We start from the raw sequence: 72,089 nt of genomic DNA on the forward strand, positions 1-72,089 counted from the left end.
TATTTGAATCTCAATCCTCTCAGGCCCCTGATAACAACTTGTTTGGACGAACAAATCCTTGAGAAGAAAGGCCTCGCTCACTAATATTCAGAGTTCCTCTAAACGGTCTTCTGAAGACAATGACTACATTACAAAACATCTTTTCATGGGTACTTTGTTTTCTTCTAACCAGACATGAACTCTGTAGTCTCCTAACAGTTTGGACTTTATCAGAATCAGTTCTATTCAAACCTGAGAGTAAAGGGTGTAGACTGCTGACTGGGCTCAAGAACAGCAGTCCAGAAGCCTGGGTCATCACCCAGAGCCCCGAGCCTATGTCATGCACAGAAACCATCTTGCTTCTAGTTGGAACCAGAGTCGGTTAGATCTGTGAGGCCAGCCAACCCCCAGAGCTCTCTCCCTATCATTTTTTTGGATGGAATATAAGTTCCTTCCAGGCTCTCATCTCAACACTACTCAACATCTCTAGCCATCCCCTGCTCCCCTTGCTCCCGCTACTCTTGCCTCTTGGCCAGCTCCATTTCCCATGCCTTCTGGAACGTCCTTTTTGTGGTGAAATCCACATGCCCTCCTACTGTCTTAACAAACATGACTTTCTTGGGATGCCTCCCCGAGGTCCTTTCATTCTAAAAGTTTGAGATGCCATTCTTTTCTGCCTGAGTTCAGATGAGGACATGTAGTCTTCCTGGAGGGAAAGAGGAATTGTGAACAAAAGCACCACATACAAAGTGTGTGCCACCTGGAAAGAGCATTCGTCGTCATCTCCCTCAACTGCTTCTTCCAGTTAGTTCCATTTTTGTCCCATGGGACTACATGGGGCAGGTTCTGAATTCAATCCTACCTCCCCGCTGCAGCCTCAGCTCTTACTACCGTTCTCCCACACTTACAGGATAAATAAAGGCAAGGAAATTTACTTCCAGTTCTTTAAAGGCAACTTAAGAATCATCTACAAGAAGGAAGAGCCTCCTTCTCTCCCATTTGGATTTCAACGCCTGTGCTCTGTAAGAACCCTGACTACTTTTCTCTGAGAGCACTCAAGGTCTCAGCAGTTGGTGGTTCACTTCTTTCCACCACTGACTGAAAGCTCCAAGAGGATTCAGATCATGTGTTTTTGAAACCCACCTCCCTGATCCCAGAATGTGGGCTCTTCTCCACAACACAAACCGCATCTCCCAATGCATGGCTAGCACAGCACTGTGTTCTGAGAGGAACAGTATTCAAGTATCTCAAGTTGGAAGGAAATTCATATCATTCAATGCAACTCTCATTTTAAATTTGAAGCCCAAGACACAGTGGTTTACCCATGGTGCTCCAGGAAGTCAGTGGAACAACAGTACAGACAGTTTTCCCTGAACTGCCAGGAGATCATTCAAAACCATAAAGAGCTTGAGATCTAATCTCCAAGATGGATATATAACAGGCACACAAATAATTAAAATACAAGGCATTACATGAGAAATGAAAGTTTGAGAGCAGGTGGGAGGGGGGGGAGAAATCACACCTTTAGCCTGGGGTGAGGTGCGGGGAGGGAGGCGATCGAGAATGTGCAACAGCTCTCAATCTTTTTCGTCTCAGGACCCTTTTCCTGCTTTAAAAATTATTGCAAACTCCAAAGAGCTTGTTCTATATGTGGTTATATCTATTGATGTTTATCATATTAGAAGTAAAAACTGAGAACATGAAAAACTAAAACTGTTAACTTAAATCCATTACAAATCACTTGCTCAAATCACTACTAGTTTCATCAGGAAAGTCTCATGCTCAGAGGTAGATCCAAGTTTTCCAAAATTCTAATTTTTGCTTGAAGACTTACATTTTATCATTGGCAACAAATACTATCAGTTATTTTCCTGGAGGTGACTCACTTTGTTAATTTTTGAGAAAATATATGCTAAGTAAGTCTGAATACCCGTAGTTGGTCAGTTGTTCTTTCAAGCAAAAATGGATTCCATGAAAAAAGTGGTTTGTTCAGCTCACAACTTAACTGCACAAGTGCTTTTTGTGCACCCTCTTCCCACTTCAGTTCCGTTGCTCAGTCGTGTCTGATTCCCTGTGACATCATGGACTGTACCATACCAGACTTCCCTGTCCATCACCAAATCCCAGAGTTTGCTCAAACTCATGTTCATCAAGTTGGTGATGCCATCCAACCATCTTACCCTCTGTCGTCTCTTCTCCTCCTGCCTTCAATCTTTCCCAGCATCAGGGTCTTTTCTAGTGAGTCAGTTCTTCCCATCAGGTGGCCAAAGTATTGGAGCTTCAGCTTCAGCATCAGTCCTTCCAATGAATATTCAGGGTTAATTTCCTTTAGGACTGACTGGTTTGACTCCTTGCAGTCCAAGGGACTCTAAAGAGTCTTCCCCAACACAATTCAAAAGCATAAATTCTTCGGTGCTCAGCTTTATGGTCCAACTCTCACATCCATACATGACTACTGGAAAAACCATAGCCTTGACTAGACAGACCTCTGTTGACAAAGTAATGTCTCTGCTTTTTAATATGCTGTCCATGCTGGTCATAACTTTTCTTCCAAGGAACAAGTGCCTTTTTAAAATTTCATGGCTGCAGTCACCATCTGAGTGATTTTGGAGCCCAAGAGAAGAAAGTCTGTCACTGTTTCCTCATCTATTTGCCATGAAGTGATGGGACAGAATGCCATGATCTTGGTTTTTTGAATGTTGAGTTTTAAGCCAGTTTTTTCACTCTGCTCTCTTACTTTCATCAAGAGGCTCTTTAGTTCTTCTTCGCTTTCTGCCATAAGGGTGGTGTCGTCTGCATATCTGAAGTTATTGATGTTTCTCCTGGCAGTCTTGATTCTAGCTTGTGCTTCATCCAGCCTGGCATTTTGCATGATGTACTCTGCATACAAGTTAAACAAGCAGGGTGACAATATACAGCCTTGACATACTCCTTTCCCAATTTGGAACCAGTCTGTTGTTCCATGTCGGGTTCTAACCGCTGCTTCCTGACCTGCATACAGATTTCTCAGGAAGCAGGTAAGGTGGTCTGGTATTCCCATCTCTTGAAGAATTTTCCACAGTTTGTTGTGATCCTCAGTCAAAGGCTTTGGCATAGTCAATAAAGCAGAAGCAGATGTTTTTCTGAAACTCTCTTGCTTTTTCTATGATCTAACGAATGTTGGCAATTTGATCTCTGGTTCCTCTGCCTCTCCACCACAGTATTAAATGTCAACAAAGTGAAAACGTGAAAGAGCACTAATGTCTTAGTGTTACAAAAAACAGGTTTGACCACGTGGACCCCCGAAAGACTCCAGGGGACTTCTCTGAGAGTGGAAAACACCCTGAAAAACACTGGCGTACAAGATACAGACTTTAAGAAATGAGTCAAATTTTGATAGAATATGATGAGGGTGAGCAGGAACATTAAGACAGCAAAACATGAAGTAGTCTAAGGAACAGTGGGTGCGCTGTAGATCTGGTTGGAAGAGGAGGGAAGCAGGGGCAGAAGAAACCAAAAAGATTCTGTGAAAGGCCTGGGAGGCCTTCATGATGCTCAAATAGGCTTAAAGTAGACAGGAACAGAAGGCTAGAGTGAGTGGGTGTTTTTGAAAGGTATTTCAACTCACATGAACATAAAGCTAGACATGTTTATATTTACTAGCAATAAGATAAAATGACAGCAGAGTAGGTTTTCACAGATTGAATGTCAGGGAATGAACAGACATGTGGTCAAATGCTTTACTGTAAGAAACATGTGGTACCAATTAATTTAGATAGAAGAAGAGTGACAGCACTTATAAGAAGAGCGAGAGCACTTATTAAGCACTTATTCTGAACTGAGTGCCATACTATCATACCATTTTCACACACTATATAATTTAATCTTCACAACATGCTTACAAAAGGGATATCAGCATTCACAAAGATGAGGCAAATAAAGCCCCAAGGTTAAGTAGCTTTCCAAGGGACATGACTTCCAACTCTGATTCTGTAAACACTTCATATTGCTACCCACCTTGGGGAAAGTCTGAAAACAAATTTAATTACCAACCATATTCTATATATTCCATGCCATATTTTATTTTATTTTTTTTAATTTTAATTTTTTTTTATTTTTCAGTGGGTTTTGTCATACATTGATATGAATCAGCCATAGAGTTACACGAATTCCCCATCCCGGTCTCCCATCCCACCTCCCTCTCCACCCGATTCCTTTGGATCTTCCCAGCCCAACAGGCCTGAGCACTTGACTCATGCATCCCACCTGGGCTAGTGATCTGTTTCACCATAGATAATATACATGCTGTTCTTTTGAAACATCCCACCCTCCCCTTCTCCCACAGAGTTCAAAAGTCTGTTCTGTACTTCTGCGTCTCTTCTTCTGCCCTGCATATAGGGTCATCGCTACCATCTTTCTAAATTCCGTATATATGTGTTAGTATACTGTAATGTTCTTTATCTTGCTGGCTCACCTCACTCTGTATAATGGGCTCCAGTTTCATCCATCTCATTAGAACTGATTCAAATGAATTCTTTTTAATGGCTGAGTAATATTCCATGGTGTATATGTACCACAGCTTCCTTATCCATTCATCTGCTGATGGGCATCTAGGTTGCTTCCATGTCCTGGCTATTATAAACAGAGCTGCGATGAACATTGGGGTGCACGTGTCTCTTTCAGATCTGGATTCCTCAGTGTGTATGCCCAGAAGTGGGATTGCTGGGTCATATGGTAGTTCTATTTCCAGTTTTTTAAGAAATCTCCACACTGTTTTCCATAGTGGCTGTACTAGTTTGCATTCCCACCAACAGTGTAGGAGGGTTCCCTTTTCTCCACACCCTCTCCAGCATTTATTGCTTGTAGACTTTTGGATAGCAGCCATCCTGACTGGCGTGTAATGGTACCTCACTGAGGTTTTGATTTGCATTTCTCTGATAATGAGTGATGTGGAGCATCTTTTCATGTGTTTGTTAGCCATCTGTATGTCTTCTTTGGAGAAATGTCTGTTTAGTTCTTTGGCCCATTTTTTGATTGGGTCATTTATTTTTCTGGAATTGAGCTTCAGGAGTTGTTTGTATATTTTTGAGATTAATCCTTTGTCTGTTTCCTCATTTGCTATTATTTTCTCCCAATCTGAGGGCTGTCTTTTCACCTTACTTATAGTTTCCTTTGTTGTGCAAAAGCTTTTAATTTTCATTAGGTCCCATTTGTTTATTTTTGCTTTTATTTCCAATATTCTGGGAGGTGGGTCATAGAAGATCTTGCTGTGATTTATGTCAGAGAGTGTTTTGCCTATGTTCTCCTCTAGGAGTTTTATAGTTTCTGGTCTTACATTTAGATCTTTAATCCATTTTGAGTTTATTTTTGTGTATGGTGTTAGAAAGTGTTCGAGTTTCATTCTTTTACAAGTGGTTGACCAGTTTTCCCAGCACCACTTGTTAAAGAGGTTGTCTTTTTTCCATTGTATATCCTTGCCTCCTTTGTCAAAGATAAGGTGTCCATAGGTTCGTGGATTTATCTCTGGGCTTTCTATTCTGTTCCATTGATCTATATTTCTGTCTTTGTGCCAGTACCATACTGTCTTGATGACTGTGGCTTTGTAGTAGAGCCTGAAGTCAGGCAGGTTGATTCCTCCAGTTCCATTCTTCTTTCTCAAGATTACTTTGGCTATTCGAGGTTTTTTGTATTTCCATATAAATTGTGAAATTATTTGTTCTAGTTCTGTGAAAAATACCGTTGGTAGCTTGATAGGGATTGCATTGAATCTATAGATTGCTTTGGGTAGAATAGCCATTTTGACAATATTGATTCTTCCAATCCATGAACACGGTATGTTTCTCCATCTGTTTGTGTCCTCTTTGATTTCTTTCATCAATGTTTTATAGTTTTCTGTGTATAGGTCTTTTGTTTCTTTAGGTAGATATACTCCTAAGTATTTTATTCTTTTTGTTGCAATGGTGAATGGTATTGTTTCCTTAATTTCTCTTTCTGTTTTTTCATTGTTAGTATATAGGAATGCAAGGGATTTCTGTGTGTTAATTTTATATCCTGCAACTTTACTATATTCATTGATTAGCTCTAGTAATTTTCTGGAAGAGTCTTTAGGGTTTTCTATGTAGAGGATCATGTCATCTGCAAACAGCGAGAGTTTCACTTCTTCTTTTCCTATCTGGATTCCTTTTACGTCTTTTTCTGCTCTGATTGCTGTGGCCAAAACTTCCAACACTATGTTGAATAGTAGTGGTGAGAGTGGGCATCCTTGTCTTGTTCCTGATTTCAGAGGAAATGCTTTCAATTTTTCATCATTGAGGGTGATGCTTGCTGTAGGTTTGTCATATATGGCTTTTATTATGTTGAGGTATGTTCCTTCTATTCCTGCTTTCTCGAGAGTTTTAATCATAAATGAGTGTTGAATTTTGTCAAAGGCTTTCTCTGCATCTATTGAGATAATCATATGGTTTTTATCTTCCAATTTGTTAATGTGGTGTATTACGTTGATCGATTTGCGGATATTAAAGAATCCTTGCATTCCTGGGATAAAGCCCACTTGGTCATGGTGTATGATTTTTTTAATATGTTGTTGGATTCTGTTTGCTAGAATTTTGTTAAGGATTTTTGCATCTATGTTCATCAGTGATATTGGCCTGTAGTTTTCTTTTTTTGTGGCATCTTTGTCTGGTTTTGGAATTAGGGTGATGGTGGCCTCATAGAATGAGTTTGGAAGTTTACCTTCATCTGCAATTTTCTGGAAGAGTTTGAGTAAGATAGGTGTTAGCTCTTCTCTAAATTTTTGGTAGAATTCAGCTGTGAAGCCATCTGGTCCTGGGCTTTTGTTTGCTGGAAGATTTTTGATTACAGTTTCGATTTCCTTGCTTGTGACGGTTCTGTTAAGATCTTCTATTTCTTCCTGGTTCAGTTTTGGAAAGTTATACTTTTCTAAGAATTTGTCCATTTCATCCAAGTTGTCCATTTTATTGGCATAGAGCTGCTGGTAGTAGTCTCTTATGATCCTTTGGATTTCAGTGTTGTCTGTTGTGATCTCACCCTTTTCATTTCTTATTTTGTTAATTTGGTTCTTCTCTCTTTGTTTCTTAATGAGTCTTGCTAATGGTTTGTCAATTTTATTTTTTCAAAAAACCAGCTTTTAGCTTTGTTGATTTTTGCTATGGTCTCTTTAGTTTCTTTTGTATTTATTTCTGCCCTAATTTTTAAGATTTCTTTCCTTCTGCTAACCCTGGGGTTCTTCATTTCTTCCTTCTCTAATTGCTTTAGGTGTAGAGTTAGGTTATTTGACTTTTTTCTTGTTTCCTGAGGTAAGCCTGTAATGCTATGAACCTTCCCCTTAGCACTGCTTTTACAGTGTCCCATAGGTTTTGGGTTGTTGTGCTTTCATTTTCATTTGTTTCTATACATATTTTGATTTCTTTTTTGATTTCTTCTATGATTTGTTGGTTATTCAGAAGCGTGTTATTTAGCCTCCATATGTTTGAATTTTTAACAATTTTTTTCCTGTAATTGAGATCTAATCTTACTGCACTGTGGTCAGAAAAGATGACTGGAATGATTTCAATTTTTTTGAATTTTCCAAGACCAGATTTATGGCCCAGGATGTGATCTATTCTGGAGAAGGTTCCGTGTGCACTTGAGAAAAAGGTGAAGTTGATTGTTTTGGGGTGAAATGTCCTATAGATGTCAACTAGGTCTAGCTGGTCCATTGTATCATTTAAGGTTTGTGTTTCCTTGTTGATTTTCTGTTTAGTTGATCTATCCATAGTTGTGAGTGGGGTATTAAAGTCTCCCACTATTATTGTGTTACTATTAATTTCCTCTTTCATACTTGTTAGCATTTGCCGTACATATTGCAGTGCTCCTATGTTGGTGCATATATATTTATAATTGTTATATCTTCTTCTTGGATTGATCCTTTGATCATTATGTAGTGTCCTTCTTTGTCTCTTTTCACATCCTTTATTTGAAAGTCTATTTTATCTGATATGAGTATTGCGACTCCTGCTTTCTTTTGGTCTCCGTTTGCGTGAAATATTTTTTTCCAGCCCTTCACTTTTAGTCTGTATGTGTCTCTGGTTTTGAGGTGGGTCTCTTGTAGACAACCATGCCACATTTTAAAATGGGGTGCATTTGGTGTTACAAACCCAAATAAATGTGATACAATGTAAAATCTCAAAAGAGATTGTATATTTAAAATTTTTTTGTTCCTTTCAGAATTACCTTAAGCAATAGATAAAGCTAGTATGGTGGCTGATAAGAGATTTTGTTAAAAACCTAACATCTGAAAAAAAAAATCAGCATTTGCGTTACTATTAAGCTTCATTACAATACTTATTAGATTTAAGACCCCTCCCTCCCACATTTAAAAATATGAGGTGAGTAAGAAAAGGAGGGAAAACCATTAAAAATCATAGTTTGATGCCATCTTCTTTGGTCCAAGAAAAGGAGGGTGTTAAGTGTACGGATATCATCACACCAAACACCTTATCAACATGGCTCCTTCCTGCACTCGGACCTGTTCCTTTATCTACCACACTCTCTTACACGTGCACGTACACACACATGCTTACACAGGCACTGAAACTTAGGGCATGCTTCTCTTCCTCAATGCAAATAAATACATTCTCTGTTAGACTGGATGGCTCAAAACTTTTTGTTGACATTTTAAAGGAAATTATCAAAAGTATATCGCATTAATCCCCATATGAATATTTTATTATAAAACAAACAAAAAAAATACACCTAAATACAGAGTAAAGCTACTTATTATTTATTTACTTCTGGGCAAGAAAAAGGTCAAATAAAGTAGTGTAAGGTTGTCACTGAGCCATGAACGATGCTGGGATTCTTGGCCTCCCAGAGGAGAGGAATTCAATCCGGGGCCAGTGATGAGGCTTGACTGCTTAGAGGTTTTGTGTGATAAAGTTTTACTAAAGCATAAAAGAGATAGAGAAGGCTTCTGACATAGACATCAGAAGGGGGCAGAAAGAGTGCCCCCCTGCTAGTCTTTAGCCGGAGATTACATAGCTTCTAGCAGTCTGCTAATTAGAGAAAGGAAAGGTCTCAAAACTCAAGAGACTGGTACCAGGCCCCTCACCCACAACATGCATTTTGAGATTACATTGGCACAGGGTGAGTTGTCCTGGGCAAATAAATGATTGACATGAATCTTGAAGAAAGGCAGGTTTTCAAGCAAATATAGTCTCATTAACATTGCTTAAGAGAACATTTGCATGAGTAAAACATACTGGTTTGTCAAGTCTGAGTCTTAGGTGGAAATAAACAGTTCAAATAAACAGTTCAAATAAAGTAACTACCTGGCTTGATAAAAAATAGACATTTGCTGGGACTTTCCTGGTGGTCCAGTGGTCAAGAATCCATGCAATGCAGGAGACTCAGGCTTGATCCCTGATCCAGAAACTAAGAGCCTCCATGCTGCCAAGCAACTAAGCCTGTGCACCACAACGACCGAGCCAGCACTAGGGCTCTACAACTAGATAAACAAATGGGTTTGTTACATACTGTGTTTCAATAAAACTTTATTAAAAAAATAAGATACTTGAAGGTAGCAGAAAATTATTATAAATATTGAAAACAAATGGGCAAAACATCTTGAAAGTTTTATAGACTTTGCATTTAAAAATTATAATTGATTACAAGCTACACTCTTCTACACTGACAGTAAAATAGCTGTGTTTTGGCTAATAAGTTACAACTGGTACTAGTCTACTCATTTATATATAAATATATACTTTCTACATTTTAGATTAAAAATTATACAATATTAAAAAGCTTATAAAGTAAATTGCCAACAAAAATATGAACTCATTTACACATTTCTGACATTGGGGAATTAATTATTATAACTATTATGTTACAGACTGCTAAACATGGGCAATATATCTAAGTTACAGAATAGTTATAATGAAATAATAAAAGCAAAAAATTCAAATCCATAATTTAGTAAATCTGCTCATGTAAATAAAAAAAAAATCACCATTATGACTAAATGTGCCAAATTCCATGAGGTCCTGAATGTGTGGATCTTGCTGCTCTGCTATTTTTTTAAATAGGCTATTCAACCCCAGATCCTCCTGTTTCTGATAAAATTTTAGCGGATAAAAAACTTTTATTGAAAGATAAGATCTGTAAGCATGTTAGGGGACGCACACTGATTGAAACCGCCCACCCTGGCCAGGCATCATAGTAACCATTTGCATGAGTTGTTTTGACAGGAGATCCTGACAAGGAATACGGAACTAATAAGCCACCACCAGCCGGAAGAGTTCGGGAAAGATCGAGAGGAGACACTGCCTGTCCGTCCACTTCCCAGAATCCCTCTCGCTAGCATCCATCTTGGCTGAGCGATGCGTGTGCCACCAGGAAAGACTCTGAATTAGAATGATTGGCCAAAGACCACCTGGAAACTAATCCCATCACCATAAAACCCAAGAATTCGAGCCACGCGGCAGAGCAGTTCTCCTGGGTTCCCTTACCCTCCTGCTCTCCACCCGGGTGCCCTTCCCAATAAAATCTCTTGCTTTGTCAGCACATGTGTCTCCTCGGACAATTCTTTTCCCAGTGTTAGACAAGAGCCCAGTTTCGGGCCCTGGAAGGGGTCCCCCTTCCTGCAACAAGCATATCCTCAATATAAAAATGTGAGCGTTTGCCAGTGAGATGTATCCTATTAGAATACTAGGCTTACTAGAGCAAGTTATACACATCTGCAGAAGTGTCACGGTTAGGAGGACGGCAATGACCAGATCTTTCTTTGCCCGAGTAAAATGGCTGGAACAGATTCAGTATAAGACTAAACAGATTGTAACTATGTTCAGTTACTCCCTTTAAGCAAGCCTTGTGTCACATATCTGAACTGCGTAACAGACACATGTGGTGAAGAGCATCTGGCAAACTGGAATCTCTTGATGAGGCTGGGAGGTGGTGATTTTGAGGTAACTGCTTTTCCAAATGTGCTGCTTTGTAGGGTTCCTCAAGTCTTAGTCATATTATGGAGCCCAACAGGTTACCTGCTGGTTCAGCTATGCTTTATTTCTGTTTTCATGTAGTTATCTAATAAACAGCATGTCAACCTGATCTTACCAGAAAAATCAACAGGCTGCCTGAAAAAATACCTTACTTGCTGTTCTCTTTACTTAATGGAGCTTTAGGGCATTAAAGGCAAGAAGGTACTTTGAAAATCCAGCAATGATCTGTATCAGGATTTTTCCTTGTAGTTTTAGGTGCATCAAAAAAATCTTTATTATATAGAAATGAATATTTGCTAAAGTACAAAACTAGATACCTTTTGATATCTAAATGAACAAAAGGAGGAGAAATAAGTTAAAACTGGTAATATATACTTATTATTGTGCATAGAATTGCTTTGAATTTGTGAAGTAAGATCAGATACAGGCAGTGTTTTTACCTACAATTCACCCATACACTCCAAACCCCCCTTTTTTTTTTTGCGCTTTTTATGTTCATTTTAATGATAAAAGGGCACAGGAGTAAAAACCTGATATTTCACTTATATTGCCTAACAAGCTAACCAAACTGGACATGGAGGATAAATTATAAAACAAATCATTTTACTTATTATTTCTATCACTTTTCTTTCAATTAGACTTCTGTCTTTTGAAATAGGACTGAGGTATAGTACACTGGCAAAAATACAAAGAAGCAAACAGGCGTAGTGCCAACGTAACAGATACCCCAAAACCAAGTGCCTTGTCAGAAAACGTCATATAGCAACCATTAATCGGTCACTGACCATATGGACTCTGACGGGTCTAAATTATAATCTTTGCTAACAACAGATCTGACCGAGCAGGTGATGTGTACGCCCTCAGTGACCCCTCAGGGCCAGCTTTATCCTCTTTAACTGCTATAATGAGGAATACTCATGCTAAGTGTATTAGCAGTCAGGAGTACGGCAATTACTAGTGAACGGCTATATATCTGTATGAAACTCCAGGAGACAGTCTAGCAAAGAAGTATTTGGATAACCTGTTACCTTACTAAGTGAAATGCTCATATATCAAAAAGGAATAATTCCAATATGTTAAAGCACATTATCTTCCCAAGTCCATTTAGTCCTTGAAAATCTGTGCAGCCATTAAAAGAAATTTTGTCTTTTCCAAAGAGCATGATACTATGCATCTTTACCTAAACACTGTGGTGATTAATAGAGAATGCTCTCATGGATGCATCTGTCTGAATGCGGAAAGTCTGGATCCTTAGTGTTTACCACAAACCCAGCGAAGCTGACGATCGGTCTGAAGGTCAGTCAGTTCTTCAACAGTTCGCCAGCTGCACTGGCAGGCATATGCTCGTGTTCCTTTCTTCTTTACTAGCTTTGTTTTTAATTTGTGGAATTCTGGCATATTGTTCCTGTTGGTAAAACAAGAAGGTTTTAGTATAAAAGCTTTGTTCAGTGCTTAATTAGTATAATAGCTTTGTTCAGACTTAAAAAAAGAAAAAAAGAAATTTTCATTGCTTTATTTTCCAATCTTTACAACATCTAAACACTAAACCACTCGGTGTTTTTACATGCAAAACAGAAAATACACTTTGGTGTTCTCTTTCTGAGGGTTTCAATATTTTAAAATGGTAATCCTCTAGGTCTGTTTATTAGGGCTGCTGTAGAACACAGTGACGTAAAGAGATGAAGAATCACTGATTTGTCCTATCAGAGACAACATAATGTAAGAACAGAGTGGAAAAGATGGTGGTTCATCTCCAACCTCAAACACTCATCCGTGCCATATTTTAAAAGCTTGCACATGGAGGGCATGTAAGAGGCATACAGGTAACAGGCTTCTGATATGTTAACTATGAAAAATTTTCATTAATAGAGAAAAAGTGCTTGTTATTTCTATGTGTTGAATTCATATTGTATCTCATTTGTTTCAATTTGTTCTTATTCACTTATAGTATCAGAAAAAAAAAAAGCCTATCTTGAAGTAAATGTCAGTAATTTTAACATAATTGAGTCAATGGGCAGAACTCATGAAAAATGATAACCATCTGACTTGGTTCTGTGATAAAAAAGACTACAGAAGTTAAATTTAATTCATGGAAATTAACAGAAAATCAACTATGATTTTCATAGTTCATGTACTGAATTTATGTAACTATTTCATGTCAAAAGAAGATGAAAAAATTCAAAGTGGAATGATGAAAAAATATATAGTAAAAATGATGAAACACAGTACAAGAAATAAAAAAAAGACAGTGCTGTTATTTATGTTACTGCAACGGAAAGCAGGATACAAAGCGCCCTCTGGTGGCCAATGGGCACCACAGTCAGTACTGCACAAAATTCAGGCACAATTTTGACACTAACAAAAACCTGAGAGGTTTTTCAAGGCAAAGGGTCTGACTTCAGGAAACTGAGACTTTGACCAGCTGAACGACTCAGCTAAGGTTACAGTGAGATAAGGGAAGAAATGAATAAGTTTTATGGAAAAGAGAATAGCCGAACAAAACTAGATGTGTTTAATTAAAACTAAATGGCTAAGTGAAGAAGTGTCCTTTATTCAATCTGTAATATATTTTGACAGACTTATCATCTGACACTTGATTGGACTGAATCCTTACAGATTTCAAGGACAGGAATCACGAAAGCCAAGGAACTAATTAATTAATACATTTCAAGTAGTGCATTATTTTTAAAAGCTTAGAAAGAAAATATCATTATTTTCCATAAAGGAAATATGATTTAATAGATAAATAAGAGCATTTTACTTAGCTAATATGGCAGGATGGTCAAGTATAGCTTACACTTCTTTTTTTAGAAAGTTCTAAAACTTGTCAAAGCTAGGCTACACTTACTGCCCTCATTTATAAGATAAGGACAATGAAACAACTAAATGGGTTTTTACTGTATAACCAACATGCAGACTGGTACCACTAACAACAAATGGCTCCCAATGTCCTGCTGGGCATTCAGGGATACTCCTAGAACTTTTACCTTGCCTTCGGCCAACACCTACCTCTGGTTTCTCCAGTGATCATTTCCTGCCCTCCTCAAGTGCTTCATCTCCCCTCTACTTCTCTACTTTCAAGCAGATCACATCTTCATTCACAAAATCAGGCAATGAGATGTGAAAAGGCTTCCGTTTCCTAGCTTCCCCCCCGAAACACATCAGCATATGACCACCTTCTACCCAGGCACAGAGGAGGCCTCTTCCTACTCAAGGCTCACTTTCCATTAGCACTCTGCACCCCAAAGCCTCCAGGACCTTGCTACTCACATAACCTCCCCTTCCAATTTCTTCCCTCCCCTCCACAATATAAACATCAAAGCATCTCCTATCTTAACTAAATGAGCCTTTAACTCTGCATTGGAAGCATTTAACAGGCTTCCAAGTCACCTTTCTGGGTAACATCTTCCAGTCTCATGGTTTGACTACCACTGTACAGAGACATTTCCTATCTGAGCTTCAGAGTCACAGGTTCATCAGCTCCCACAACGAACGTATAAACTCCTCCTTCAAAACCGTTTTTAAATTCTATCAATGGACTGTATCATGGCCCATGTTAGTAAATTTACTAACAGAAATCCAAGACAGAAATCCAGGACCCATCCTGGGTAACATTTGTCTCTCATCTTCCACAGTCAGGATTACTAAATATATACTTAGTAAATACATTACTAAGTCTAAAATAGCTCTCGAATCCATCTTTAGTCTACCCTCCCCATTGTCATAACTCAGATCATTTCCTTCCCATTGGATTACCACAATATACGTCACTAATTCCTGTGATTCTAAACTGGTCTGGTTCCCATGAATAGTGAGCAATCTTTTATAAATTCAAATATGCAGATCTCTCCCTTGATTAAAAACCTTCAGTGGTTATCCACTGCCTAAAAAATGAAGTCCAAATTCCTCAGCACTACTACTGTGCCTCTGCTCTTTTTGATCTCTTGCTCCTACTTCACCTCTTGCCAAGTTCTGCTCTTATAGCCAAAACCCCACACAGTCCAAACTGCTTGGAAGTTGCCAAACACGCCATGCGGCTTCACCTGTGTCTTAAAAAATATCTCTTAAAAGAACACCAGTGTCCATCTGGCTTGCCAGGCAAACTCCTGGTTATCCTTCAAGGCTCTGAGGCTTTTTCTGACACCATAGGGTGGAATGCATCCACCATGCCCTGTGAAATTCCTCTTTTACATTTATCACGTGATGTTGTAACAGCGTCTCTCCTTCTCAAAACTTGAGAGCAGACACTGTGTCCTATTCATCTTGTGAGCCTGGTATTTAACAACGCTACAGACTAGGTCCTAAAGAAAACCTGATAAAAAGAAATGCTAGTAAGCGCTACAAAATGTCCTATCGATGATCTATATCCTGATGGGGATTCACAGCCTCTCCTTTATTTGTTCCATTCTCTTACCTCCCAAACATATTCCCAAGCATCCCGAGGCCTGAGACGGTATTTTCTACTGATTTCAGTAACTACTCATTATTCTTAAACACTATATTCAGTATGCTGTGTAAAAATAAATTACAATAAACATCATCTGTTTTTAATAGTGTAATGAATCTTCTAGCTTAAAAACCAGGCTGCTCATAGCTATGGGCTTCCTAGGTGGCGCTCCTGGCAAAGAACCTGCCTGTCGATGCAGGAGACACAAGAAATGTGGGTCCGATCCCTGGCTTGGGACGATCTCCTGGAGTAAGAAATGGTGCAGCATTCTTGCCTGGAAAGTTCTGTGGACAGAGGAGCCTGGCGGGCTACAGTCTAGGGGGTCGCAAAGAGTAGGACATGACTGAGTGAGTAAGCACAACCACAAACAGATCTACAGTAAGCCAACTGCGACTGCTCTCGAAAACTCGGAGACACCAAGTTCCTCAAGTGCAACTGAATCACCAATAAGCCTCCTTTATGCCTGTGCTCACTGATGCTTTGATGGTATATGCATTCTATTATACTAGTTTTACAAAAATTGATGGTTCATCCTAGTGAAATATGTGGACTATTACCCAGGTATTGCATCAACTAGAACAAAGTATATAGCAGAGGGCTTAGATAAGTCAGAAAAGATGACATGAATATGAAATTAAAAGCTAACTTTTCCAAAAATGGGATTAAAAAGTGGACTAACACAAACCCAGGTCAGGAGTAAGGGCTCCTGACCTGGATTTGGGGATTGCACTAGGCTTTTTTGGGGTTGGGGACCATGAAATCTTTCAAATTGTAATTTTTCTAAGTACATATCTGAGTTTTTCTTTGCATATATGGAGAGGATTCAAAGTTTTCACAAGATTTCCAGAACACTTCTTGATGTGAAAAGTTTAAAAACTCTTACATTAACACTAGAGGAGACTCCTATAGATTTATATGAGAACAGCTACCAGAAAGGGGTGAAGAAAGCCTTTCACCCGTTTCCTATGCTACAGAAGAGTGCTGCAATAATTCTGATTACTTGTATCTGAGAATATAATCTTTGTTTAGCAGGTTTGGCACCCAAACCCAAACATTTTAGGCACCCAAAATGCATGATATATGGACTTTACTATTTTTTAACCCTTAATTTTTATTTGAAAATATGAAGGTATAGCTCAAATATATTTTTATAACTTAAAAACATTAGGCATTCAGTAAGTATTACAAAAACATGAGTAAGACATTATTTCAACCACAAGGAGGGAGGCAGACATACACCAACCAAGAGTTTTTCAACCTTTTATTACAGTTAAGTACTGTAATAGGTACCAAGTGCTGTGGACACATGAAAAAGGATGGGTTTAATTCCAAGTTGAGAGAGTGGTAATGGAACCATGGAAAATGAGCAATGAATTGTACCGAGAGACATGTAGGGTTTAGGTAGATAAAATGGTGGGAAGGTACCCCAAGAGGCAGAGAGCTTACACAGAGTCACAGGGAATGGGGGCACTGAGTACTCCAACGTACCTATAACCTAGTAAAGGTGAAAACTGTACGGTGGAAAGACGAACAAAGCTGGGCGACAGGCAGATGGGGAGTGAATTGTGGAGGGTCTCATGCCATGCTAAAGAATTTGGACATTATTCTGTAAGCAGAGGGGTTTGGGGCAAGAGAATGGCATACTCAGAGTTATGCTTTAATTCCCAGCAAGTGAAGGGTGGTCTGGAAGAAGAGATTATACTCAGGAAAAATAGTGAGGGGGCTACTTCTGAACTCTTGTCCAGAAGTAACATGTCCTTAATTAGGCTGATAGCACAGATGAAAAGGAGAAGATACGAGAAATATCAAAGAGTGCAGGTCACACAATCTGGCCAAGGCCACCAAGAGGCATCACAGCACAATAAGAAATATAAACTTGCATTAAGTACATTTTTCACAGGGTGAAGTTTTTAGAAACATACCTGAAGAACAGGTAATCACACGATTTGTCCCACCTACAGTCATCGTAGCTTTCTACCCAGAAATCACAGGCTGTACAACGCAGACGGTCACATGCTCTGTTCAGAGAAAAATAACTGTACATTAGAAATGATCGGTAAGTTTAAACTTGACAATTGGGACCTCCCTGGTGGTCCAGCGGCTAAGACTCCATGCTCCCAATACAGGGGGCCCAGGTTCAATCTCTGCAGGGAACTAGAGCCCACGTGCTGCAGCTAAGACCTGGTGCAGCCAAATAAACAAACAAAATGTTTTAAAAATGTGAAAATCTGCTGATTTATTCATAGACTATACCACACATTACAGATTACTGAGTAAACAACAGAAACATAAAGATGAATCTGATTATAAATTTTTATACTAACGGACTGATTATCTATTTGAATTTTTAGGTTAAATTTCTGCATAAACCTACCTATTTTACTAAGATCTTACATACTGATATATACACATGTATATTTATAAATAAAAAAACTGATTTATAGGTCTTTTAGTTTTTAAATTGCACCTGAGGGAGATCTTTACTTAAGCTAATTTTTTAAGTGTTTCCCTTCCAAATGAAAATTTCAGGATACCTCTATCACAGAATGGCCATAATGTATTGAAATGAATCTGTTTTTCCTGTAAGTGCTGGGACAGTATCTTATTTGCTTCTGTTTCCCCACTACTTTGCATTATTCATTCATTCACTTAAAAAATATTTACTGAAAGCCTACTATGTGCTGGTGAGATTCTGTCCTCATATAGCTTAGATTCTAATTCGAGAATAAACAATACTTACAATAACTAAACTATATACTATGTTAGATGATAAAAATGCTTTAAATAATATAAAAAGTAGAGTCGAGTCAATAAAACTGGAAGCACTGGGAGGAACTGTACTGCAATTTTAAATACAGTGGTCTGCACAGGCTTCACTGGGAACGTAAATCTACTATATAAGCAGTTTCTTTAGATGAGGTGGTGGTTGTAAAGGAAGTGGGATTAAGAAAAGGTTATATTGAAGAAAAAAGGGAAAAAAGCAGGCTTGTATGTTGATGGCAGAGATGCAGTAAAGGGCCAAATGCTGCTGATGAAAGAGGACAGAACTGCTAAAACGATACTTAGCACATAACAGATAGTCAGTGACAACCTGAGGAACTGAAATGCCAAGCAAATCTCAAAACTCATGTGCTATATGGTGACTTCAGGAGTAAAATGATAACATACAATAAGAATTATGAATTGCTGCTGCAAACAATTTGACTTGTATAGTAATTGTGATTTACTTAAGAAATCTCCACTGTTTGAAGTATTTTAAAACTAGAATAAAAAAAAACCAAAAAAACTAGAATCAATATAGATACATTTGATCATCTAAAAATTACAAGGAAATAAGGGTTTTCTAAGATACCAAAAACAAAGTGAAAAGACCAGTAACAGAGTGAAAGAAAACATCTTCAACACATTATCAAATACTTATACTGACAAAGACTGCTTAAAGATGACAACAATGAAAAAAAACCTAAAATATACTTTTACTAATACAGGTAGCATAGATGAGTGGTTAAGAGTGTAGACAGGATTGCCTAGGTTCAAATGCTGATTCCCCAGCTGTGTAATTATAGTCAAGTAACTTAACTTCTCTGTGACTCAGTTTCCCTATCTGTTAAATGGTGATAGTAATAATTACACACCCACAATTAGGAGGAGCTAACCAAGCTGCTGATTCAGTGCTTATACCAGTGCTTGACACATAGCATTTGTTAAAAAGTTAAAATACTACATGAAGAATTAAAATTTAAAGCAACTATGGAATATATATTTAAACCAATTATGTTAGCAAAAATTAGCACTCTCAGACATTTCTGGTGGGTGTGTGAACTTATAACCTTTTGGGAAAAATCTTAGTATAATTTTTTTTTTTTTTTAATACCTAGCTGTTGTGCCAGCAATCCCATTTTGGGGAATCCACAAATAAAAGTACCAGAATATAGGCATATATCTCAAGAATTTCTATGCAGTATTGTTGAAATGGCAGAAAAACAGGATATCACCTGGATAGCTACCCAGGAGGGAAAAGACTGAATAACATTTATACCATGGAATATCAGGCAGTTGATAGAGATAATTACATTTACTTCTTGACCTAAAGGTGTACAAAACTAGGTGCAGAGTAACATATACAGCATGATCCTGTTTTTGTAAAAACCACTGCCCAGATTTTCCTGTATAGGTGTTTAAAAGTTTATAAAAACATTTTGCTGTTGTTCAGTCACTCCGTCCTATCTGACTCTTTGTCACCCCATGGATTGCAGTGAGCCAGGTCCCCCTGTTCTTTACCATCTCTCAGAATTTGCTCAAACTCATGTCCCTTGAGTCAGTGATGCCATCTAACCATCTCATCCTCTGTCATCCTCTTCTCTTCCTGCCCTCAATCTTTCCCAGCATCAAGGTCTTTTCTAATGAGTTGGCTCAGGTGGCCAAGGTATTAAAGCTTCAGTTTCAGAATCAGTCCTTCCAATGAATAGTTAGGGTTGATTTCCTTTAGGATTGACTGGTTTGATCTCCTTGCTGTCCAAGGGACTCTCAAGAGTCTTCTCCAGCATCACAGTTGGAAAGCATCAATTTTTCAGCACTCAGCCTTCTTTATGGTCCAATTTTCACATCTGTATGTGACTACCGGAAAAACCATAGCTTTGATTATACGGACTTCTGTTGGCAAAGGGATTTCTCTGATTTTTAACATGCTGTCTAGGTTTGGAAGGAGATTGTTATCTTTCTCCTTATACACTTTGACTTTTGTTTTGTTTTTTACAATAAACATATAATACTTCTACATTTAAAAAATAAAATCCATCATTATATTTTTTCACTTATTTCCCTCTAAAATCAGGTATGTCAACTTCAAAATTGCAAATATATTTTGGCCTGAAAGTTTGACAATGCTTTATATTTCTAAAAATATTAGTTACAACAATAATTACACATTTAAAATCTATACAAGCTTGAAAAACAATTTCATATTTTCTTTTGAACTGTTAGAAATCTATGAAATTAAATCTGTACATATGAAAATTCAACACACTTATATTTGTACACATCTGAACTTGGATTTTGAATGTACAGGTCAGGAAAATGCAAAATGATGGTTCCCAAAGCTGCTATAACTGGCTTTCTTATGCATATGTAGTTTATTACATGACTGCACAGAGTGTTAACTTTAATGCCTTAATACATATGTGCAACTTGCCTGAATTACTGCTGTTGTGGGAACTATAATTTAGAATTTCCTGACATTTTGTATGTGTAAAATTTCAACCATAATGTTAAATACAGCTTTTTAATTTAAAATTTAGTAGTTTATTCAAATCTATTCACACTACCACATTTTCCTACAAACACTGTCCTCTGAGAAACATAAAACTAACTTGCAGCTAAGAAATCATTCTGCTGCTACGATTCACTCTATTAGATCATAATTAGTACCAGTCTATGGAATACTCCAGTCTTGCAAGCAGTTTAAAAAATGAGCAGAGTAAAATTCAGTTTGGCTTGAAGATGACGCTTTGGTTTTATCTATACCTTATCAATGCCACCATGCTTTGCTTTCCACCACTCTTCCTCCTTTCCACCAGCTGGGTAAAAGACTCAAATCTTTACACTCTAAAATCATTCAGGATTACTTTCAAACCTGAGCTTTATTTAAAATCAAACAGATATAACACATGAAAAATAGGTAGAGCAGACCTTCGTTTATACTCTCAGTGTGTAAATCTGTGCTTATTTTCAGAGCTTAAATATATTTTTCTTTCCTAACTATATATAAAAGAATATCTAACATAAAGTCATGGTTCCAATTAAAGATAACTGTCAGGTCTTTCCTCTAAACTGTGAGAAAATACAAACAAGAAGGTGTCACCAATGGCTTTGTCCTTTTATCTGGCTAGTAAGTACAATCTGTACTATTGTAAAGATGTGAGCGGTGGGAATGTCCAACACAGGCCAATACAGTCTTCTCCACAGACTGTGGTTCTCAGTCAGATCTACACAGTGCACTGGGGAGTCTTGCTGTTTGGGCAGTTGGAAAATAACAACAGTTACAGTAGCAGAAGCGCTTCTTTCTTGCATACATTATATAATCAACTGGTATACTAGAGAGCATAATGGACTAGGAATCAAGTTACACAGTTGAGTCCTTTCCTTGGGCAAGGAAGAGCACCTGGGAGTCATTTTTGACAACTTTCTCTCTGACCTCCAATAGCCATTTAATCACTGAATTCTGTCATTTCTATATTCTAAGTACCTCAAGTGAGACCCCTTTTTGCTACAGCCACTGCCAGCACTTAGGTCACTGTGCCCATCATCGTCTCCTTCCTGGACCACTGCTAACTACAGCTTGTTGACTGGTCTTCCAGTGTTCCCTCCTGTCTTATCCTTCCAAGTTCCAATCCATATTCTATTCTAGAACCAAAATTTCTTTAGAAACACAAATATGATTATGTCACCACTATTTGCTTAAAAAAACAAAACTAACAACCCAATGGCTTCCACTGCTCTAGGACTTACGTTTCTAAAATCCTCCTCAGGGCCCCAAACCAAACATCCCTTGACTACTTCTCCATCTCCTTCCAGAGCCACTCTTTCCCCCACTCACCACACTCCAGCTCACCTGGCTGCTTCCTTCCTCCAAAACCTCTGGCTTCTCAAGCTCAGGGATCACCTAACATGGTGTGTCCTCATTTAACATGGTGATGCCAATGGTCCCCTCTTTGCTTATATCCTACTTATCATACCATAGTCTGATTAAATATTATTTGCTTAGGAAAGCATTCCCTAACCTTTCATATTAGCTAGAATGCCAATTATCTATGTGTATAGTATCCTTATCCATTACATTACATATTATGTAGAAATCACAGTTATTTGTAGAATTGTTATTATTTTATTTGTAGAATTAAAGTCTCTTTCCTTATCTAGACTGAAAGCTCATTGAGGGGAGGAAAGTGTCCATTTATTTGTTCGCCACAATGTGTTCACTTAAAATCTAGGACTTAGCAAGCACTTGATGAATTAGTACATGTTTAATGAAAATAACACCAGTGCCTCAATTTCCTCATTTATAAAGTGGGGTTAAAAATTCTTGCTCTATCTGCATCTTGGTTTTTTCCTGTGAAGCGGATGAACCAATACACATATACAAAAAAAGTGCTCTGGACAGTATAAAGTACTTCACACATATAAGGTTTTACATGCACATGAATATGTATGTGACTATCTTTCTGTGTGTGCTGATCTGTGTCATGAAGAGGGTGGTCAATGATTAATATCTTTGTGATGGGTGAGGAAGATCTGCAAATATAAACATTTACCTGTGCATATAAATGCAAATTGTATGTGTTTTCCATTCTAGACAGGGAATAAATGTAAAAATACTCAGAGGCAGAAAAGTGTTAAGTGGAAAGTATTAACAGAAGCATAACAAGTGTTCTACTGGAATTAAAGTATCTGACCTAGGCTTCAAATGGAGGTAAAAGAACTGAAAAAAGAAGAGGAAGAACAAGGACAACAATTTAGTAAAGCAAACAATGAGTTTAGAGTTAACATGAGACAGATGTCAGCTCTCATTTTCCTTCTGAACAGGGGCGAGGTGCTCAAGGCAGTATGGGAGGGACCTTTTCTGCAGTGCTCTATGTGGGTGAGGCTACAGGAGGCAGAAGTGGACAGTAACTAGGAGACCTTCGCTGGTAGCTCACGGGTGACTTGGGAGAAGCCTGGGTCCAAGGCAGAGTGGCCTGTGCGCAATGGCTGAGACAAGTCCACCTGGGCTGACACAGGTGAGTCGGGATCGATAGCAACCGGATGGAATTCTTCTCTAAGTGCGGTTTGTGTCTCTAATTCTTTGTATAGACAGTCTTCAACGCAGGCTGAGTCAGGTGCTATCTGCGCTTATGCACCAGCCCTCACAGCAAGCATCATTCCCGTGGGCTGCTGCAGCCTGTCCACAGCCTGGTCTTCCTGGTCTAGGCTGCCCCAGATCCTCAGTTTCCCTCTGGTCCCACAGCCCTTTTTTCTGGGCCTCCAAGGTCTAGGCCAGCTGCACCCTCCAACGATGTCTTTTTGGATCCCACTTTTATTATTCAATACAATGATTATCTCTCCTGAAGTGTGATTGTGTAGTCATATAGTGTAGTCTTTCATTTCTTAAAAAATTACCAGAAAATGAAAAAGTGTTTTAGAAATAATTAGACAAAACATAATAATTTAGTTAAGTAGGCTTCTGTAAAAGTAGAACCAAATTAACCAGGACAGTAAAATGAGTTGCTGAACTACTTAATGACAAACAACACAAGGAGAAAACCTAGACGTCTACTGACAGATGAATGGATAAAGACGTGGTGCATACACACAACGGGCTTCCCTGGTAGCTCAGACGGTAAAGCATCTGCCTACAATGCGGGAGCCCCGGTTTGATCCCTGGGTCAGGAAGATCCCCTGGCGAAGCAAATGGCAACCCACTCCAGTCCTCTTGCCTGTAAAATAATATGGACGGAGAAGCCTGGTAGGCTACAGTCCACAGGGTCACAAAGAGTCAGACATGACTGAGCGACTTCACTTCACTTCATATATACACAATGGAATACTACTCAGCCATAACAAAAAACGAAATAATGCCATTTGCAGTCACATGGATGGGCCCAGAGATTACCATACTAAATGAAATAAGTTAGAAAGAGAAAAACAAATACGGTATGATATCACTTATATGTGGAATCTAAAATATGACACAAATGAACTTATCTACATAACAGAAATAGACTCATAGACAAGAGAACAGACTTATGGATGTCAAGGAGAGGGGGTACGGGGGAGATGGCTTGGGAATCTGGGACTAGCAGACACAAACTATTATATACAAAACGGATAAACAACAAGGTACTCCTATTGTATAGCATAGGGAACTATATTCAATATTCTGTGATAAACCATAATAGAAAAGAATATGAAAAAGAATGTATATATATGTATAATTGAATCACTTTGCTAGACGGGAGAAATTAACATTGTAAACAACTATACTTCAATAAAAAAAAAGATTCACCAAACACCAGTCTGTTTCCCCACTTTACGACAACTGACAGTGGTGTAGGCGGGCAGTCTGAGGCTGCAGGGGCTTGGGACAGGCAGCACCGTGACTGTAAGACCGCCCTGAAAGAGGTCCTGAGTGAACCACTGGGTAAAAGGAGGGCTGGGGAAGAGATGAAAAAAGGAGGGTTTCTGCTTCTGAAATATGTAAAACCAAGAGACTATGCTTAAGAGCTCTTTGGGTACTCCAGACCCGCAGCTTCTCATGCTGCTTGGCCAAGGCAGGGTGCATAACACATCACACAGTACATGGCTGCACTGTCCACTTGTCTACTCACTGGCTTCCGTGCCTGGAGGGGACTGGGCAAAGCAGAAGCTCAGCTCCTGGCGTCCTGCGGAAACCAAGCTGGGATGGAAGTGACGCAGGCACTTCAAGTGATCTTAGAGGAGGTGTCAACACAATGAACCATACATACCCAACATCACAGCTTTCACAGGTATTACCTACGAATAATATACATTTCAGTAAAGTGTTCTCAGACTGGCTAACAAAATATACCTCTTATGATGAAACAGGCTTAAGCCAAGATGATAAGAACTATGTTTTAACAGGATATCAATTTGGAAAAACCTAATTAATGTATAATGTATTTCTGACATCTTACCTCTGTGAAGTATTTGTCCCAATCCCACATGGAACAGTGCTTCCGCCAATGTACACTGGGCTGCAGCTAGACATGTTCAACAGAGGGGAGAAAAATAAAACCAAAACATAAAAGAAGCATGAGAAGCTAATTTAGCCTCACTGACTCTATATTCTTGAAATCAAATTGTATATTTTCCCGAGCAAGTCAACTATTACAAGGAAGAGGTATTCGTTCCAGGGTCAGTGCTTTATTGGATAAAACCTGTACATTCAGGACCACTCAAAGAGTTAAAATGAGTCAGAGAAAAATGTGTTTGCCAAATAATGTAAGGGACAAAGTAAATACTGAAGAGTCTAACAGCACATTAATTCTCGGAAACTGTTCACACGTTTTTTTACACAGCAGAAAATTATTTACAACAGCAATAACCTCCCATTCAAGTTCCTTTGCGCTAAGGAGTCACAGACCATAAGAGCACCAAAAATGCTGCTAGTTGGCCTTTTTCCTGAAAACTAACCGGTGCTTTGCTGCTCAGTGTTGCTAAATGGTAACAAAATCTACTAGACCACGCTTAGCGGTTTACTGAGGCAATCCCGACTTACCTTTTACCAAGGCCTTGAGTGGAAGCTCTGACAGATGTGTTACCTGAAGATTTAGATTTTAATTTCTGTTAAAAAAAAAACCAAAATAATAAAAGACCAGAGGTAACTTAGAGAATTGTAACATGAAAACTAATATTTCTTATTTTATAATAAGAGTATTTAAAAATGGTTTAAATAAAAATTTCCTTTGATTTTAAAGTTTCAGAAATAAAAACAATGATCAAAACCTTGTAAAAGCAAAGGGGAAGCAGACCTCTCTGAGGAATTTACAAATTACTATGCTAACATTTAGTCTAGAAAATTGACATACTGCCATTATTAGCATGCTAAGATTTAGAGTCACTTTATAACTCTTCAGTTAATACTAGAGTACAATGATTTAATATGAAGGATATGCTATTTAAAACTTCATCATGGAAAAATGCAATTGAGGAAGAAAATCTCAGGCTCATTTTAAAGGCTGTGAATGGTACTCACCTGAACTAAAAATAAATCAACCAAACTCCTGGGTAACTTCAGGAATATTAGTTTTGATCAAACAGAATGGTATCAACCGTTAGACATTCAATGAAAATGTAGAGCTACCTAGTCACAGCCATACAGTAGTTCCTATATGGTTACACAACATCATCATTAGCAAGCATTTATTAAGTGTTAACTGGTACAAGGTACCAAACAACATAAGCCAACCACATACTAGGACCACCACCAAGGAAAGGAAATGAGAAGGAGAAAAGGTAATTTAAACCATGCAGAGACATGCCATCATTTTACCTAGTAGGTGAGGAAATTTAATGGAGGCAAAATACTTTGTTTTACTATTTTCTCTTAACTCTTATTTGTTAAATAAAACTGATGTTAAACAGAACTGGAAACATTTTTAGTGCACATATGAAAAATACTATTGTGCTTGAGTATCTGTTTGTCTTTGGAAGCATCCTCCATGTGCCATCCTGGCTTGTGTTTATGACTCAAAGCTGGCACACTGGGACATCTGCAGCTGTTTCTGGGCTTTCTTGGGTGAGTCTGAAAATGGTTAATGAACAAAATAACTGGCAAATAACATAATACTGTAAGTCAACTATACTTTAACTGAAAAAAAAAGAAAAAAAAAACACAACACAATGCGTGAGCAATGGGGGAGGGAGTATTGTTCTCAGGAGCATGATCTGGCCTCTTAGGACAAGTTGGGCACGGACTGGCAATTCACACAGTTCTTTTCTCATCCAATCAATGTTTGACATCAATCTGCTTTTCTCCAGAAGTTTAACTTGGGTTGCTTTCTCTCCTGCAGGTTGGAAAACTGAATATAATAACTCACTTAAAAAAGGGAGCATACAAGGACTTCCCTGGTGGTCCAGTGGTTAAGACTCCAAGCTCCGAATGCAAGGGGCATGGGGTCAACCCCTCGTTGGGGAACTAAGATTCTGCATACTGAAACGTACAGCCAAATAAGTAAATAAATAAAATCTGTTTCCTCACCCTCAAAAAAAAGGGAGCATACAGAAATGTATAAAAGTGTATTTCTTCATGATTATAAAAGCTACCTTTGTTTCAAATTATCTTCTCTAATATTTCTTTAGAAAAGTCTTTCTTTCTCTTTCTGAAATGCCTTGATCTGAAGATATATATAGCTCCTGGCAGTTCAGTGGCACTTTCACTACTTTGGCCTGGGTTCAACTTCCAGCGGAGGAACTAAAATCCCGCAAGGCACGCAGCATGGCCAAAAAAAAAAAAAAATACAGAGGAGTAAATCTGGCAAAATGTTAAGGTATGTTCAGTATGAGTAGTAAATATACAGGAGGCTGTTACATGATTTTACAAGCTTTTATAAAGCTGTCATAGATACACAAGTATTTACAAAATTAAATTACCAACTAACTCATTAGTTCAGGAATGAGAGCAACGGCAAAGCATCTGAGATGCTAAGCACATTCCTATAATGAAACCTGATTTTGATCTTTTAGAAAAGTGCTCTTAGACTCTACAAATAAACACAAGTAATCAACTTCATCTGCAAGTTGCGTTTTGTTCAATGGCTTTTCTAATTTATCATTCTTGACGAGAAATAAACAGCAAAACACACATAGTTTCTAATATTTTTTTCTTGTATAAATCTAAGTGGAATAATTTCTTTAAACAATTTTACTTCTCATGATTCAGGACTATAGATACTTGTAAATTCTATAAGCTTTCAGATTATTTTAAACATGTCTTGAGATAATGAAAGAACTGCTGTTACCTTTATGATGCTTTACTTACATAGCATTTTTTGTTCAAGTGGGGCTCTTCAAATATTTCATTAATAAGACTGTCAAGATCATCTTCTTCTTCAAATGTTTCTGCTGATCTGAAAAAACAAACAACAACAAAAAAAAACCACCAAAAAAACATTTGAAGCTTAAGTGCAGATAAAGTCAGCCAAGTATCCGAAGAATTTTGTTTCAATAAAGTCCATTGTTAGAGTTGATACCAAAAGGACAAATGTGATGCTATTATTTTCGTACTATGGGCATAGCCCAAGTTTCTTGAGAAAAAGATGTAGTTTGTTGGGTACAAATTCACATGTGTACTTTCACATACTTAAAATATAACATTTAAAGCCATATGATATATATAAGAGAAAGGTAGGTATCTACTTTTCCAAATTACATTAACCACTTACTAAAGAATAAAAAATATGTATAATTATAAGTAGAACCTGAGAATTATAAACAAAGATAATTTTCATATGTCTAATTTTCCCCTAAGGGTTGCATTGTAAGTCAAATAACAGTCTCTTTAGTACAGGAGCCAAAGGTTATATAACCAAATGATCAATTACAAACCCACACAGAACAGTGTTAGCTGCTTGACAGAGTACTGCAACGACCTCTTTATCTTCTACAGGTAAAGCCATCACAGGATTACTGACAAACTGTTACTGCATGGGACTGTTATTTAACAGCTAACATTTACTCAGTTTAGTTCAGTTCATTTGCTCCGTCGTGTCCGACTCTTTGCGACCCCATGAATTGCAGCACGCTAGGCCTCCGTGTCTACCACCAACTCCCGGAGTCCACCCAAACCCATGTCCATTGAGTCGGTGATGCCATCCAACCATCTCGTCCTCTGTTGTCCCCTTCTCCTCCTGCCCTCAATCTTTCCAGGCATCAGGGTCTTTTCCAATGAGTCAACTCTTCGCATCAGGTGGCCAAAGTATTGGGAGTTTCAGCTTCAACATCAGTCCTTCCAATGAACACCCAGGACTGATCTTTAGGATGGACTGGTTGGATCTCCTTGCCATCCACGGGACTCTCAAGAGTCTTCTCTAACACCACAGTTGAAAAACATCAATTCTTCCGCGCTCAGCTTTCTTCACAGTCCAACTCTCACATCCATACATGACCACTGGAAAAACCATAGCCTTGACTGGACAGACCTTTGTTTGCAAAGTAATGTCTCTGCTTTTTAATATGCTGTCTAGTTTGGTCATAACTTTCCTTCCAAGGAGTAAGCATCTTTTAATTTCATGGCTGCAATCACCATCTGCAGTGATTTTGGAGCCCAGAAAAATAAAGTCAGCCACCGTTTCCACTATTTTCTCATCTATTTGCCATGAAGAGACGGGGCTAGATGCCATGATCTTAGTTTTCTGAATGTTGAGCTTTAAGCCAACTTTTTCATTCTCCTCTTTCACTTTCATCAAGAGGCTCTTTAGTTCTTCACTTTCTGCCATAAGGGTGGTGTGATCTGCATATCTGAGGTTATTGATATTTCTCCCGGCAATCTTGATTCCAGCTTGTGCTTCATCCAGCCCAGAGTTTCTCATGATGTACTCTGCGTAGAAGTTATGCACATTACTGAATGTTACTGAATACACAGATCAAGAGATTAAAAAATTTGCACAAGGTCATATAAATAGTGTGAGGAGAGGCTTGGAATTTAATTTAGGGCAGTTCAAGATACCTAGTCAAGGCTATGGTTTTTCCAGTGGTCATGTATGGACGTGAGAGTTGCACTATAAAGAAAGCTGAGTGCCGAAGAATTGATACTTTTGAACTGTGGTGTTGGAGAAGACTCTTGAGAGTCCCTTGGACTGCAAGGAGATCCAACCAGTCCATCCTAAAGGAGATCAGTCTTGAGTGTTCATTGGAAGGACTGAGGTTGAAGCTGAAACTCCAATACTTTGGCCACCTGATGTGAAGAGCTGACTCATTGGAAAAGACCCTGATGCTGGGAAAGATTGAGGGCAGGAGGAGAAGGGGACAACAGAGGACGAGATGGTTAGATGGCATCACCGACTCAATGGACATGGGTTTGGGTGGACTCCGGGAGTTGGTGATGGACAAGAAGGCCTGGCATTCTGTTGGTCATGGGGATGCAAAGAGTCGGACACGCCTAAGCGACTGAACCGAACAGTAAAGGAGATTAACTCTCTTCAGAGTTGCTATTGTACAGTTGCTCTACATCATTATTACTTTATAACTTCATTGGATCATGAAATTATTTATTTTAAAAGACAGGCTTTTCAGTCTAACTCTATTTGCAGAAACGTATTTTCTCTGAAATTCTTAACATCAGGACTATAGTCCTTTTCTGATACTATTCGTGCTGTGCTGTGCTTAGTCACTCAGTCGTGATCCCAGAGTCTGACTCTTTGTGACCCCATGGATTGTAGCCTGTCAGGTTCCTCTGTCCATGGGGATTCTCCAGGCAAGAATATAGGAGTAGGTTGCCATGCCCTCCTCCAGGGGAATATTCCCAACCCAGGGAGTGAACCCAGGTCTCCCAAACTGCAGGCGGATCCTCTTACCAGCTGAGCTACCAGGGAAGCTCCTGATGCTGCTTAGAGTGCGATACTTAACCTGACGTAAGAGAATGCAGAGGCAGATGTCTAATACTGCATGACTGACTCCACCTCTGTTCACTCTTTTTCAGTTTTTCCCTTTCTAACTTTTACCTTTATTATCTTCCACTCTACACTTCCTTCATAGCTCAGTTGGTAAAGCATCTGCCTGCAATGCAGGAGACTTGGGTTCGATTCCTGGGTTGGGAGGATCCCCTGGAGAAGGCAATGGCAACCCACTCCAGTACTCTTGCCTGGAGAATCCCATGGATAGAGAAGCCTGGTGGGCTACAGTCCGCAGGGTTGCAAAGAGTCAGACACGACTCAGTGACTAAACCACCACCATACTGGTTTCTTGCCAAGGATGCTTTGCTCTTCAGAGAAGCACTCCAAAAACCCTCTCGAAGCTGCCACCCTCTCTGATCACCCCTGAAGGGTAGTTTTCATCCATTATTCTACCTCCCTGCAAGCATTAATATACTGGGTTTACATCAACTGGTGGCCTGGCCGAGGGCTTCTCCACCTTAGAAATGCTGACGTTTGGGCCGGATCACCCTCTGATGTGTGTCACGGGGTGGGGGGGGGGGGCAGGCTGTTGCAGGCTGTAGGGTGTTTTACAGTGTCCCTGACTTCTACCCATGAGATGCCAGCAGCACGCCCTTCCCCAGCTGTGACAATCAAAGATGCCAAGATGATGTCAAACGCCCCGTGAGTGGGAAAGGCACCAATAGTCGAGAACTATCCACCTAGTTTAAATGAAGCTTATGGAATTAAAGCTTAAATTAAACCTCCATAAGCTGCTGTGGAAAAACCCAAAAGAACTTTTTGGTCAACCCAATATTTAATCTTTCTGAATCTCCTGCAATGCAGGAGACCACGGTTCAATTTCTGGGTTGGGAATTTCCCCTGGAGAAGGGATAGCCTATCCACGCCACTATTGTTGAGCTCCCCTGGTGGCTCAGACAGTAAAGAATCTGCCTGCAATGTGGGAGACCTGGGTTCCATCCTTGGGTTGGGAAGATGCCCTGGAGGAGGGCATGGCAACCTACTCCAGTATTCTTGCCTGGAGAATCTTCGAGGAGAGGAGCCTGGTGGGCTACAGTCCACGGGGTCTCAAACAGTCAGACACGACTCAGTGACTAAGCACACAGAACTTCAGACATTTTGTGCAGATCTAGACAACTATTTAAAACTTCCAGGTGTAATATTCTGTCTCTGGCCTCTATATCCCTCAACTACAATGAAACTCCTTTTTTGCCGCCAAAGTCTCTACTGCCCAAATCATTACATTCAATGGCCTTTCTCAGTAACAATCCTTTTTAATCTTTCAGAAGCACCTGACACTTGGGTACCAATTCCTTCAATTTTTATTATGACAGCAGGTTGCTAAAATGTCCCTGAGAAATTCTCTACTTTGGTTTTCAGGATGTTCTCTCTGGATTCCCCTCTCCTGCAGTTTCACAATTTCAAGAATCAGATGCATTCAAATGTTACCAGTCTACTATTCTGTTAGGGGTTCAAACTACCAGCTTACATTAAGATTCTGGTCTGTTATTAAGTCACACAATTTTATGATCTCTATGCTTGCCTATGTTTTCCTATAGAAGTGGGAAAAAAAAGCCACCATTTCAGTGAGAAAGCATATAAATTTTAAAGGATGGTATAACATTGGTTTTTTGATGCTACAATACAATAATCTTTATCAAACGTTAATAAATAGCTATTGGATCTCTGATTTTGCTTCTTATATTGAATTTTGATTTAAAACATAGTTTCTGTCAAAAATAAAATACATATTCTACATAATATAGACAATTGGAGTTTAACACTTGAACCACAATTAAATGTGAAAGGTATAAAAAAAGCTTATATCTAGGTATACAATGTCCTGGTAGACTTGGAAATATGAACTTGGGCAAGTAACTATTTTTCTAAATGTAAAATGAGTGTAATAATAGGGATTTGGAAATTAAGTGAAACAACACACATAAGGCTCTTAGTATATAGAAAGGATTCAATAAATGCTGGTTATTATTATAGCTATTATCTAGGAGGTTATGATATTATCTGTAAATATTCCCCATATGTATCATCCTGAACCACACTATTCTTATTGCAGTTCAACTCACATCACTCTTTTTTTTAAACTAATAATATATTTCTCTTTATCATTTTGAAGTCTTCATCAAATTGCTATGCTCTGTTTATATTAGTAGCTGTCCCTGATATCCAGATGTGGCATAGTCATGTATTAGCTGCAGAGTTATCATTTTAAAGACACAGTTTCAGTATTTTAGCTCTTTAATGAAAAAGAGATACAGGCTAAATCACTATACAATTGGCAGGTAGTCTCCTATTAATAAATTCATATTATAAGTAGGTTCCTAACTTTCTTATATCAATTTGGGCTCAGGATAAAATTTTAATGCTTGACATTATATACTGCATTTATATTTAAGTTTAGCATCTTTGTTGGGGCTTTCTGTGCAATTTACCTTTATAACTATACTGCCAAATGAAAAGTTTTAACATGTGAATAACAGTAGTACTGGCTTGCTACAGCTTCTGTAAATGTATTATTGAAGAATTTGATTTAGTATGGTGGGATGGGGTGCTAGGATTACAGATGGATTTTATAGAAAGGCATAAAAGGACCTGTGCTTGGAGAGGATCTGTCCACCTTACTAATCCTTACCATTTTCAGCAGCCAGTTCCAAGTCATCCTATTCCTCTGTGCTAGTTTTCCTAAGGTGAATAGGCTCTGGAAGGCTCTTTGATAAATTCTCTCCACCCTCAAAGGAGTGAATAAAAAGAACAAAGAAACTGCAAGGTAACACTGTTGTAGGACAGGAATGGTAGATCTGCTGGAAATCAGTACAGAAGGATGTCCAGCCTTCAAGATAACAATATACAAATTAATGAGAGTGATATTTCCACATACAGTCAAGTGAGCATTAGCCCATTCAAAGCAGTCATTTTAGTTGGCTCAACATTTATTTCTTAGAATGCTGCCCAGCACTCAACTAATTTTTAGAACTTCCGTTTCTGAATCTTAGACTCTTTCCAATGTTTTTATTGTGCGGGTGAGTTTTTAAACAAACATATGTCATTAGAGGTAAATCTAGTAAATTGGGTAGCAATGGTGCTGGGTTCTGGGAAATCACACAGAGGCACACAAGAACAAAACAAAACCCACAGATGCAACCATAAATGAACAACACTGATTCTCTTGGTTTGTTCCAAAGCGGCCTCAGTGTAATTCCACAAGAGTTTCCAAGAGATTCAAACAAGAATTATTGCAGAGCCTCCCAATCACTTTGAAGGCCTATACTCACTCTGGCAAAAATGGAAATGAGGGGAAGTGGATATAAGAAGTAAGTCATTGCTATTTAATAATTACACAGGAAAAAAAAAAGACTGATAAATATGAAAGATACTTTTTTGGATCAAAAACCAAGACTCTAAGAAATTCTCCCAAATTTCAATTTGAATGCCTGAGATCCTCTGGGACCCTTAGTTGGGGCCCTGGGTAGAAGGACGGTGGTGGGATTAATAGAGTGTGACCAATAACTAAACCTTTTATCCTAAATCCAACCTCATTTAATTTTGAGCTTCAAAGGGAAAAACAACAACAACAACTAATGATGGATTAGAATACAAACGTTTTCTCCAGCAACTGGCCCAAGGATTGTTCTGCCTGGGGAATGGGGTCCCCGCATCTGAAAAGGGGACGAGAATCACTCACGCAGACGGAGGCCCGGGTCACCGTGACCCCCTCGGGGTTCGAAAGCAGGGCCTAAGCTGCAACCTCTCTGCCCCACTGGCAGCCCCGGGGATGTGTCCGGGTGGAACAGACCTGGGAAGCCGCGGGCTCTCGGAGGCGGGGCGGCTCGGGGGCGGAGTCGGGCCTCGCGGAGAGATGCTAGGGTCCTCGAGGACGAGGCGCAGGAGTACGTGCAGTCCCGAGGAATGAGGAACTGAGGGTCTGGGCCCGAACACGGAGAGGAGCTGGAGGTCCCGGGTGGGGGTGGGGGTACGTTTCTTTCGGTCTGGAGGCGGAGGGGTGGCCCTACCTGGAGCAGGCTTCACCACAACAACCCACCCCTCCCGCCTGTTAACCTGAGATTCTTTTTCGCCTCGGCTCGGTTCTGGTCGTTACCGAAGAAGCCGCCGCCGCCGCCTCTGGGCAGCTCGACCGTACCCAGTCTCAGTGGGTCTGGTCGGCAAAACTTGGACTCCACCTCATCCAAGAGCTCGTCTAGGTCCTCCGCCATCTTGTATTCTCACGTCTAGCTCCCGGGTCGCTCTGGCACCGGGTGGTTTCCAGGGGCAACGCGGGGGGGGGGGCATCCCCTCTCGGGGCGCGCGCCCCGTCCCCCTCGCGCATGCGCGCGCCATTTCCGACCCTCGCGAGGCTTGGTTGTTGATGAGCTCGCGCGAAAAGACGCGGTGGGGTCGCTAGGGCCCCGGGCGGCGTGGACGTTCCGGCGGCTGGGCGGGAGGTCGGCGTTGTCCGTTTCTGCGCTACTGGCTTTTCTGTTCCGGGTTGTCTGACGTGTTTTGTCCCGTCTTCCGCTCCTCCTGGACTCAGGTTGTAGCCACAATCGCCCGACTCCCTAGCTTTCTCAGCTCCTCCTCGTCTAGCCCCCTTGGGGTCCCAGTCGTATTCCAGCCGTTCGTATATTCTTTAAATGGTCAGCGGAGAAGCCTGCAAAAGAGAAACAAGCTGCTGTGTCAAAAGGTTGACTTGCCGTAGTCGGCAGGATTCGAACCTGCGCGGGGAGACCCCAATGGATTTCTAGTCCATCGCCTTAACCACTCGGCCACGACTACTGCTGGTGGTAATTTTGGCAGTGAGATCTATGTAGAGCCTGCACACAAGTGTCTACTCTAGTAACAGGTTTGCATCACGAGGAAAACACTACGGAGCTGTTCTGTCAGATTAAGCGCACATTTGAATGTTGTAGCTCTTAATAATTTTATCTTCTCAGAGGGGATCTTGAGAGTATCGCCAATCAGAAAAAAACTGAATTTTAGTAAAATCGCTAGTTAGTCAGAAAACAAGAGAGAGGGAAAAAAGGTTGGTGCTGCGGTAGACTGGCTTGCAGAGTTGTGCGTTTTCCCGGAGCTAACTGGGACTCTTAGGGCCCCGGATCAGCCTCCCGGCCTCCTTGCGTGATCAGCTCCACTCCCCCGCCGCCTTCTAAGCACAAACAGCTCCAGGACTCTTTTTCCCCACTACGCACTAAAATAGTGTTCCCCACTGATATAAATTGACTGTGCAGGGCTAGAATGTCCCACAGTGTCTTATAGACACTGCTCGGAAAAGTATGATGTGTAATACACGTGCAAGGTATTGTCTCTCCTGTAAATACTGTGTATGCACGCTGAAACCTGAACTTTTTAGTATTTCTGAAGGGGAATTGCAAAGAGGTTGGCAGCTTTGGAAACTCTGGAGATACTTTGATCGAAATGAATTAGTAGCTTCATTTACTTGGTTTTTTTGTTGTCTGTTCATAATATCTATTAAAGAACTCGCTGGAAAAGACACGGTGGGATTAGAGATATTAAAGATATTCTGAACAGACAACATATGATGGAGCAAATGTAGAGCCAACCTTTAAATATTCATGACTTTTGAGAGCCAGTTGTTAAATGCAACCACTATTAAAAAATTAAATTATGAAAAAAAACTAAATTATGTAAACTTAGTTAAATTAACTATATTGAAAAACAAAAGCAGTAGTCAAAATTCACCAAGGTCTGGTTATTACCCTACATTTTATTATATGTTTGAGATTATTTACATCTGTTGTATCTGAAATAGTATACAGTGGGCCATTGTTATGAATCTCTTCATAACTTCTCATTCAGTGATGTCACTTGGGTAGCTTGAAATTAGGCTTCCTGGGTGTATTTACACCAGGGAAATTGCAAATGGTACAAGATATTTTTCTCGCTAGAGCTGGTTGTCAGACACTTATCATCATGTCACATATTTACCACCAGGCAAATCTTGAATATTCCCAGCAAGGCAACATTCCCCTTACCTGTCAGGCTTCCCTGGTTGTTATTTTAACTATCAGTATCTTGTTGTATAGTATGACGTCCCACTCAGTATACTGATATTTTGTTTTGTTTTTCCCCAACTTGCCTTGCTGGGTGATTTCTACTCAGAACTGACCTCCAGCAGAAAGACAGGAATAAGCCACTTGATACTGAAATTACCCTTGCAATATGGTTCCTGGGGGAGTTACCATACAGTTTAATACACTTAAGTTAATAATTTGATTTTTCTTTAGAAAAGATGAAATCTGAGGTATACCATCAGTAGTTGAAAGACTTAGCATGTAGATTTGCATGAAGGACTATGAAAGATAAAAGATGAAGTGTTTCTAATTTTGTGTTTTGTTTATATGAATATTAGAAAAATGAAGCTTATTTCCTTCTTCCTCTACTCCACCCCCATTTTAGTGTGTAGATATCATGTGTAGATCATCCAGAGGTAGGTATTTTGAGAATTTCTCTTACAGCTCATCAACTCTTCTTTGGAACTTCTGACTTCAGTTGTGTTGTCTTTCTGGCTTTAGAGAAAGTCAAGTTCAATGTCTACAGTGAGAAATGCCATATACACATATGTGGATGTCTGTGTGATAAACTGGAAAATGAAAGCACACTATTAGAAATCTCTAGGAGTTCGCTGGTGGCCTAGTGGTTAACATTCCAGACTTCACTGTGGTGGCCCAAGTTCAAGCCCTGGTGGAGGAACTGAAATCCTGCAGCGTGGCCAAAAAAAAAAAAAGAAAAACTCCAGATGTCAGGAGCAATACCTGGTGCGCCGCAGTGGACTCAAGCAATGGAGTAGGCTGTACATGGTGAGTGTATACTTGGCTTTGGAAAACATATGCAAATCATATGAGAAAATAATTTAAAAAAACATATTTTTTCATTTTTTCCCCCAAAATAAAGAGTCTTATTTATTATCTCTATAATTGTTAATATGTGTCGACAGTGGTGTGAATACTTGTCCCCTAACTCTTTCCCAGCCTTGGAAAGCATGCCAAGTGTCAGATGTTTCATAAAGGAGTATAGCCAAGCGTCTTCAGACTATACAGTTATTAAACATGGAGAAAGGGGCGTGCTGTGTATTATTACATTTACTTAGCCTTCCAAGGAAGTATTTTAGGGAAAAGCTGTCCAAAATAAGAAAACAAAGCCCTGCTGACTTTGCCAAGTAACTGAAGACTGCTCGGAACCTGTGTTCTTGCTAGCACTGGTCCAAATGAGTTAGAGGTGGTAATACAACTGGTTTTGTGGTCACACACAGTCCAGGCCAACCTCTTCAAGGTGAAGAAAACACCTCTACAAGGTGTTTTATAGTCCTCCTGGCTGTTCACATCATGAATTGCAAGGCCTCTTTGAATTCCCATGTATTAGTAGGGATTCCCTGGTGGCTCAGGTGGCAAGAGTCTGCCTGCAATGCAGGAGACCCAGGTTCAATCCCTGGATTGGGAAGATGTCCTGGAGAAGGAAATGGCAACCCACTCCAGTATTCTTGCCTGGGAAATCCCATGGACAGAGGAACCTGGCAGGCTATAGTCCATTGGGTCCATGTATTAGCTTTTCTCCGCCTACACCAAAAATAGATACTCACTGCTGGGCAGTGACAGAGTCGTGGGTGTGAGGGGAGGCATCTTCGCAGAACAGTTGCCAGCCTTCCAGCTGCTAATGCTGGAGATGGAATAGCACTGGGGCAGCTCTGATTCTTTTAAGTGGTCCCTGAGTTAGGCCTCAGTGCTGCGTAGGTAAATTCAGTCCAGAACACGCAAAATCTTTATTGGAATTTGTATACTCGTCTCTCACAGCTGTGGAGAGTTTAGACTAATCACAGCTCTCTCTGGGATCCTATCATCTTTGTAATTTGAAAAAGGATCAGGAGCCTGCAGGCTTGGAACATGTTGAGAAAACTCTGGCTCTGAAATACATCATCACACGTGGGGGCCACCACTTGCGGCATCATCGCAGAGAGCTGAAGAATGCTGAAATCGAGTATTTCTCTGGCATGATTTCAAATGGCCTGAGAAATCCGAGAACTTGTTTTTTTTTTTAAACTGCAAAACAGATTCTTTCCTCCTCCATCAACCCTATTGCTGTCAAAGTGTCCCATGTTAGGTGCCAGAAATGAGCATAGCCTTTTAATGATAGCAATGCCAAGGTTAACACGGCTGCCGGCGCTCTCTCAAGAATCTGCTAGGGTGTGTTTTGATCCACAGACACGTTCCAAAGGTGTGCACCTCCTTAGTCTTTTGTCTCAGTACATTTCTCTTCAGCAGCCTGGACAAACCCTGTCACTTATTGTCAGAACTTCTCATGCTTTCCAGCCCCTCGAACACTATTTTTCATGGACCCCCATGAGTCCATATGGTAGGGCTAGACTCAAAGTTGGTATTTGGGAAGCAGCCTCTGACAGCAGAGAGACCTGATGAACTACAGTCATTTGTTCAAAAGGCCAGTATTCACAGATGTGCTCTAAGAGGGTAATACAATTTTTGATCCCACCCAAATGGATATTTTATCACCAATCCACATAGCAACCAACAAACAGATCAACCCGAAGAGTCATGTGCTAATTCCTGTGGCTCAAACCCATCAACCTCCTGAGGAGTCAGTAGTCCAGCCTTTGTTTGAGGCTTTGACATTAAACAATTTTTTTTTCACTTCTATAGTTGTGTGAGTCCAGCTCCCTCTTCCCTCCTCCTTGTTTCAAATCAATTTTTGCTTTATGATTTTCAACCTTCAGAAAGTTAAACCTGATTCAAGGAAAAGAAAAAAAGGATCAGTTGGGGAGCTATGTAGGGGAGTAAAAGTTTGAGCAAGGCATTATAATGAAGGCAAAGTGAGAACCCAATGGATGGAGGCTGTTAGAAATGTCCCATGGGCCAGGGCTTAGGGCTAGTGCCTAGTGCGCTTCCTGGTCCCCAGTTGGCCATAGTGCCTCTTAGGGAGGAACCCAGGATTTTAGGCTGACCAGTTTGCTCTATTTCCCCAGTCATACTTCCACATATCAACCAGTCTTTATAGCTTAAAGATTCTTACTGCTGCTGCTACTAAGTCACTTCAGTCGTGTCCGACTCTGTGCAACCCCATAGACGGCAGCCCACCAGGCTCCCCCGTCCCTGGGATTCTCAGGGCAAGAACACTGGAGTGGGTTGCCATTTCCTTCTCCAAGGCATGAAAGTGGAAAGTGAAAGTGAAGCCGTTCAGTTGTGTCTGACTCCTAGTGACCCCATGGACTGCAGCCTACCAGGCTCCTCCGTCCATGGGATTTTCCAAGCAAGAATACTGGAGTGGGATGCCATTGCTTCTCCGAAAAGCTTTCTGAAAATCCCGAAGCTCCCCCTACTTGAAGACCTCACAGAAGGCCCTAAGGATAAAGCCAACAAAAGTATCTCCCTTACAATGAATTGCCCAAGGAATATAAGGGGCCTGGAAAGGACTTTAGTGATTGTGTATAAAACTCATTTTACAGATGAAGCAGTTGAAGCCAGAGAGGTGAAATAATTTATAAATTCTTTGATAATTAAAGATATTTTCATTGCAACTGTTACATTATCGTATTTCATTATCATGATGGTTATTCTGGATAAGACTGTTTCTAGTGGTTATAAGATTAAAGATATGCATTTGATATTAGTTTTCACATTTTGGAATCCTTTCATGCCTGGATTGATGTGTCAATAAAACCTGTCCTATCCCCTCTAGTTCTTTGTCTTTGATTGTCTGTGTCATTTGAAGGTACCCACTGCAGGAGACCCAGGTTCGATCCCTGGGTCAGGAAGATCCCCTGGAGAAGGAAATGGCAATCCACCCTAGTATTCTTACCTGGATAATCCCATGGACAGAGGAGCCTGGCAGGCTATAGTCCACAGGGTCGCTAGAGTCGGACATGACTTAGTGACAAATACTGCTGCTCTATAGTTTTAGTGATTATGGCTGGTCCTCATGTTATGTGTGAGGACACACACCTGGGGGACAGGGGCTGGAACTGACGCATAGTTGTTTGTCCTGTGTTGCCTAGGTGGGGAAGAAGTGCCTTTTGAGAGCATCTAGATTGAAATCTTACGTGACTTTTAGGGAGTAGGAAATCCCCATAGTATGTTAACAGTAAGGCTGGTTCTATGACCGACTTGTGAATTAGAAGCCTCTAGAGATGGTAAGGTCTTCTTTTCCTTGATTCCTGCTAACACAGGTGCGGATTGGTCCGTTCAATCCCCAGAAGCACTTGGCTGAAGGAGAATGAATCTTCTGAGCCTGCAGGGAGGTCTTAGCTCCAAGAGAGGCTGTGAGGGCTACTGAGGAGGTCCAGAGCAGACCTCGCGCTTACCTCCACACCCCTGCACTGGCATGTGCCTGGCCCTTGAATGAAGGGACAGATTCCATCCATATAAGGAGCATTTTTTCTGGTTTTTCATTTTTTTCCCCTCTGAAATGGACATCATCTCAGACTGCATGCAGCCAGGTTCTACCAGATATTTATGACTGGCAGAACATCTCTCATTGCTCTGTCAGTTCCTATTGCCCTGCTTAGTACTGAAAAGTCCTACCTGCATGATGAACCCCACCCTGTCCTTGCCCTCCCCACCTAGTCCCTGAGTCACTCCAGGACTTACTCACTCTTCTCCATCATGGCTAGATTTGAAATTGGTCTGGGATAGCCTATGTCTAATGGGGCTTCCCAGCTGGCGCTGGTGGGAACCCCCCTGTCAATGCAGGAGATATAAGAGGCACCGGTTTGATCCCTGGGTTGTGAAGATCCCCTGGAGGAGGGCAGGGCAACCCACTTCAGTATTCTTTCCTGGAGAATCCCATGGACAGAGGAGCCTGTCGGGCTACAGTCCACAGGGTCACAAAGAGCAGGTTATGACTAAAGTGACTTGGCATGCCTGGCTGCCCCATGAACCAATGTGTGATGGGTTTCTATTTTACTTTTTTTAAAAATTTATTTAAAATTTTTCTGTATTTATTTTGGGCTGTGCTAGGTCCTCATTGCTGAGCATGGACTTCCTCTAGTTGTGGTGAGCAGGGGCTACTCTTTGTCGTGGTGCACGGGCTTCTCATTGTGGTAGCTTCTCTTGCTGCAGAGCACGACCTTTAGAGCATGGACTTCAGTAGCTGTGATGTATGGGCTTAATTGCCCTGCGGTATGTGGGATCTTCCCCGACCAAGGATCAAACCCATGTCCCCTGAATTGGCAGGCAGATTCTTACCCACTGGACCACCAAGGAAGTCCCTCTGTTCTACATTTAGATTGAGCTCCCATTTCTATTCTGAGGCTGAAGTTTTGTTCAAACCCCAAACCCTTGTCCAGGGCTGTAGTCGTTTCCTAGGGCTTCCAAAGATAAATCACGACAAACTTGGTGCCTTAAAACAACAGAAATTTATTCTCTCAGTACTGAAGGCCAGAAGTCTGAAATCAAGATGTGGGCAGGACCACACTCTTTCTGATGGTTCCATCTTCTGGTGGCTATTAGCATTCCTTGACGTGTAGACTCATCACTCTAGTCTCTGCCTCTGTCTTCACTTTGCCTTCCATGTGTCTATTTTATGAGGATCCATCTCATTGCCTTTAGGACTCACCCAAACTACCCAGGATAAGCTCTTCCTTTCGAGATTCTTAAGTTAATCATATCGGTAAAGTTCCCTTTTCAGATATTCCTGGGTAATTTGGGTGAGTGCTAAAGAGAATTAGACTCTAGGGATTTGACATGGATATCGTTTTTAGGGAGGAAGAAATCATTACTTTGTTTACAAAGGTTCTGATATCTCCGGGCCCATGTTGGCTTCTCTTCCTGGGAGATGAGCCCCTTGTCTTTCTTATTTCTGGCTAAGGTTAAGGTTCAACATAAATATGTTCATGTATACAGAGTGCAGTGTACACATCTCTCTGCTATTTATCTCTCTATTCATCCATCTAATCTCCCTCCTTACCTGTATGTTATCTATCTAAAATGAGACAAAAGTTTTATGAAATTATATTTTAATCGATGTGAGATGTATTCTGGTATTTCCTATTCTATTTGATTCCATTCCATTCTGTTCTATCCTTTTATTTGGAAAAAAGTGCTAGTCAAAACCTACTTCAATTGATTCCTAGTAAGTAGTGACCTGCAGTTTGCTGCATTCTGTTCTTAGAGCACTGCTCTGATTATATCCTGTTTCTTACTAACTCTCTTTAAACCTGTTTTTTTGTATTTATTTACAGCCGTGCTGGGCCTCCACTGCTGCAAGAGGGTCTCTCCAGTTGCTGAGAGCAGGGACTGCCTCGTGGGCTCTAGGACACACCGGCAGTGCAGGCCCAGCTGCCTTGCGGGATGAGGGATCTTCCTGGACCAGAGACTGAGCCGCAGTTCCCTGAGTTGGCAGGCAGATTCTTAACCACTGGACCACCAGGGATGCCCCTTTGAGTAACTGTCCGATGGTCTTACATTGCTTTCCATGTGAAGTCCGAGGTCCTCAGCCTGGAAGGCTCCTTGTTCCCCCTCAGGTCCATTATCCCTGGCAGGAGGCAGCAGACTGGGGCTTTGGACCTGAAGGCTTGGTCTGCGGCAGTTGGAAGGAGGTGCTGTGGCCTTAGACACGTTAACTTCATTTTTTTATGTCCCTGTACCCTCACTTGTAAAAGGGAATCACGGTGCCTTCCTTCCTGGGCTGCCGTGAGGGTCAGATGAGAGAACTCACAGCTGGTGCTCGGTGAACATTAGCGGTGAGGTTTTCTGCCCAGGGCATGCTCTGGTTCCCAACATACTCCACTTTGGGCTGTTTTCCAGATGAATTTGGTGCCCTCCTGTATCTGTCCATGTGTTCTTTCTGTTACCCCTCCTGCCCCAACTGCCTTTTTTGGGAGAAATCGTATCAGTCTTTCTTGACTCAGTCAGAATGTCACCATTTCAGTCTCCTCTGATCTATGAGTGAGACGTGCTCCACACCTCCCTGTGAGTCTGTAGCCTTATAACCGTGTTTTGGTACTTCTCGTGTGTCACAGTTCTCTCTAATGTCCTTTACAAGAATGGGAGAGCCTTTTCGGATGGGGAATGTGTTCACCCCATGTATACTTTCCCAGCATGCACCCCCTCAAAACACTTAGCACAAATAATGTAATATATTGAGTGATTTAGTGTGTAAAACGACCACTTGCTATAGGAAGCTGGGATAAGTATGACTCTTCAGTTTTCCAGTTAATATAGAATGTTTGATAACTGGGTATGTAACTGAGGATGTCTTGCCTATCTTATATTTTTAATTCCATCAGAAATAAAAAAAATAATCATTGGTTTATCTGAACTTTTCATATATACACACAACTTGTATATATGAAAATGACCAGCTTGTATATAAGTAATAAGTAATGATATAAGTAGTAATATATAAGTAGTAACACGTACAAGTAATAATGCTTGTATATAAATAAGTGACCAGCTTATAGCTGGTTTTATATCAATGATATCAAAGAAGTTATTGATCATTCCTAGGGTTATCTTATATGTATGTGTATGTGTGTGCTTTAATTCTTGTATCAGTGCATGGTAAAGGAAAATTAGTTAGCAAAATAAAAGAATGGTTTAGTTCTAGAAGAAATCTCAGCTTGACAGTATAGATTGAAGGTTGTGAGTACAGGCTCTGGACTTAAACTCTTGAGTTTAAACCCTGTTTATTATAAATAAAATTCATTCATTTACTGGTTCTGCTATTTAATCTGTTTAATCTCTCTATGTCTTTATGTCCTCATCTGTATAAATTGAGGCTAATAATAGTATCTACATTTTGGGGACTCTTATGAGGATTAAAATAGTTAATACATGTGAAGTACTTACATAGTAACTGGACAGCATCTACCAGTAGAACACTGCATACACTATGTTCCGCTTCTAGGTACATATCCAATAGATATGAGTACATATATTTACCAAGGGACATTTACTGGAATGTTCATAGCAGCATGGTTTATAATAGCCCCAACTAGAAGCTACCCAAATGCCCATCAATAGTACAATGGATAAATAAATTCCATTTTATGTATGTAATAGAATCATGTAACAACATGGATGAATCTCACAAATATAGTAAAAAGTGAAAATAACCAGATGTGAAAAGGAAAATACTGTATGATTCCATTAATGTAAAGATCAAAACCAGGCAAAACTAGAAAATAGGATAACGATTGCCCTAGCTGGGGAGAATGACTAGAAAGTAGCATGAGGAGAGTATCTGGGGGTGCTGGATATGCCGGCTTTTATGTTGTGGATACTGACTATGTGGATGTACTCAGTTTGTGAAAATTCACCAGACTGTGCACTTGTGATTTCTGTACTTTCCTGTATGTAAATTATTTTTAAAAAGTTTTTAAAAACAGTGTTGACCTGAAATGAATAGACTGCTAGATATTTTCCCAGCAAAGATGGGTTTATTCAGGAATGGCAGAGAGTTATAATTTTGTCACTGCAACCATGACAAGCCATGTGCAGATCTCTACATGACAAGAGAAGGAGAATGCTTTTATAGGGAGAAGGAAGTTGGGAGGGCTATTGTAAACAAAGTCCATGGCTTCTCATTGACTGAGTCTTGTCAGGAAAAAAGAAAAGTCATTTTTGTTCCTATTGAGCTCTGCTATCCTTGCAGGACCTGGGAGCTCCCTCTTCTGGCCTCCTTAATCTATTTAACTGAGGTTCCTGTTTATTAAGTTTTTATATTTTCCCCTTTTGATCAAGATCTTTCTCTGAAAGCACTCCTGATCAAGAGTCAAATTTTCAAGTTTTAGTGGCTTTTTGTCTCTCAGTGTTAAGAAAGATGTGTCAAGTTGGAGGGAATGTGAACAGATTGGAAACTTATTACGATCACATTAGGAGGGTGAATGCTCAGGCACTTTTTATCTAAAGTCCATATGTTATTAGGAGGAGCTTTCCAAGTGGCATTAGGGGCAAAGAACCCACCTGCCAATGACATGAGACATGGGTTCAATCCCTGGGTTGGGAAGATCCCCTGGTTGCATGGCAACCACTCCAGTATTCTTGCCTGGAGAAACCCATGGACAGAGGAGCCTGGGGAGCTACAGTCCATAGGGTTTTACAGAGTTGGACATGACTGAAGTGATTTAGCACACACAGAGGTGTGTTATCAAGATTATAGACATTAGAGATCATCTGAAATGTATCATCATCAAAGTTTGGCAACAAACTTGCCCTCTGAAAGTCTTGGGGAAGCTGTACCATCAGTTGTCTTCTGCTTCAATTCAAGAAAATCTTTACTTTCAGGTCATCAGATGATGTGCAGTTCCAGTCACAGTTCATTGCTTTCTTTATGTATTTCACGCGGATCCAAGAGTTTATTTCCTGGAATTTGGTGACATGTGGGTCACTTAGCAGTACCTGATAGGGGCCTTTCCAGCAAGATTGAAGAAAGTTCATCTGAAAGTATCTTTTCTAATACACAAAACCTCCAGGATGCAAGATGTGATGCTTAAGGTCTTTATCTCCTGACAACTTTTTAATAGAAGTAGTAAGGCCTTTGCAATATTAGACTATCTCTTATCAGTTGTGGGTTAAAAGAAGCAGGAGTCAGGTGCATTGGGTACCATGTGACTATCTCAGGAGAGACTTTATGAGTTCCAAAAGGTGTGAATCTGAGGTTTAGAAACATTAATGGTAATGTGATGAAGGACAGAAATGGTAAGGACCTAACAGAAGCAGAAGAGATTAAGAAGAGGTAGCAACTCTGTGACAACCTAGAGGGGTTGGATGGTGTGGGAGGTAGGAGGGAGTTTCTAGAAGGAGGTGACATATGTATACCTGTGGCTGGTTCATGTTGATGTGTAGCAGAAACCAACACAATATTGTAAAGCAATTATCCTTTAATTAGAAATAAATAAATTAAATAAAAAAAGAAGAAGAGGGAAGGATATACAGAAGAACTATACAAAAAAAAAAAAATCTTGGCAAACCAGATAACCATGATGGTGTGGTCACTCACCTAGAGCCAGACATCCTGGAGTGTGAAGTCAGGTGGGCCTTAGGAAGCATCACTATGAACAAAGCTAGTGGAGGTGATGGAATTCCAGCTGAGCTATTTCAAATCCTACAAGATAATGCTGTAAAAGTGCTGCACTCAATATGTCAGCAAATTTGGAAAACTCAGCAGTGGCCACAGGGCTGGAAAAGGTCGGTTTTTCCTCCAATCCCAAGGAAGTGGGGAGTGAAAGTCACTGAGTTGAGTCTGACTCTTTGTGACCCAAGCCAGAATACTGGAGTGGGTAGCCTTTCCCTTCTCCAGGGGATCTTCCCAACCCAAGAATCAAACCAGGGTTTCCTGCTTTGCAGGCAGATTCTTTACCAACTGAGCTATCAGGGAATTTTCAGAAAGGCGATGCCAAAGAATCCTCATACTACTGTACAATTGTGCTCATTTCACGTTAGCAAGATTACGCTCAAAATCCTTCAAGCTAGGTTTCAGCAGTACATGATCTGAGAACTTCCAGGTGTACAAGCTGAGTTTAGAAAAGGCAGAGGAACCAGACATCAAATTGCCAACATTCATTGGATCATAGAGAAAGCAAGGGAATTCAGAAATTATCTGCTTCATTGACTATGTGAAAGCCTTTGACTGTGTGGATCACAACAAACTGGAAAATTCTTAAAGAGATGGGAATACCAGATCACCTTACCTGCCTCCTGAGAAACCTGTGTGCAGATCAAGAAGCAGTAGTTAGAACTGAAGAGGTACCAACCGACCAATTCAAAATAGGGAAAGGAATATGACAAGGCTCTATATTGTCACCCTGCTATTTATTTGTTTAACTTTATTTATTATTATTATTATTTAACTTTATTTATTTAACTTCTATGCAGTGTACGTCATGCGAAATGCCAGGCTGGATAAATCACAAGCTGGAATCAAGATTACCAGGAGAAATACCAATAACCTCAGATATGTAGATGATACTACTCTAATGGCAGAAAGGGAAGATGAACTAACTAAAGAACCTTTTGATGAGGGTGAAAGAGGAGATTGAAAAAGCTGGCTTAAAACTTAGCATTTAAAAAACTAAGATCATGGCATCCAGTCCCATCACTTCATGGCAAATATTAATAGAAGGGGAAAAGTGGAAACAGTGACAGATTTTCTTTTCTTGGGCTCCAGGATCACTATGGACAGTGACTGCAGCCATGAAACTGAAATTTGCGTGCTCCTTGAAAGGAAAGCTACGACAAACCTAGACAGCATATTAAATAGGAGAGACATCATTTTGCCAACAAAATTCCGTCTAGTCAAATCTATGGTTTTTCTAGTAGTCATGTATGGATGTGAGAGTTTTTGGACCATAAAGAAGGGTAAGAGCTGAAAAATTGATACTTTCAAACTGTGGTGCTGGAGAAGACTCTTGAGAGTCCCTTGGACTATAAGGAGACTGAACAAGTCACTCCTAAAGGAAATCAGTCCTGAATATTCACTGGAAGGACTGATGTTGAAACTGAAACTCCAATACTTTGGCCACCTGATGTGAAGAACTGACTCACTGTAAAAGACCCTGTTGCTGGGAAAGATTGAAGGCAAAAGGAGAAGAGGGCTGTAAAGGATGAGATGGTTAGATAGCACCACAGACTTAATGGATATGAATTTGGGGAAACTCTGGGAGATAGTGAAGGACAGGGAAGCCTGGCGTGCTGCAGTCCATGGGGTCACAAAGAGTGAGACACGACGTAGTGACTGAACAACAACAACAACAATGGCAATGCTTTTGACCAAGGTATTTGGAGGGCCTTTACAAATTTTGCCAATTGAGTCTTTTTAAAAAATTTATTTATTGTGGCTGTGCTGGGTCTTTGCTGCTACTCTTTGTTGCAGTGCACAGGCTTCTCATTGTTCTCATTGTGGTGGCTTCTTTGGTTGTGGAGCACAGGCTCTAGGGCGCTTGGGCTTCAGCAGTTGTGGCACACAGGTTCAGTGGTTGGAGCTTGCGGACTCTAGAGGGTGCGAGCTTCAGTAGTTGTGGGTTAGTTGCTCTGTGGCACGTGGAATCTTCCTGGACTCAGGATCAAACCTGTGTATGCTCACTGGCAGGTGGACTCTTATCCTCAGTTACAGGGAAGTCCCCGACTGAGTCTTTTCTTTTTTCCAACTGAGTCTTAATAATGCCATTAGTATGTTTGAAAAACCTGAGGATTGGGAGTGATAAGGATAACAAAAGTGTTTTTGAACCAGAAAAAACAGTGCAGGCTCTTTGAAGTACATGGCCAGTAAAATGGATTCCTCAATCACTATGAAATTTTAGAGGAGTTCCCCAGGTAGGGGTAATCTTTTCCAAAGGACTTTAGCCACAGGAGAGGCAGTGGTCTGAAAGAAAAGGCTTTAGTCCAGTATGAAAACATACAGGCCTTGACTCAAATATATTTATATTCATCAGACAGACATCTGTGCACATCTCTGCCAATTGCACAGTTTTGTTCATTTTTATGGCTGAGTAATATTCCATTGTATTTCTGCACATCTTCTGTATCCATTCTTCTGTTGATGCGCATTTAGGTTGCTTCCGTATCATTGCTATTGTAAATAGTGCTGCAATGAACATTGGGGTACATGTGTATTTTTGAATTATGATTTTCTCTGGATATATGCCCAGGAGTGGGGTTGCAATGATATGGAAGCAACCTAAATGTAATTCTGTTTTTAGCTTTTTAGAGAACCTACATACTGTTATACATAGTGACTGTATCAATTTACATTCATACCAATAGTGTAAGAGGGTTCCCTTTTTTCCACACCCTCTCCAGCATTTATCACTTGTGAATTTTTTGATGATGGTCGTTCTGACCAGTGTGACATCATTGTAGTTTTGATTTGCTTTTGCCTAATAATTAGTGATGCTGAGCATCTTGTCACATGCCTCTTGGCCATCTACATGTCTTCTTTGGAGAAATGTCTAGTTAGGTCTTCTGCCCAGGTTTTGATTGAATTTCTTTTTTTTAATATTGAGTTCTATGAGTTATTTCTATATTTTGGAGATTAATTGCTTGTCATTAGACAGAGAAAGTTGTATGAAATTTATTTGCCAGACCTCGAGTGGGTGATCCATTAGGCTGTGTAAAAAGTGAGGGAGCAATATGAACAGGCTTTCCTGGTTTGTACTTCAGACAAGTGGAACAAGTAAGGCACTTTCTCGGTCCAACAAAAACCTGTGTTTTTAGGTGAGTACCCCAATGGCACCTCCTTCCTTTCCATATACAAAAAAGGAAAAAGGGCATTTGATAGTTGAGATACCCCAAAGCAGGTAAGTTCATCAAACTCTCCTTTAAGGCACTGAAAGCTATGTCTCTCCTTATTTCCATAAAATTAGGTCTGGATTGTTATTTTTCAGTAAAGTTCATGATGGTTTGGCTGTAAGAGAGAAATTTGATATCTAATTTCAGTAATAACCAACTAGTCCAAGACAACCATGAAGTTTTTTCTAAGTTGGCATTTAGTTTTGAATTTTGGGAAACTTAGGAATCCATTAAGTCTATCTGGCTCCAGGTATAACCCTTGTTCTAATATCAGATACCCTAAATATTGAATCTGGGTTTGGGCAGACTGCAATTTTTCCATGTTGACCTTATGTCCCTTTAAGGTGAAAAGCTTTCTCAAGTGGATGCCATTTTCCTGTAAGGAGGCTTAAGAAGGGGAGCAAAGAAGCAAATCATCCACATATTGAAACAAAAGAAGGAAGCTCTCAGGGACTTTATATCAACCAGATCAGCCTTCAGGATTTGCAAGAAATAAAGACTTTGTAAAAGCCTGAGGCATTACTGTCCAGGTGAATTCTCCTTCCCAAGTGAAGGCAAAAAGGTATTGGCTCACTTCATCAACTGAAATATCTTCCCTTGTAGCTCAGTCAGGAAAGAATCTGCCTGCAGTGCAGGAGACCAAGGTTTGATTCCTGGGTTGGGGAGATTCCCTGGAGAAGGAGATGGCAACCCACTCCAGTATTCTTGCTTGGAGAATCCCATGGAAAGAGGAGCCTGGCAGACTACAGTCCATGGGGTCACAAGAGTCAGACACAACTTAGTGACTAAACCATCAAAGAATGCACTGCATAAGTAACAGTAAAGAATTTGCCTCTGGTGGGAATGGGTGTTAGTAGTGAACGAGGGTTAGGAACAACAAGGTGTCCAGGGATAACAATGTTGTTTATTGCTTGGAGGTCCGAGACAAACCTCCCTTTGGCCCTTAGGTTTTCTCACCAGTAAAATGGGAGTGTTACAGGGACCAGTACAAGGGATAATGAAGTCTTGTGTCTTGTAATCTTCTAATATGGGTTTTATGCCTTGAAGATCTTTTTTACTTATAGTTGTTTAGTTGTTAGATCATGTCCTACTCTTTGTGACCCCATGGACTGTGGCCTGGCAGGCTCCTCTGTCCTTGGGATTTCCCAGACTAGAATACTGGAGTGGCTTGCCGTTTCCTTCTCCAGGGGATCTCCCCAACCCAAGGATCGAACTCACATCTCTTGTCTTCACAGGCAGATTCTTTACCACTGCTCCACCTGGAAAGAGTACTGGTTAATTCTAGAGAGATTTGAATCTTGGTGGGAGGTACACTGTGAATTTTGCCAGTGTCACTTAGAGATTTTGTCCATAAGGAAAGTGGTAACTGATTCAATGGGGACAGATGATCAGTGTTTCTGGAATCAGTTCTAATATCATCAGAGATTAAGGAAATAAAATGTCAAAGGGTCATTTAAGCGACCTAGTTGGTTACACTGATTACTGCTATGAAATCCTAGAATTACTTACCCTTTTGGGAGAGCTAAATTCCAGCATGATACCTCTCTGAGATGTCTTGATCTAATAAATGGATAGGAGAGGAGGAACTAAGGAGGAAAGGGTGTGTATCTCTCAAGGGCCTAGACAAAAGGAAATAGGTTCAAAGATAGGAACCTCCTGAGGTTCACTGGCGATTCCTGCTATTTGAACTGTTTTAATTCTCTGAGGCCAGGGCTGTTTAACAGTAGTGGCGTTGAGTACCAAGAATGTGGCTCCAGTGTCAGGACTGGAAGAGATGCACCCCCGTCTAGAGAAATGTTTCTCCAAGCTGACTAGAAGGGAGGGTTGGGAAGCTCCCCTGTAATTCCTTGGAGGCCTGACATTGAGAATTGAGAGGATATTGGAAAGGCTGGTTAAAGGGCTGAAAATGCCTAAAGTGCTTAAATGTGTAAAGATCTCTTTTCAATATCCTAGGTCTTTGCAATAAAAGCAGAAACTAGGAGGATTTGGTTTCATTTAGGAGCCTTCATCTGCTAAGGTGAAGATTAAGAATTTCAGCAATCTTCTTTTGAGATGACTCATTTAGGATTCGAGAGAGCTGGTTTACCAGATTAACTAAATCTGTGGTGGAGGTAGTTTCCTATTCCATCCTGGTCTTCTTTTTACCAGAAGGAAAAGGTCTCAGTTTGGTCCACTAATAAAAATAGAGCAAAAACTAGCCATGTGGACTCACCAGCTGAAGGGAAGACCAGAGTTTTCCTTAAAAATAAGCTGAAGTCAAGAGTAATAATTATGAACAGGTTCATCAGATTTCTGTGTGAAAGCCTGAATCTTATCCAATCAATAGGTTTTAAAAAAGCCCTAGGAATTGCTCAGTGAAGTCACTTAGCAATTGTGCACGCCTGACCATATAATAAACAGGCTGGTCTCCCAGTTGTAATTCTAGAGACCTTTTAGGATTTCCCCAATTAGTAGCTTCCATCCAATGTTGATTCTGGCCTTTACCAATGAGCATATGAACTAGGTGATAAAAGTCAGAGAAACCAGGATGCTAAGTTTGAGTGACTCTGCTGCATTTCTCAGCAAGTCTGTGAAGATCTTTGGTTACTTTGGGGAAGTCTGACTATGGCTTGCAGTTCAGCTTTGGTCCAGGGAGTATAAGAGATTAAAGGCTTAGCCTCTCGACCCCAGGAGGCTTAATTTCAAGGGGACAGTCTCCAATAGGTTCAGCAGAAAAGGGAGTGGGGAGAATTTCAGAGAAAGGGGGTTTGGTGAGAGAATTAATATGGCAGAATTGAAGTGGAAAAGAAGGTGCTGGCAGTGTATATGGGAAGAAGGAAGATGGCACCGGTGGCAGAGTCTGGATGTGAAGAGCAGAAGGATGGCAGACAAGGTGGCTCTGGAAGCAGAACCTGAGCCATCGGGAACCATTTTATTTCTCTTAAATCAATTGTTTGCCTCAGTTAATCTTAAAATTTCATTTTGCAGAGAGGCAATTTTTAGATTCCTGATTATGTTGGCAAACCTCAAAATAGCAACTGAAATAAGCATTCCACTCAGTTCCGGAAAATTTTGAGCTATTGTAGTCCAATTTGGTTTTAAGGAAATTAAATTTGAGGATTTCAAAAAGCTCCCCATGATGGCCTTTGATACTCTAGATTGCCTTTTGTCAGGTTGGCCCTTTGAGTTAGAAATGTGCAGGAGGAAAGGACATAAAATTGGCTGCATTTATTGTGTAGGGGGGCACCCTCAAAATATTTAGATAACTGGGATCCCATTTCTCAGAGGTTTTTCTCTAATGTTAAAGGACAGTTTTCAAATGGTTTAAATAGCTTACAGGTCAAGTCAAACAGCTTGCAAGTCTGAATATCAGCCAATTCAAAAGAAACAGCTTGGTCCTGGAGAAGTAGCCAGACCAGAGGCTTTTCTAGCCAGTTTCCAGAAGATAGCTCCTTCCTGAAGAATAGGCTGAAGGCTGAATGGCCACAGTTTCATCTGAAGCAGCTTTCTCCTGAGTTCAGTTCAGTTCAGTTCAGTCGCTCAGTCATGTCCGACTCTTTGCGACCCCATGAACCGCAGCACTCCAGGCTTCCCTGTCCATCACCAACTGCTGGAGTCTACCCAAACCCATGTCCATTGAGTTGGTGATGCCATCCAACCATCTCATCCTCTGTCATCCCCTTCTCCTCCTGCCCTCAATCTTTCCCAGCATCAGGGTCTTTTCAAATGAGTCAGCTCTTCACATCAGGTGGCCAAAGTATTGGAGTTTCAGCTTCAACATCAGTCCTTCCAATGAACACCCAGTACTGATTCGCTTTAGGATGGACTGGTTGGATCTCCTTGCAGTCCAAGGGACTCTCAAGAGTTTTCTCCAACACCACAGTTCAAAAGCATCAATTCTTCAGCACTCAGCTTTCTTTATAGTCCAACTCTCACATCCATACATGACTACTGTTAAAACTATAGCCTTGACTAGAGGGACCTTTGTGGACAAAGTAATGTCTCTGATTTTTAATATGCTGTCTAGGTTGGTCATAACTTTCCTTCTAAGGAGTAAGCGTCTTTAATTTCATGGCTACAATCACCATCTGCAGTGATTTTAGAGGCCCCCAAAATAAAGTCAGCCACTGTTTCTACTGTTTCCCCATCTATTTGCCATGAAGTGATGGGACTGTATATTGTCACTCTGCTTATGCCATGATCTTAGTTTTCTGAATGTTGAGCTTTAAGCCAACTTTTTCACTCTCCTCTTTCACTTTCATCAAGAAGCTCTTTAGTTCTTCTTCACTTTTGGCCATAAGGGTGATGTCATCTGCATATCTGAGTTTACTGATATTTCTCCTGGCAACCTTGATTCCAGCTTATGCTTCCTCCAGCTCAGCATTTCTTATGATGTAATAAGTAGGATGATAATATACAGCCTTGATGTACTCCCTTTCCTATTTGGAACCAGTCTGTTGTTCCATGTCCAGTTCTAACTGTTGCTTCCTGACCTGCATACAGGTTTCTCAAGAGGCAGGTCAGGCGGTCTGGTATTCCCATCTCCTTCAGAATTTTCCACAGTTTATTGTGATCCACACAGTCAAAGGCTTTGGCATAGTCAATAAAGCAGAAATAGATGTTTTTCTGAAACTTTTTCGCTTTTTTGATGATCCAGTGGATGTAGGCAATTTGATCTCTGGTTCCTCCTGCCTTTTCTAAAACTGGCTTGAACATCTGAAAGTTCACGGTTCACGTATTGCTGAAGCTTGGCTTGGAGAATTTTGAGCATTACTTTACTAGTGTGTGCAATGAGTGCATTTGTGCGGTAGTTTGTGCATTCTTTGGCATTGCCTTTCATTGGGATTGGAATGAAAACTGACACTTTCCAGTCCTGTGGCCACTGCTGAGTTTTCCAAATTTGCTGACATATTGAGTGCAGCACTTTCATGGCATCATCTTTTAGGATTTGAAATAGCTCAATCAAAAGTTTGACTTCAAGATCAAACCAAAGCACTAAATGAGTACTTGCATACAAAACAGGGCCTTAACCAGAAAGATGAAACTTTAAAATAGATCCCAAGTAAAACCTGGAAATCGTCAAATGGAAAAAGGGAATGCGTTTGCACTGAGGATCAAGGCATACTTTAAATTGCAGGGTTGGTGAGAAAAATAGTGACAATGGGTTCAATTTTGAGTATTACACCTGTTTGCTCACTAGACCCAGAGCTATCAGGGGTCTTCTCTGTTTCCCATGTGGGCCACTAAAATATTGATTTGAAATAGACTGCCAGATATTTCTCCAGAAAGGGGTTTTATTCAGGATCAGCAAAGAATTGCAATTTGGGTGATGATGATGAGCAACACGCAGGTCCCTGCACGGCAAGGCTAGGAGAACACTTTACGGAGGGAGAAGGAAGTTGGGAGGGCTGCAGAAAGTGAAGAGTCCTCGGCTTTTCATTGCCTGAGTCCTTGCCAGGAAAGCAGACGAGTTGTTCTTGCTCCTGTTGGGTTCTGCTCTGGTTGCTGGGTGTGGGAGCACTCGAGTCTGGTCTTTCAGCTCTGTTTAATTGAGGTTTCTGTTTATTAATTATTCACAGTACACAGTGAATAAAAAGTGCTTAATAAAGGTTAGTTATTATTATTAGTCAGAAAGAACAGGTTTTCAACACTGGCTCTGTGGTCATTGAAATTAGGGGTTTCTTAAACTCTCTACTTCTAAAATTATACACCAAGATAGTGATAATGATACTTGCCTTGAAGTGATATTAGATATTATTGAAAACTGCTGAAATGAGAGGTTTAAAATGTTGGCAGCCTCTTTAATATCCAGCAGCAGCCTTGGAGCAGATTTCTTATGGTAGTAGGAAAAATCACTTGAGTGTTTTGCTTAGTTATAAAAATGTAAGGCCAGTAGATATGTGTTATCCTTGGGATAATATTTTTAAGAGATTTTTGTTTACGATCTGAAAAAGGTAGCCCCCTCACCATAGTCCTTGGTATACAGAGGTAGTTTTGAGTAGGAGTTGTTAGTTTTTCCAAGTAGCCAAGGAATCCTCTGGAAGGAATGTGATAAAGTCCCTGGTTCTTCTCTTTTAAGGGTTAATGTCATTGGACATTGATGTACTGGGCTGATATTTGTTGGAAAGAAAGAACACCAAGGATCCTAAAGTGGAATTCATCATGGGCATGTCTAGTTTGGATTCAGGGTCAGGATTTCCTGGGGCCCTGGGACTAAGAGAAAGGGTGTTCTACAGCACTTGGGTGAGGCAGGCATTGTTTTATTCTTAGAGATGATGACTGAGAAGATGCATTTGACTTAAAATGATGAGTGGAGTGGAGGCTTGACTGTGGCCTGTATGAAAAAAACACATCTTCATGGCAGGGATAATCAGCCACTGGACTGGGTGTGACCAGGTCTGGTATGGACCTGGTCATACCTGGTAGCCTCCAAAGCAGTGGTACTGGTGAGCTAGTCAAACTTGCTAGTTATTTCTCTCACCTGGCATTCTCAGTTCTCTTCAGAACTGAGAAAGGGCCTAGGGATGAAAGAATGGAAAAGGCCTCAAGGAAGGAATTCCAGGTTTCCTGCTGGTAAGGACTTTGGGTCTCAAGGAATTTACTAGAAGGATAGAATAGATGAAACAGTGTTTGTATTCTAAGCTTGTGGAGCATACATCCTTGTTAATAGCTCTAATAATAGCCATCATCCACTGGGCACTTACAGTGTGTCCGGCACAGAGACTGATCTTTGTTCTTTCCTTCTTTGCCGGGAGAAATGTCAATAACCTCAGATAAGCAGATGACACCACCCTTATGGCAGAAAGTAAAGAGGAACTAAAGATCCTCCTGATGAAAGTGAAAGAAAGTGAAAGAGAAGAGTTAAAAAGCTGGCTTAAAACTCAACGTTCAAAAAACTAAGATCAGGGCATCCAGTCCCATCACTTCATGGCAAATAGATGGGGAAACAATGGAAACAGTGAGATACTTTATTTTTGGGGGCTCCAAAATCACTGCAAATGGTGACTGCAGCCATGAAATTAAAAGACACTTGCTCCTTGGAAGAAAAGTTATGACCAATCTAGACAATATATTAAAAGCAAAGACATTACTTTGCTGACAAAGGTCCCTCTAGTCAAAGCTATGGTTTTTCCGGTAGTCATGGTTGGATATGAGAGTTGGACCTTAAAGAAGGCTGAGCACTGAAGAATTGATGCCTTTGAACTGTGGTGTTGAGGAAGAGTCTTGAGAGTCCCTTGGACAGCAAGGAGATGAAACCAGTCAATCCTAAAGAAAATCAATCCTGAATATTCATTGGAAGGACTGATGCCGAAGCTGAAGCTCCAATACTTGGGCCACTTGATGTGAAGAGCTGACTTATTGGAAAAGACCCTGTTGCTGGGAAAGACTGAAGGCAGGAGGAGAAGGGGACGACAGAGGATGAGACGGTTGGATGGCATCACCGACTTGATGGACATGAGTTTGAGCAAGCTCTGGGAGTTGGTGATGGACAGGGAAGCCTGTTGTGCTGCAGTCCATGGGGTCACAAAGAATCAGACCCGACTGAGCCACTGAACTGAACTACAGTGAGTCTGGCACGGAAACTGATCTTTGTCCTTTCCTTCTTAGACTAGACCAAACTAGATATCCCAACATCCTTTGAATCAGATGTGGTTCTGTGGCTAAATTCAGAAAGGAAACACTGTGTAGGACTTCTGGCCGTAGGCCTCAGGATAATAGATTTTCTTCCATTTCTCTCTTTCCCTGCTGCAGGTTGCAACCTGGAGTGGTCCAGCTTTGACCAGGTAGATGTTAACAATGTCCTAGGGGGCCACAGAGCAACAGAAAGGAAGGAACCTGGATCCCAACTGACTGTGTGGAGTCGTCTTCCCTGCTATCCTGGACTTTTAGCCTTGTAACTGTTCTGTGAGGGAAAATAAGCTTTTTTGTCATCTAAGCTTATATTTCTCAAACTTCAGTAGTCCTTGAATGGGGGCTTGAGAATTTGCATTTCTAACAAATTCCTAAGTGATGTTAATGATGTTGGTTCAGGATCTCTTAATTTAAGTCCTTCTCTAGGAATTTTGATTAATTGCTTGCAGTGGAGTTCTGGGACAGTTGGAAGAAACAGAACAAAACAAACAAACAAACAAACAAAAAACCCTACTCAGGTGATTCCAATCTACAGCTAGGGTTGAGATTCACTGCATGGGAGGAACATTTTCTGGGAATGCAGGAATCCTTTCCTGGTGCCCTTCAGCAGAAGAGGCAATTCCTTCTAGCTGTTCTAAACAGACTTGTCATCCTATCTTATTATTTATTAACCACTTGTGGATAATGCTTCTGGTTGCTTGTCTGCACTGCTGGGAGTACTTGTCTTCCTCAACTTCATTTCAACCAGAAACTTCTTGTTTTGACTTCTTCTTGTTTGACATCTTATTTTGGATGCTGAGCTTTGTCTTTGAACAAAATAATTCAAGATGATGATGTATAGAGAAGCTGATTGTTGGCTTTCCCCAAAATCTGCCTTTAGGGACCACATATCGAGCATTTGATCTTCAGCACTGCAGCAGTGGTCTAACATGAGCTTTCAGTCCTGAGACAGACAGACGCTCGCCATTACTGAGATAGATGATGTAATAATTAAACTACTATTTTGTGCAATCAGTTTCACTTGAAGGTTCCAAAGTCTTAAGAACATCTGGTGGCAATTTGTAGTTAACACAACATTATTTTGCATTTATTAAGTGTTGATAATGCAATAGGTGTTATACAGAATACAATCTCTGTTTAGAGGTCAAGAGAGGGCAAATATGTCCCTAAAGAAAGAATGTTATGGATTTTTCCTAAAAACCCCACCTGTTGAAACTGTAATTTTGGAAAAAGCTGTCGTTTGTATAAATTTCCTGCAATTTATAAAGTCTTTTTATATAGATTGATCTTTAGCATTGTTGCACTGTGATTTATTCAGTAGCAAGCAACTGAAAACCTGACTCAAACTGCATCAAACAATAAAAAAAGTTATGATTGGCTTAAGTCCAAACCAGGGGTATCATGGTTTTGGGTTGTTAATCCAGTAGGTTGATGAGGACTTAGGTACTGTTAGGGCAAGCACACTGACTGAAACAGCCCACCATGGCCAGGCACCTTAGTAACCATTTGCACGATAGGACAGGAGGTCCTGATAAGGAACACAGAACTAATAAGCCACCACCAACTGGAAGAGTGTGGGAAAGGTCAAAAGGAGATGCCACGTGTTCTTCTACCTCCCAGAATCCTTCTCATTGGCATCCATCTTGCCTGAGCAATGCATGCACAACCAGGAAGCACCCTGAGTCAGAATGATTGACCAAAGACAACCTGGAAACTAATCCCATCACCATAAAACCTGAGACTTTGAGCCACCTGGGTTTCCTTACCCTCCTGCTCTCTGCCTGGACACTCCTTCCCAATAAAGTGTTTTACTTTGTCAGCATGTTTGTTTCCTCAGACAATTCATTTCTAAGTGTTAGACCAGAGCCTCCTTTTGGGCCCTGAAAGGGGTCCCCCTTTCTGCAACAGTACTCCTCTCTCTCTTTCATGCTGTTAGCCAGGGCATCATCAGCTCAAGCCAAGACCGCTTTCCCTTATGGTAGTTAAGAACTACCTCAGTAGCAACTGGGGCTACCCATCTCATTATTCTAGCTCAAAAGTAGAAAAATCTCTCACGCAAGCATGGAAGAGAAACCCTTCTCTAATACTGAATAGTCAGATTAGATAGCATGTCTATCCCATGGTAGGGGGGTCAATAAGGTGGGGTGGTGACCTCCAATGACTGCTTTGGGTTCCTGGACCAGTTATTGGCAGAGAATCGTGTCCGACTCTTGCGACCCCATGAACTGTAGCCCTCCAGGCTCCTCTGTCCATGGGATTCTCCAGGCAAGAATACTGGAGTGGGTGGCCATTTCCTTCTCCAGGGTATCTTCCCAACCCAGGGATTGAACCCCGGTCTCCGGCATTGCAGGTGGATTCTTGACCATCTGAGCCACCAGAGAAGCCCTTCTGGCAAGGAAGGGTGGGTTTACTGTGATTGGCATAAGCCAGTCAGGGTTCCTCCCTGGAGCTGGACAGGGAGTCTGTTTCCCCTGGGTCACATGGAAGGGGTGGATGAACAAACAAAGTCTAGTCTCTCTTAGGAAATAAGCAGAGGGGAATGGATACTGGTAGCACTCAACAGGGTTTACTGCCAGTATTTGGGTTAGGGTTACAGAGGAAAGGGCTTCCCTGGTGGCTCAGATGGTAAAGTGACTGCCTGCAACGTGGGAGACCCAGGTTCGATCCCTGGGTCAGGAAGATCCCCTGGAGAAGGAAATGGCAACCCACTCCAGTATTCTTGCCTGGAAAATCCCATGGACAGAGGAGCGTGGTGTGCTACAGTCCATGGGGTCGCAAAGAATTGGACATGCCTGAGCGACTTCACTTACAGAGGGAAAAATAGGGTTATGGAAGTTGGAGGACACCCAAGATCTCACAGTTCAGCTGTGGCAGAATCGACACTTCCTGTTGTCGAACTGTTGTGCACTTTAGCAGTGAAACCAACCCAAGACAATACTCAAAGCAGAAGTTTGCCAGCAGCACCTCCCCCTCCTCTGCCTTTCCTCCCTTCCTTGCTCATCCTCTTTCCTTCACAATTTAGAAAGCAGTACTCACTGGCCTTGTTGTGGGGTCCCAGCTTACTGATGGTGATGCTCTCTGCTGGAGTGTCCGAGGCACTTGGCAGGCCTGGCCAGCATTACTTGTAGGGAACTCTCCTTGCCCCCACCCCAGACGTTCCCCCACCCCAGGCCAGTGCTGTGACTGGAGCAACCATTGAGGTTCTTACTGTCCTTGCAGGATGCACTTCAGCCAAGACACCAGGGAACTTTGCTGAACAAGATTTACTACTTATGGGTCCTGGAGGGTCCATGGCATGCCTGAAGGCTGCACAGCCTAGAGGAGGGGAAGAGAGAGAGAAGGAGGGGACCTGGGACTCTGTCTTCATTAGGGCCCAAAGGTGAGAAGTCTAGGGTTTGTAGGCTCACTATTGACCACTTAAAAGGGTAACAGAGGGAATTGGGGCACAAGAAGGGAGAAGTGAAGTCCCTCAAGCTGTCAGTTATCTAGGTGACCCAGGGCTTTCTGAAAGAGGGACCTGCATAGGTGAGGTCAGTCTAACTTACCTGATATTTTGCTAGTAGCTGTGTCAGACAATTGTTAATATATTTATTACAGATGGATGTCTTTGAAATGGATGCCTCAGCAATCAAAAGCTTAATGTCAGGCATTTTGACCTTACAGTAATGAATATACCATTTCTGCACTGTCCTGAACCCTAGAACCTTGGGCATCTTATTTTGTTTCTTTGGGCTTCTTTTCTTCAAGAAAGGCATTAGAACTGTCAGGGAATTTGCTAAGAACTCCAATTTTCATGAATTTTACAACTCTTTTCTCCCTCACCTCTATTTCTCCTGGTGCTTCTGCTTATCAGTGGTTTCAAACTTTTTTGGTAAACATACATGGTAAGATGTGGATTTTATAAAACAATTCAGTGTACACACACAAATACACACACACCATGAATTAAAAGTTTCATTGAATAGGGTCTTCCCTGGTGGTCCAGTGGCTAATCTTCTGGGCTCCCAATGCAGGGGGCCTGGGGTTTGATCCCTGGTTGGGGAACTAGATCCCACATGCTGCAACTGCAAGTTCGAATGCTGCAACTAGAGATAATGTATGCATACAACAAAGATCAGAGATCCGCCCCATTCTGTAACTACGACCTGGCGAAGGCAAAATAAATAAATAAAATAATACTAAAAAAGTTCCACTGAGTAATATTTATCCTAGTACAGAAGGTGATGCCCTCGTCTAGTATAATCTGCTGTAGTCTATGTCCTGTGCTGTGCTAAATCACTTCAGTTGTGTTCGATTCTGTGTGACCCTATGGACTATAGCCCGCCAGTCTCCTCTGTCCATGGGATTCTCCAGGCAAGAATACTGGAGTGGGTCGCCGTGCCCTCCTCCAGAGCATCTTCCTGACCTAGAAATTGAACTCACGTCTCTTATGTCTCCTGCATTGGCAGCTGGTTTCTTTACTACTAGCACCACTTGGGAAGACCTCCATGGACCTCAACCCTTAGTAAAGCTTAAGGGTCAGACTTCAACTGACTCCTTGGACCTTAACTTGACAAGTCTTCCTTCTCCCAATCTCCCTATCCACTCCCCAACTCCCAGTAAGATTTTTCTGCTTTACATCTCATCTCCCTGGGATCCTGGCTCCTATCGTTACTTAGACTCTCTGACGTTTAGCTCAGCTGTGTGCTAACAGTTTATTCTGCCCAGCCTTCTCTGGTCCAAGCAGTTATGAAATCCCCTGGTTACATCTGATGACCTGTACAATCTGATTTCTGTACAATCAGATTCTCTTCTCTTTCTCCCTCTCCCTCCCTCCCTTCCATATTTTCTTCTCCTCAGAGTGAGGTGCTCAAGTCAAGACTTAGTCGTGGTGTGTCCACTCATACACTAACCCTGTTTGCCACAACTGTTTGACGTTAGCTCAGCCTGTAGAACTGTAGCTCTGCCCAGAGTCCCTGCAGAAATGCTGGATTCGTGCAGGTTCACCAGCAACTTTCACCCCCAGAAATCAAGTCCAGTCTAGCTATTCATAAGTACATAAATCATTTTAGGGAAGGTGAAAGTTCATCTGGCCCAATATTTCTCCTCTGTTTTTGGTTTATCTTAATCCCGTTTTGCTATTTTTTCACCACACCCTCAATCTTCTCTGTCTCCAAAAGAAGCATAGCCGCCCCTCCTCAACTTTTAAAAATTCTGTTAGAGCCACTTTCTTCAATAACTTATTCCATATGTTGCAGACACGAGCTCCATCAGGATCCTTCCTCCCCCCGCCGCTTCCTCATTTTTGTCTGGCATCCCTCAGTGTTTGAATCATTACAAGTAAAAGGAGAAAATACTCTCCAATCCCAGCCCAGTGGGGCCTTTCTTGGTGTGTCCCGTGTGTTGCATCATTTCAAAGGTTTTATGGGAGTTTAACCCAGTGAGAAATGGCTGCTCTGCCTTTACTGTCCACCTTCTCTTGAAAGCCCCCCATGGCTTGGGTGATATAGCCCTTCTTTGCTCAGGACACCAGGCTGCCTGGGATAAAGGCACAAAAAAGCCCTCCATCTTCCTTGTGTGTGTGCTAAGTCACTTCAGTTGTGTACAACTCTTTGCGACCCCATGGACTGTAGCCCGCCAGGCTCCTCTGTCCATGGGGTTCTCCAGGCAGGAATACTGGAGTGGGTTGCCATTTCCTTCAGGGTATCTTTCCGACTCCAGGATTGAACCCGTTTCTTATATCTCCTGCACTGGCAGGCAGGTTCTCTATTGCTAGCACCACTTGGGAAGCTGTCCATCTTCCTTAGTGGGGTCCAGTAAGAACTCTGAGCAAGCAGAAGACACTTCTCTGGTTTTCCAGTCCATTCCCTCTGCAAACATACTCTCAGATTTCAGTTGTTTTTAACTGCAGGTGAGCACAGGGCCTTTGATTTTTTAAAATAGTTTTTTTTTTTTCTTTCTGTAAATAACTCCACTTAATCCATTCTGATTCTTTTTCTGGTCTGTGCCCAGGTTTGACTGTTTCATGAGAGACATATTTAGTTCTTGGTTCTCTGCTTTCAGACTAATTATTTCATTTTTCACTGATACCAGTTGCTTTTATCTTTGTAGACCTGAGATTAATTTCTTCAGTAAAGATGGGTTTATTCAGGATCGGCAAAGAATTGGCGTCAGAGTCTGCAAACATGGTGAGCCACAAGCAGGTCCCTGCATAGCGAGGGAGGGAGAACACTTTTATGATGGGAAGCACTTTTATAGAGGGGAAAAGGAAGTTGGGAGGGCTGGGGGAAATGAAGAGCTCATGGCTTTTCATTGGTTGAGTCCTCGCTGGAGAGAAAAGTCTTCTTCTTTGTTGGGCTCTGCTGTCGTTATGGGAATTCCCCCTTCTGGTGTTCTAACTCTCTTTAATTGAGGTTTCTGGTTATTAGTATTTTTACCTTTCAGGTGGATACAGCTTTTCTCTGAGATGAGATCTTTTCTGTGCACCAACAGGCGTTGTCACCCTCTCCTTTCCCCCAAGTCTCTCAGAAGCAGGAGGAAGGGCCTTGCCCAGCTGGCCTTGGAGTCGGGTCCCGACAGGTTCTAGGACCTGCAAACAGTTCACAGGGCCTGGCAGGGCTGCGGGTGGGGAGTTGCACTTCAGTATTGTCGATTTGTTAAGTCTGAACTTTGTTGCAAAGATAAGCTGCCAGGAAGCTGCTTTAGAGCGTCTGCCCTGCCCCACAGGCATGGAATGCTGTGGATGTGGTCAGCCTGTAGAGGGGCTGCCAAGGTTCATGAAAGCGAGCGATGCGTTCTATTTTTTCACAGTACCGATTTCTTCCCTGACCCCCTTTTTTCTAGTTCTTTAAAGATATCATTGGGTTTGCTACACAGCTCCAAAAGACTACCTCTTTGCAGACACTGGCTTTATGTGTGCGGACACCCACTGTTGGGGGTACTTCTAAGCCAAAGGGGACTTGATAGAGTCCTTTGTCTCTCATTTGACCCCATAGTGCATTATTTAAGGGGATTCTTTGGCCTTGAATATAATTCAATATATATATATATTTGCTTGAATTATATCAGCAAATAAATGCTGATGCCATACTGCCTAGATAAAATATTCTAGCTTTGCTGCCTAATTGCTGTGCATCTTGAGGAAGTTACGTACTCTTTCTGTGCCTCAGTTTCCTCATCTGTAAAATGGAGTTGATAACACTGCTCTCCTGAGAATGAGATGAGTTATGCATGGGAATGCTTAGGAAGAGTGTCTAGCCCACTGTGAGCACCCAGACTATACTGGCTTTTATGATTTGACACTTCCATGTTCTGGCTCCATTCTCCAAACCACGTCCCTTAGGAGCACTTCTGTGAATGCACATTGGTCCTTGGAACTGTATTTTTCTTTGAAATAGCTCTGGTTTTATTTTGCTAACTTCTGATATCCTAGATTTGTGCATAGTATGGACATAGGATTTTTGCATTTGGAGCCCCTTCTGATGGGCACAGTGACTCCCCATAGGGAAAACAAAAGAGGTTTTCAGCCTTGCCTATGTCTTCCCAGGAAAACAGCTGTATCACTTCCCTCGATGCCTTGAGGGAATCAGTAGGAACCAGCTCCATCTAGTTTTCCCTTCCTATTTGCCTGGATTACCTGCTCTGATTTAGCTGTTTCTTTGGTATTTGTTAATTACGCTGTGACTGGTCTTTAAGGTATGTCTTTGTTTATGCAGCTTAGCCAAATCCACATTTTGGGGCAACTCTGATTATAGTAATACTGGCAGGCGCTATAGCTTGGCTTTCTAAGCTCTTTTCATACCTAAGTTTTAGCTTGTCTTGGTAATTTTATGAAATGGGATAAATCACTGTCTAACTCTCGTATCTTTCCTGGGTGAACTTTCATTTTCATTTTTGGGGCAATGATCTAAAGATAAAGGGTGGGATTATAGTAAAAAAATGTTTAAACACTTTGACCGAATTGAACACAAAGTTAACTGAATCTTATACTAAACTGGCAAGTTAATTGAATTAATTTATTGAGATTAATTTATTGGTTCCCTCAGCCAACTTTTCTTGAATAGTGAATCTGTTATCATATAGATAGAGCCCACAACAGTCTCACTTGCCCTAAGCCTATGCAAACACAAGTTTTCATTTGCTGTGGCTCTTTGTCAGGCAGTACTTGCTCTTAAGACCCTGCTACTGGGCATTCTTTCAGGTACCATTACACGGACTGTCTTTGCAACGCCTTTTGTTTACTGTGTCAATTGGCTCAGCAGGATAACAGATGTGTCTGAACTCTTAGATTGTTTCTCTGCCTTGTGTCATTTACAAAATGGTTTTGATTTTACAGGGCAAAACTTAACATTGGTCTGTGTCCTTTATCATCAGACAGACCAATGACCAGTTCTGTAGGGACTTGGAAGTGAGAGACATCTCAGAGGCTGTTTTATTTCTCGGTTTGGGTCTGCTAGTGTGGCAGTCCTTAGGAGTAACTCATTTCTTATAATTACAGAGTCTGTCTCCTAAATTTACAAACCTCAACATTTATTTTATTAATTTCCAGGCTGTAATAATAACTACTACAGAAGCATTATAGTGTGCAGGCATGGTTCTAAGTGGTTCCTGCTTAGTAGCTAAGGTGTGTCCCACCCTTTTTGTGACCCCATGGACTGTAGCCCGTCAGTCTCCTCGGTTCTTGAGGTTTCCCAGGCAAGAATGCTAGAGCGGGTTGCCATTTCCTTCCCCAAGGGATCTTCCCAAACCAGGGATCGAACCTGTGTCTCCTGCACTGGCCGGCAGATTCCTCACCACTGAGTCAGTGGGGAAGCCTGCAATTCTAAGTACTTTAGACGTATTACTCCATTTTCTGCTTTATTGACTACACCAAAGCCTTCGACTGTGTGGATTCCAATAAACTTTGGAAAATTCTGAAAGAGATGGGAATACCAGACCACCAGACCTGCCTCTTGAGAAACCTGTATGCAGGTCAGGAAGCAACAGTTAGAACTGGACATGGAGCAACATGCTGGTTCCAAATAGGAAAAGGAGTACGTCAAGGCTGTATATTGTCACCCTGTTTATTTAACTTATATGCAGAGTATATCATGAGAAACGCTGGGCTGGAAGAAGCACAAGCTGGAATCAAGATTGCCAGGAGAAATATCAATAACCTCAGATATACAGATGACACCACCCTTATGGCAGAGAGTGAAGAGGAACTAAAAAGCCTCTTGATGAAAGTGAAAGAGAGTGAAAAAGTTGGCTTAAAGCTTAACATTCAGAAAACTAAGATCATGTCATCTGGTCCCATCACCTCATGCGAAATAGATGGGGAGACAGTGGAAACAGTGTCAGACTTTATTTTTTGGGCTCCAAAATCACTGCGGATGGTGACCGCAGCCATGAAATTAAAAGGTGCTTACTCCTTAGAAGGAAAGTTATGACCAACCTAGATAGCATATTAAAAAGCAGAGACATTACTTTGCCAACAAAGGTCCATCTGGTCAAGGCTATGGTTTTTCCAGTGGTCATGTATGGATGTGAGAGTTGGACTGTGAAGAAAGCTGAGCACAGAAAAATTGATGCTTTTGAACTGTGGTGTTGGAGAAGACTCTTGAGAGTCCTTTGGACTGCAAGGAGATCCAACCAGTCCATCCTAAAGGAGATCAGTCCTGGGTATTCATTGGAAGGGCTGATGCTGAAACTGAAACTCCAATACTTTGGCCACCTCATTCGAAGAGTTGACTCATTGGAAAAGACCCTGATGCTGGGAGGGATTGGGGGTAGGAGGAGAAGGGGACAACAGAGGATGAGATGGCTGGATGGCATCACCAACTCGATGGGCATGAGTTTGAGTAAACTCCAGAAGTTGGTGATGGACAGGGAGGCCTGGCGTGCTGCAATTCATGGGGTCGTAAAGAGTCGGACATGATTGAGCGACTGAGCTGAACTAAACTGAACTCCATTTAATGCTTTGGCAGTCATTATGAGGTAGGTTCTGTTATTACACCCACTTTACAAATGAGGAAACAGCCTCAGAGAGATGAGGTTCTTGCCTGAGGTCCCATAGCAAGTGAGTGGTCATGTCCAGGGTCCCAGAGCTGGTGAAGGCAAAGGATTTAAACTCAAGAAGCCGGGTCCTGGAGTTCAGTTCAGTTCAGTTCAGTCACTCAGTCGTGCCCAACTCTTTGCAACCCCAAGGACTGCCTCATGCCAGGTTTCCCTGTCCATCACCAACTCCCAGAGCTTGCTCAAGCTCATGTCCATCGAGTCAGTGACGCCATCCAACCATCTCTTCCTCTGTCGTCCCGTTCTCCTCCTGCCTTCAATCTTTCCCAGCAACAGGGTCTTTTCCAATGAATCAGTTCTTCACATCAGGTGGCCAAAATACTGGTGTTTCAACTTCAGCATCAGTCCTTCCAATGAATATTCAGGACTGGTTTCCTTTAGGACTGACTGGCTTGATCTCTTTGTAGTCCAAGGGACTCTCAAGAGGCTTCTCCAATACCACAGTTCAAAAGCATCCTGGAGTTATAACTATTATATTCTACTGAAGGATAGACTTAACTGTTGCTGAAACCAGAATGGAGATTGCCTTATTTATAACAAGAGATATAATAACCATGATAATAAATATTGATTATTTTCTCTGGTCACTGAAGTGACCACTTAAGGGAGAAAAATCCACTTAAATGTCCAAATTGTGATCAACTGTTGCTAGGTGAGCATAAAACCAGAACAAAGAAATTTAAAAAATGAATCAGATTGCATGATAGGGATCTAGGGAGCATTACTGGTCCCTCTGGGCTTCAGGTTGGGGCTTCCCTGGTAGCTCAGTTGGTAAAGGACCCACCTGTCAATTCAGGAGACACAAGAGACTTGGGTTCAATACCTGGGTTGGGAAGACCCTTTGGAGAAGGAAATGGCAAACCACTCCAGTATTCTTGCCTGGAAAGTTCCATGGACAGGGGAGTCTAGTGGGCTATAATCCATGGGAGTCACGACTGAGCACTAACACACACAAGGATGCTGGGCTCCAGGTTACACGGCCCCAGCTGTTGTTTTTGGAGACACATCAGTGTTAGCAACCGTGAGGTGATGCCTAAATCTTGTTCCATGAAGTCTTAGGTCAGTGCTAAGAGTCTGGGGCAGGGTTACCAGCTCTGCCCTGGGAAATAAGCAGAGAAGGAGTCAAGGTGAGACGCCAAGAGAACCAAGAACCACGTGTGTTGTGTGAAAAGGTTCTAAGCACGCTATGGGGAAGCATTTTGGAAGAATTTCCTGAGCCAGAGTCCAGCGTTTGCCATGGCTTGTTATGTGAACCTCTGGTGTGGGCATCCTGGGAAATGTTAAAAGAGCTGCCAAAGAGGAGACTTCATTTCTAGGAATCTAGGAAGCTGTGTGGGTCGCCCTTCCTCCTTCTAGGGACGTGCTTAGAACTCTGACAGTGGCCAGAATCAGACCACCTTCCACTGGGTGGATCAGAGTCACGGTAACATTCTTTACTCTCAGATTATTAACACTTAAAAAACTTTTTATTTTGAAATAATTACAGATTCATAGGAATTTTTATTTTTATTTATTTTTATTTTTTTTATTTTTTTATTTTTTATTTTTCAGTGGGTTTTGTCATACATTGATATGAATCAGCCATAGAGTTACACGTATTCCCCATCCCGGTCCCCCATCCCACCTCCCTCTCCACCCGATTCCTCTGGGTCTTCCCAGCCCATCAGGCCCGAGCACTTGACTCATGCATCCCACCTGGGCTGGTGGTCTGTTTCACCACAGATAATATACATGCTGTTCTTTCAAAACATCCCACCCTCACCTTCTCCCACAGAGTTCAAAAATCTGTTCTGTACATCTGCGTCTCTTCTTCTGCCCTGCATATAGGGCCATCGTTACCATCTTTCTAAATTCCGTATATATGTGTTAGTATACTGTAAGATTCATAGGAATTTGTAAGAATAGTGCAGAGCAGTCCCTCTAGTGGTACAGTCTCCCCTGGTGGTACTGTTACCTAACTAGAGCACAGTACCAAGCCCGGAAATTGACCCTGATACAGTCCGTTAGAGCTTCTTCAGATTTCACCAGTTTTATATGTGCTTATTTGTGTGTGTGTGTGTGTGTGTGTGTGTGTGTGTGTGTGAATAGCTCTATGCAATGTTATCACATGTGTGCATGTGTGCCTGCTAAGTTGCCCCAGTCACGTCAGGCTCTGTGCGACCCCATGGACTGCAGCCTGCCAGGCTCCTCCATCCATAGGATTCTCCAGGCAAGAATACCGGAGTGGGTTGCCAGGCCCACCTCCAGGGTCACATGTGTACGTTTGTGTATTATAATACCACCATAATCAAGAAACAGAACTCTTCCATCACCACAAAGATCCTTGAATTCTTTTTTAAAGAAGAAAGATCTACCCCTGAAAGAATTATTAGCTCATGTTGCTATAATACAATTTGAATAAGTTAGAGTTTCCTTTATATCCTTTACATTTCATTAATATTTTTGTGTGACTATATCCTATTCACCTTTAAGGACCTAACAACAGTTGGATCTTTCGACTGGATTGGGAAGTAATGTCGCTCCCATTTCCAACACACCTTTTGGGTAAGCCGCCTAAGGAGGTGGGAGATTGGTCTGTTATGTTTACCACAGTCTGTCCAGCACCTCGAACAGGGCCTAGCACACAGAAGTTACCCAATAAACTTTTCTGAAATGAATTAACTCATTCTATCTTGATTCTTACTACAAATGCTGTTAGCTAGGGGGCCTCCCACAACCCCGACCATGGGTTGGGAGCTTTTCTTTCTGAAGAAGCTCCTTGATTGACCTTAATTTGAAGTCTGATTCAATCCCGGAACTTTTACTCCATTACTATTTTAATGAATTTTTGTCATTACTGAACTATCATGCATTTTTCACAAAGTTGAAAAAATTAAAACAGGACTTTCCTTGTGGTCCAGTGGCTAAGACTCTGCACTCTCAATGTAGGGGGCCCAGACACAGCCAAAATAAATCAATAAATTTAAAAAATTAAAACAATTTTTAAAAACAAAAACAAAATTGCAGTTAAAAATTGTTTAGCTTTAAGTAAATGTGTTTGAGAAATGTACATGGGTAGTGCTTATGTCTACCCCCTCCCTCCTCATCTGTCTACTAGCCCATTTCTTCTTACAGCCATTTCACTGGGCTAAAATATCTTGCAATTGAATGACATTTGTGTCAACCACCCTACTCTCCAGACCCTGAATATAAGTTCTCATGAAAATCTCCTTAGCAGAGAGGTGGAGTAAATTACATTTTTTTTTCGGATCCTAACTGTTCGAGTTTCTTTATACTTGCAGTGTGGCTCTTGTTAAGTTGGCGTATGTCTAGTCACCAGCCACATGGATCAGAGCTTATTTTCATGATCAAACTGAACATGATCAGTTCAGTTCAGTCACTCAGTCGTGTCTGACTCTTTGCGGCCCCGTGAATCGCAGTATGCCAGGCCTCCCTGTCCATCACCAACTCCTGGAGTTTACTCAAACTCACATCCATCAAGTTGGTGATGCCATCCAGCCATCTCATCCTCTGTCGTCCCCTTCTCCTCCTGCCCCCAATCCCTCCCAGCTTCAGGGTCTTTTCCAACGAGTCAACTCTTCGCATGAAGTGGCCAAAGTATTGGAGTTTCAGTTTCAGCATCAGTCCTTCCAATGAACACCCAAGACTGATCTTCTTTAGGATGGACTGGTTGAATCTCCTTGCAGTCCAAGGGACTCTCAAGAGTCTTCTCCAACACCACAGTTCAAAAGCATCTAGGGTTATCTCATAGTTAATGAATGTTCCAGGCAGAGGCACTGCTAGCTGCAAAGAGAATACTACAAGTGAAAGGTGATAGGAATGGTGAGCCATGGAAGGCCCAGATGGAAAATGACTAAGAAACTCACTAAGAGGGATTTTTTTTTTGACAACTGAGATAGACACCTGACTCCTCTCTCTGACACTGAAAATCCAGCCAGTCTGTTTCTGCGCCAACGAAGTGCAGGCCTCAGATGGACACTGGTTAAGCTGCTATTTGAGCTACTTTTCTTTTCGCTGTTCTCAGTTTTGGCAGAGGTGTTACCTTTGTTCTGATAGTTGATATCTTGTTGAAATTCTTTTTGTTTAGTATACTAATTCCCATTGGCCCTTACTCTGACACAGTCTTCATCTAATGTCTGAATTCTTAAAACTAAATGTTTCAATGCTATCCTGACTTTCAGAAACCAGCCCTCTCTGCTTATACCCCTCTGTCCATGCTGCCCATTATTTTTTGTTGACCCTTAAAAAAAAAATGCTTTAATCAAGAACCTGTGGCTGCCCACTGGATCAAGTCAAGTCAAGCTCCTGTCATTTCACAGCTCTCCTCTTTAACCTGATTCCCTCCTCTGTGCCCTTAGGGTCTGCTCCGTTGATGGTCTCCTTCACATACTCCTATTAATGTATGCAATAAGAAGGTATGCAATAGGTGATGGCTAAAGTAGAGTAATAAATTCCTAAGACTTCCCAGACTTGGAGGCTTAAACAACAGAAATTGATCCTTTCACAGTTCTGGAGGCCAGATGTCTAGATGTTTAAAATCAAGATGTCAGCATGATTGTACTCCCTCCAAAGATTCTAGGGGAGAAGTCTTCCTCACCTCTTTTGGTGGCTCCATGCATTCCTTCTGGAGGGG

The 72,089-nt window shown here is 41.2% G+C and overlaps 1 protein-coding gene, 1 long non-coding RNA gene and 1 other non-coding gene across 4 annotated transcripts; 1 reads left to right on the plus strand and 2 right to left on the minus strand.

Moving 5' to 3' along the window:
- Window positions 1-9,480: 9,480 nt before the first annotated feature.
- CFAP418 (cilia and flagella associated protein 418) lies at window positions 9,481-34,823 on the minus strand. The gene is made up of 6 exons (XM_065902765.1): window positions 34,623-34,823; window positions 27,938-28,025; window positions 25,676-25,740; window positions 25,092-25,157; window positions 17,325-17,420; window positions 9,481-12,360 (listed from the first exon to the last, which is right to left on the minus strand). The coding sequence occupies exons 1-6, from the start codon at window positions 34,775-34,777 to the stop codon at window positions 12,207-12,209; spliced, it is 624 nt and encodes a 207-aa protein (XP_065758837.1). The 5' UTR covers window positions 34,778-34,823; the 3' UTR covers window positions 9,481-12,206.
- Window positions 34,824-34,919: 96 nt separating this feature from the next.
- Window positions 34,920-44,178, plus strand: LOC136144845 (uncharacterized). Of its 2 annotated transcripts, none has more exons than XR_010658649.1 (3): window positions 34,920-35,344; window positions 37,094-37,378; window positions 42,766-44,178. It is a non-coding gene; the product is annotated as an uncharacterized lncRNA (long non-coding RNA). The 2 variants fall into 2 exon arrangements; XR_010658650.1 differs by having other exon boundaries at window positions 34,920-35,094.
- TRNAS-AGA (transfer RNA serine (anticodon AGA)) lies at window positions 35,255-35,336 on the minus strand. Its single transcript has one exon. It is a non-coding gene; the product is annotated as a tRNA-Ser (tRNA).
- Window positions 44,179-72,089: the final 27,911 nt, after the last annotated feature.

Source organism: Muntiacus reevesi, chromosome 12 (assembly GCF_963930625.1).
Source record: "Muntiacus reevesi chromosome 12, mMunRee1.1, whole genome shotgun sequence".
NCBI lineage: Eukaryota > Metazoa > Chordata > Mammalia > Artiodactyla > Cervidae > Muntiacus > Muntiacus reevesi.

Bases quoted from the DNA above. Each gene is read 5' to 3' on its own strand.
- CFAP418 (XM_065902765.1), bottom strand. From the start codon at position 34,777: ATGGCGGAGGACCTAGACGAGCTCTTGGATGAGGTGGAGTCCAAGTTT. The intron at 28,026-34,622 runs GTTAACAGGCGG...TTGTTTTTTCAG, and splicing joins GAGGCGAAAAAGAATCTCAG to ATCAGCAGAAACATTTGAAG. The intron at 17,421-25,091 runs GTAAGATGTCAG...TTCTCTGAACAG, and splicing joins GGGACAAATACTTCACAGAG to AGCATGTGACCGTCTGCGTT.